The sequence below is a fragment of the Lissotriton vulgaris genome, chromosome 2_2, assembly GCF_964263255.1.
Source record: "Lissotriton vulgaris chromosome 2_2, aLisVul1.2, whole genome shotgun sequence".
NCBI classification, from domain to species: Eukaryota; Metazoa; Chordata; class Amphibia; order Caudata; family Salamandridae; genus Lissotriton; species Lissotriton vulgaris.
The window spans coordinates 165950410-166022498 of record NC_141688.1 but is presented as its reverse complement, the minus strand read 5'-3'; positions in this window follow the sequence as shown (position 1 = coordinate 166022498).

Below are 72089 nucleotides of genomic sequence, written 5' to 3'. Positions count from 1 at the left end.
ACAAAGCTGGGTCTGAGATGCATCTTCCTATGGTGGCGTTCACGTGGGACTCCAAGATGCCGCCAATACTTGATTGCGAGGCAACGCATCAAACGTGAAGTTTCTGGCAACCAATATATATTTAAATAGCGATGTTTACCTTCATTTGTGAGGGCCTTTTCCAAGTAAAGCAGAGCATTGCGGTTTTCCCTAGGATTCATTGTTGTAATTTTGGCTGGAATTGAGGACAACGTGCCAGCCAAGAGGCGCCATATCTGAGGTGTATGCTCGGTTGGAGGAAGTAAAGCCTGAGGCTTCCCTGATGTAATCGTGCTAAGTTCTATCCAGCAAATGATTAAAAGAGTGAAAGAGGCTGCCTTTGCTGCAAGGTAGGGGCCTTCTCTCTTGAAAGCCCCAAGCATTATGGTTACTCATAATGATCCCATAATGAACAAGAACAGTTTCATGAGCGTTTTCTTAAGGGACCGGATCTGGCTGAAGTCCTTCAACATTTTAGGGACTATCTATTCTTTCCTTCCACATCAAATACTCCGGAAGTGAATAGTTTTTTCGCCAGTGTAAAAAAAAACGTTTGTATTCCACAGCAAGAAAGGTCTTGAGTCATGAACGAAAGGGCGTTGAAAAGTTATCTTTCCCTAGATTTTTGTATACAAATTTGCAGAGGAGTTCCCACCTATTGTTAGGATGGACTAAATAATGGCTGACTTGCCATTGCAATAGGTAATCATTTCTGAGAAAGCAACCACCTGTGATGCAGTCTGTAAGGTGGCCTATAAAAGAGTCAGTGCAGCCTCAAATACTTATAGTAAGGTCAACACTTATTCTAAATCATACTATCCGGCCATTGTTGGAAGACTTCCAAACCTTGGCGGGTCAAATTCAGCACAGATTTTGCAGATGCTTTTTCTACGATAGAGAAGCAGGTATGGTTCCTTTTGGACATTTTATTTGGTGCACTAGAGCAGCAGTTGCTGCATTAGGATCTTTGATTGCTGTCTTATGGTAGGTTGGGGTGTGATCATGGCTATATGAGGCATCCCAAAATATTGTGCTTATGCATTTGTCATTATAGAGTTCCAAGCTGTTCTGCCACCAACAGGAAGAGATAGTTAAATGGTCAGCAGAGGAGAGAAAGCACTCCGCCTCCTTTAAGTCATCGATTAAGGGAATATGATTTGGATTCAAGAAGGCATTGGTCCTTCGTAGTGTCTAAAAATATTCAGCCATTTCTGGGCAGGGGTCTTGGCCGGGAGGCCATGGTTTCAATAAGTCTTGGCTTAAGCCAGCATCTACCATAACCTATTGTCAACCACCAGAGGCATGACTATGACAGCAAATCACCAGTCCAAGTGAGAGGTCAGTTGAGTTATTTTACAGAAATGTGTGGATAGATGCTGGAGGTAGTCAAATAGGGCTATTGAGTGGATTTATCCAGCCATTCACAGGACTTGATCTGTGAAACTCCTCGTCCCCGTGAAGGGGCTCTGATTGACATCAGTACTTAAACAAAAGGCCACAATCTGCCCCGCACTTTACTAACAAAAAGTGTAGAGACAGTTTTAAAACACAGCGTGTACTTTAGCACACGGTGTGTTTTGAAACTAACTCTACGCTTTTGTTAGCAAAGCGCGGGGACGATTGCATAGCTGCCAAGGTTTCAGCTTGCTATGTGTGACATTTTTATAAATTCGGTATAATTATGATGACATCTGCATGGCATGTGATAACTTCTTCATTGCATGTGATAAGTTCCTCATACTCTGGGATAGCTATTGTTGTAGGCAAAACTTAGAAAAGTCAGATACACAGTGAGCTGTTAATACAATAGTATTAAAGGTATGCGTAGCATTATGTCATCAGTAGTTCTATTAATGTCATTGGTGATACCATCTGCAGTGATGCAATATGTAGTGTCAACAATGAACCAAACATGTGATGTCATCAATTGAATTTGTGGCAGCTTTTGCAATGTCATCATTGGTCGCACATGGTGTCTTTGGTGATGCCATCCATGACTTAATGTGTGAGGTCACACACATTCTATGTGGGGGTCTAAACTGAATATACCGCTCTGCTCCCCTCCCTATATACCAGGTTAGGCCCTTCTCTTTTATTACTTACACTTTAATAGTTTTTCCTGAGTTCTTCAGTTATCTGTCTCCATGGCTACACCTCCTTCTTTACTTTCTTCCTTTATAACGCTTGTGCTTTTTAAAAAATGATTTCTACAATGGAGCTCTGATCCTCTCTTGGCTGCCTTCTTTGAATATTTCTATGTATTACAGTTTGCCGCTTTACAGGTGCTTAACGTGCTATATTGTTCTTGATTGCCTTCTTCTTGCTTATTCTAAAGCCCTAAACTTATGATAAATCATCATAATTGTGTGATTCCACTTTGTAAAACCCTTCTTTATCAGAAAATTGGCATTAGCTGTAGTCTCTCTTGTTGTCACACTAACATTCACTTATTTCCACTTCTATTGCTCTTTTTTCAGCTGCCCATTTTTAAAGAGGTGCTGTAGTCTAGTTCACAGTTTCTAAAGATGTTTTGGCCAGGTACCATAAGCTTCTTCTGAACGAGGGAAATTACTTTGAAATGTATCTGTGATTGAAATGGTAGTCTGCACAGAGCTGGAGAAATGTGAGTTCCATTATGGATTTTAGTGACAGTCTCTTGTTGTCGACTCTGAGGAAATTTTAAGCAAGGAGTAATTTCTAAGTTCCTGCCAATAATGAACTGTAGTTGACTGTCTTGGGCCTAGTACTGACCCAAGCTATGGTTGCTCTCTTTCGGTAGGGAAGAGATCATTTTTCTGCAACAGTTGACAGAATGATAAAGGGGAAATTTCTGATAAGCTCATTAATAATACACATTTTACCTATTTCCATAAATTTGGGTTTCTGTGGAACTACTCCATCGGTGATACATTACAACACCGTTTATGTATTTTCTAATCCTCCCATACTGAAGGAACTGGCTGAGTTGGAGGTCAAACTGATCATGTAGCATCTGGAGGTCCACAAGCACTCCCTCTTGATATAAGTCTCCCAATGTGTGGAGTCCCACCTCTTCCAACGACATCAATTCTCGATTACAAAACGGTCCTGGCCCAATAGAAATTCTGCGCAGTAGCAGAGCAGAGGCGAAAGGGAGTACTGTACCTGTCTACGCAAAACCCTTTGTGCATAAGGTGGTGGCGTGAAGCTACCAGGAGAGGGGTCGAGTTCCTCCTTCTCTTCCCTGGGATAAATAGCAAGTTCAGAATCCCGTCTTGTACTTGTATGGTCGAATACCCTGTTTCTTGTAGGTAGATACACGCTAGCCATTTGGTCAACCACTCAAGCTGGGCCACCAAATATTATCCATAAAAGTCCAGATACCTCTATCCTCGCTAATCTGGGGTAATTCTATCTTTATATCAAAAAAGAGAGTACACAGTTCCCCTGTTCTAAAATTTGACATATGAAACCCAGTGAGTGAAGGCACAAAAGGAGCGGGATCCTCCTTGTTGGAACTAGAGTCCTCACAGACCCAGCAAGCTAGGTGTCATGCTTCATCATATGGGCTCGCTCCTCGTCGGGTCGGCAGTGCAATACCCGACGGGCACCCATAAAGGGGCTCTTTAGCGGAGATCTTTTGTTCCTGCCGTATAGTGTTGTAAGTTGAGGGCCCTAGGGAAGGAAGTGAGTGGTGTAGATGTGTAGGTGGTTAAAAAAGGTTGGGTTGGGTTGCAGCTGTTTGGTAATTAATAGCTCACTGTTCTATATTAGGATTTAAACTTATAAACTGCAAGTAACAAAATGAGTTTTCTGAGAGAATCAGTAATGCACTGACCTATTTACATTGCATGTAATTTGTGATCTGCATGGTTCACCAGCTTTTCATCAGGCATTTTAACCTCCTCTGCTACTTAATGAGTCAACTTCCAGTAGAGAAAACTTAGATCTCTCTGCAGCAGGTCCATCATTCTTCAGTTATCTTGACATATTTATGGTTGCCTGAAAGTTGCTTGAATGAAGTTATCATATATTTTGCACGCCACTGCATCATCTTCAGGTGGGATCTTTTGATGGATTGTGTGCTTCTCAGCCTTCCTGTGGATTATCTTGTTCACCCACCTCAACCATTTGCACAGTTTGTATTTTACACCTTCTGTGATACAGCTTTTCCCTGGGATTCAGATTTATAGACCAGTTTAAGATAATGGATGCTGATAATGGAACACATGGGCACACCCCTATTTGTCCTAGGCTGGAATCCCAGGTAATTATTTGGTCATTTTTCCTATTGGGGCCTCTAGACCGGTCCCATGCATAGTTTGCAATTCTTTGAGCGTTTGCTGACTTACTTGTCTTCAATTGTAGGTTTCCAGTCTATAAGGTATTTGGATTTGAGTGGTCAGGTGCGAGTATCCACAAAGACAAGGTAATTTTGTTTACGTTCCTAGTTGGGTTGGGGTTTGCTGGGTAAATAGATTCACAATCGGCACCCCTTTTTCTTCTGCAGGTTTGTGAGATCATGCTACGAATACAATTGCACAGACAGAACAAAGGCAGAACAAACAGGTAATTGTTTGGAAGAGTTAAACTAGTGCATCTAATGTTGCTGGTTTCACAGACAGTACCCCACACATTTAAGAAGGCGTACGTGCGTACAGACAGAAGAGGTATTTGTTTGGTTGCGTTAAACTCTGGTGCATCTTGAACATTGTAGTATGATATGCTTACCCATATTTTCTTCTTTTGCAGGTTTCACAGCCAGAACCCCATACATCTAAACAGGCGTACATGAGTTCAAGCAGAAGAGGTATTTGTTTGATTGAGTTAAACTGTGGTAGCCACTGCTAAAGGAATCAAATCAGGCTCCCCTCACGATCCTGCTCCTGCCAAATTCCTGGCCAGTGCCATGAGTCTTCTGGCACCGTATGTAGGCCATATATTGACTACCTCTTTTAACACTGGCAAGGTCCCACACGGGTGGAAACAGGCAGTCGTACTGCCTCTTAAGAAAAAACCCCATATCAGTGCGTCCCAGCTTAGCAACCTGCGCCCCATTTCGCTCCTACCCTTCTTCTCAAAACTGGCGGAAAAGCTGGTCAACCAACAACTCTCAGCACACATAGAGTCCAGAGGCCTCCTGCATACCAACCAATCGGGCTTCCGGGCCCGCCACTCCACAGAATCAGCCCTCCTTTTTTCGACTGAGGCACTGAGGAAGCACGTGGACGCCGGGCATGTGGCGGCACTAGTGCTCCTGGACCTCAGCGCAGCCTTCGACACTGTAGCACATCATACGCTGCTACAGTGTCTGAAGAAAGGAGGGGTGACAGGCACGGCCTGGTTATGGCTGGAATCTTTTCTTACTAACCGTAGCTTCTCGGTGGAGCAAGGAGGAGCACGCTCCGACACCTTTGACCTCGGTCAAGGAGTGCCTCAGGGATCAAGCCTCAGTCCAACCTTTTTCAATTTATATGTCACCCCCGTGGCTACTACTGCGGAACGCTATGGGGTGGAAGTAGTGACATACGCAGACGACACTCAGCTGGTGGTCGCTCTGACCCAACCTGCTGAACAAGCCGCCGCAAACTTCTCATCATGCCTCCAAGAGCTGGCTGGATGGATGGCGAAGAACTGCCTCCGTCTGAACGGAGACAAGACTGAGGTGCTGATTGTAGGAAAACCCCCCTCAGTCTGGTCATCTGCCTGGTGGCCGCAGACCCTGGGGCCCCTCCCTACCCCCAGTGATCAGGTCAAGAACCTTGGAGTATGGGTGGACTCAAAGCTTAATTACGACTACCACACCAGACGGGTAGCTGGTACGTGCTTTTCGATTCTACGGAAACTCCGTAAGACCCTGGACCTGCTCCCAGAATCCTCAAGGAAGACCCTGGTCCACGCTCTTGTCACGTCGAGACTGGACTACGGCAATGCCTTGTATCTAGGCGCCAACGCCACTAGTCGGCGGCGACTGCAGACAATCCAGAATGCTGCCGCTCGCCTGGTCCTCCGGCTGCCCAGAAGAGCCGCCTCTAAAAAATCTCTACAAATACTACATTGGCTTCCGATCAATGAAAGGATCGACTTCAAGGTCCTATGTATTGGTCACAGGATCGTACATGGCAAGGGCCCGGCCTTCCTTCGGAACCTTCTCTGCCCCTATACGCCTACCCGACAACTCCACTCATTAGGAGCAGGCCTCCTCGCTGTCCCCAGACACAAGAGAGCCAGAATGGGGGGTAGATCCTTTCGTACTTTGGCGGCACATAAATGGAACTCTCTCCCCCTGAGCTTAAGAGTGGAAACATCGGAGCTCATCTTCCGCAGGAAACTTAAAACATTCCTCTTTCCTAAAGAATAGCCCCGTCTTGTCTGACTGACGGAGCAACTAGCTCTTCTGACAGCACGGGGACACACTGACAGTGTAACCAGGCGCTATACAAACTCAGAAATAAATAAATAAATCTTGAACATTGTAGTATAATATACTTACCCATGTTTTCTTCTGTTGTAGGTTTCGCAACCAGAACCCCATACATTTAAACAGGCATACGTGAGTTCAAGCAGGAGAGGTAATTGTTTGGTTGAGGTAAACTGTGGTGCATCTTGAACATTGTAGTATAATATACTTTCCCACGTTTTCTTCTGTTGTAGGTTTCGCAGCCAGAACCCCATACATTTAAACAGGCATATGTGAGTTCAAGCAGAAGAGGTATTTGTTTGGTTGAGTTAAACTGTGGTGCATCTTGAACATTGTAGTATAATACACTTACCCATGTTTTCTTCTGTTGCAGGTTTCGAACCCAGACCCCATACATTTAAACAGGCATACATGAGTTTGAGCAGAAGAGGTATTTGTTTGGTTGAGTTAAAATGTGGTGCATCTTGAACATTGTAGTATAATATACTTACCCATGTTTTCTTCTGTTGCAGGTTTCGAACCCAGAACCCCATACATTTAAACAGGCGTACATGAGTTCAAGCAGAAGAGGTATTTATTTGGTTGAGTTAAACTGTGGTGCATCTTGAACATTGTAGTATAATATACTTACCCATGTTTTCTTCTGTTGCAGGTTTCGCACCCAGAACCCTATACATTTAAACAGGCGTACGTGAGTTCAAGCAGAAGAGGTAATTGTTTGGTAGAGTTAAACTGTGCTGCATCTTGTACATTGTAGCATAACAGATTGCATTCATGAGCTAGGCATCAACGTAAGCCATGTTCCCTTATTTTGCAGGCTTTGTGGCACAGCAGGTTCAAACCGGCATGCACGGAAATGTTCAAGCGCAAAGCTGTAACTTTGGGAGAGTGCAGTGCTTCACCACAAAGGAAGAAATGTTGCCTTTTATTCAAGGAAGAGTGGATGAAGGAAATTGTGGAGGCTGAGACACAGAAGTCACGAAGCAAGGATCTCATGGAACTCGGGGAACTATTTCAATACAGTGCAGACGTGTGCTTGATTAGCAAAGCATGTGCCAAAGCCCAGATTGTTGGGGACTTATTCACAGGGAAGAAATGGAGTGATCGCTGGAAACGGGACTACATGAAATGCCATCTACTTAGCAAAGTACACGAGTCTGCCATGGTGATATTGAGAAACAGAAGTGCTGCTGCCAGGTTTGGTTTTGGAATGCGGGCAATGCTGACAGAAACTGCCGCTGACAAAGCAAATAGAATGGAAGTAGATGAACGCCAAATATCTATGCCTGAGGAGATAAAGATTCTCATCAAGAATGTGTTGCTGGCAATCAAGATGAATACTTCAATGTTATCTGTACAAGACATCCATGACAACCTAGCTTTGAATGTGAAGATACCAGACAGCTGGAGGAGCAAGAACTATGCCTTTCTGTTCCTTGAGGCCATCAATAGCGTGATACACTGTGAAGCTATGGCAGAACTTCGGCAAGCTTTGTGTCACACCTTGATAATTGATGAGAGCACAGATATTTCTGTTACAAAAATGCTCATCCTGTACTTCAAGTTCCGACCTGTAATATCAACAGAGCACAAAACGCAGTTTGGGGGCATAGTGTAGCTGACTAGTTGTAATGCTGAGGCTATCACTACTGCAGTGAAAGAATTCTACACTGCCAATGAACTGGACCTCATGAAAATGGTCATGTTCACATCCGATGGTGCGTCTGTGATGCTGGGTAAGAATAATGGTATTGCTACTCGCCTTAAACAATCCATTCCTCATCTAGTTGAGCAGCATTGTGTCGCCCATCGAGAAGATTTGGGAGTTGATGATGCCTGGAAGAGGCAAAATGTCTTAAAGAGATGGTGACATTATTGAGGACTGTCTACACTGTGTTCTCCAGATCTCCTGAAAGGAAGTCCAAGCTGGATGAAATTGCAACGGTCACTGAATGTGAAGTTGTCTCTTTTCAACCACTGAATGAAATTCGGTGGCTTTCAAGGCATTTTGCTGTTGGTGCACTAATTCGTAATTACGAGACTGTTCTTAAGTACTTTGAGCATGAGAAAGTTGAGGAGAATGATCCAATTGCTAAATATTGTTAAAAAAAGCTATCGGACTTCAACTACCATATTTCCCTTGCAGTACTTAATGAAATTCTGGGTGAATTTGCATCTTTGTGCAAACTATTCCAAAAAAGTTCTTTGACTACTGTTGAAGCTGTACAGTATGCAAGAGCAAAGATTGGTCAAATTAAGCAACAGTATTTGGGGGACACTGCCTTTTGGAGAAGCAATGTAAGAGATCTGATGGTGTTGTACAAGGAAAGGCAAGTGTTTGACAGTGGGCCTATTTTGTCTTTTGTTTCCCTTCTTTGTGAGCACATGCAAAAAATGTTCCCTGAAGATGAGCTGAAAGAATTGGCAAATTTTGAAATCCAGGCAATAGCAACACAATCACATTCTGATTTTGGGACTGAGAATATTCAAAGACTTGTTGAAAAGTATAAAAATGGCTTGGCACTGGGTGATTGTGAAACACCAGAAGATGTTTGACAATATAGAGACTATAAATATGTGGTGGCAGAAAATGTAAAGGGTGGGTTATTTACCACCTTTCAAGACATGGTGAGATTCACTGAACGCAATGCTGCTCAGTATAGTGTGGTGTCTTAGCTTGTTGATGTCTGCGCAATGTTTCAAGCATCTAGTGCAGATTGTGAATGAGGATTCAGCCTCATGAATACTATCAAGAGTAAATTGAGGAATAGACTAGAGCACAAGCATTTGGATATGCTGATAAGGACAAAGGCCTACCTCCTGAATGGAAAAGCTGACCCAGACCGAGTTTATCAGCACTGGAAAATTGGCAAGGATTGCTGTGAGAAGCAACCCTCTCACCCATCTAGTGATGCCACTTGACGTGTCTGAACAGCCCTCTCCTTATTGTGTATATGTGATATTGTATAGACTCTGAACATTTCCCCACCCAATGAACTGTGCTCCAGTAAAGAATATTTATTAAAATCTTATGATGGTACCACCATTGAAGTCTTGTGATTTTCTAAACTTGAAGTGTACTTGCCAGTGTAACCAATTCATGTCATGGCATGCTTATCCAATTTTCAAACTACCCTGAAGACCCTTACTGTGGCACTGTATGTGTGAAAATGCACCATCTTTTCACTTTTTAAAGTAAACGTTTTGAGTACCATTTGGCGCCGCAGACACGTGTAGTTTGGTTCCTGGCGCACATAGCCATGGTTGCAGCGCACAGAGACCCTCCACTGCCGCACTCAGAGGGAAATAATTAGAGGGAACATTGGCTGTGACAGTAATTTTCTGACTCCCTGTCTTTAATGAAAACGCAGGTATGTTGTAAGATCCATATTCAGAAATTAGAACATAGGTTTGCTATTTATTGCTGTAGCTAGAATTAGCATTGCAATTAGAAAGAGCCTGAGGGGATTAGAGTGCTAAAAATAAATAACCATGTTAGGAATATTGCTGCTGATCATAGCATGCTTGGTTGCATTCATTTTGCATTCTGAGTGGGTATCATTCACATGTTAAGCATTACATTAGGATTTTCAAATGGATTACTAATTCACATTAGTGCATTGACTAAATCCCTGCTCAAGGTGGTTAGAAATCCAACTCTTGCAACTCTGGAGAGGTGCCCAGATCATATGACAAAAGCATCCTTCAGCACCCCCTTTTCTACAACAATGACTGCCCTTTCACTTTTATTGAAGGTAAATTGCAAGACTTTTCACCTGCACTTCTTAAAAGCACCGGTGGTCTTGTTTCCTGGGATAACTTCCCAGTTATAATACTTACTGGTAATTTTCATTACTCCAAGTCCGAGCCTTCCTCTTCACAGTCCTCATGATGTGAGTTTATGTCCATTTCCCCAGATGTTCTTTTCCCTTGCCATCCACAATTATACACCAAAGAGGTGGAGTTGCAATCCCATAATGTCATAAAAGCAAAATCACCTGGACCTGGACTTGGAGTAATGAAGATTTCTGTAAAATAATCAGGATTTTTCAAGCATAACCCACCGAGAGTGGGTTTATGAAAATGGACAAAAACCTCACTAAAGGTGGCACCCTGCATCACACTGGTTAGGGGTGCCCACCTGCTGGGCGCCCAGGAACACTAGATAAATATGGAAGAGCTGCATAACTCCTCAGATCTGCTGCCTGAAAGTACAAGGAGAAGAAGAACTACCCTGCTGGAATCTGCATCTGTACCCAAGTACTGCACATGGAAGGACTGTACCTGTTGAACAATCTGGATCTACAGTCTTATGAACTTTGCCTTGCTTCAAGTAGGATTAAGGAGTACACACCCTGCAAGCTTCAGGTTAACAGAGCCCACTTATATCATCTCCACCAGGAGGCCCTATCCTGGATTGCGTCCAGTGGACTTTTATAGATTTGGCCAGGTGAATTGTGGGAATTTGGCCAAGTGCATTGTGGAAATTGTAGTCCAGACATCACAAGGACGGATCACTGACAGAATATTGAGGAGCAGAATATCGACCTGCCAAAATATCAATGAAAACATATAGAATGACAGAATATTGACTTCCTATCTACAAACAGGTATGTTCAAAAATATCTAATCCTAAATATTGTTGTAAATAATTTAGGGGTCTATTTGAATAGTGGGTGGATCACCACCACCCGTATGGCAGTGGCGATCCACCCACCATTCCTCCCCTCCCGCCTACCATTTCCCCCGACATATTACGATGGCGGGGGTTCCCCGGCAGACGGAAAGAACGTCCTCCAGTTTTCTGCCCGCCGACGAGTCAACCAGGCGGAAAAGAGGTATAATATGGTGTCGGTGTCTGAAAGGCGTGTGGTGTCTGCATGTGGGGGCCCATTGCGGGCCCCCAGGGTGTTGGGGGTGGGGGTGCACATGGGGAGTACCTATGGTACCACCCTGCATTTGCATGCACAACATGGCAGGCACCGTGCGGTTCCTGCCACGTTGTGCATGCAAATGCACAACATGCCTTTTGCTGAAAGCAACGCCAACCGAAATGTAAAAAATGCTGGATGTGCCTGCCTGTGTGGCAGGCGCATCCTTATCTGCATCACAGGACCGCTGCACATATGGTGGGCGGTCCCTTTTGCCGTTATGGTGGCGGTGGACTTTGTCCACCCTTCATCGTAGTAGACCCCATAGTTTGCTAAAATATCCAATTTTCAAAATTTCTCAATAGTAATATAAAATTAATTCCAGTCTCAATATAATTAAGTAAAAAATACTTAAAAATAATAAAAAAAACTTTATAATTAACAAATAATAAATAAAATGTAAAAAAGAACATGCTTTTTTATTTTTTATTATATATATTAAGTTAATATTAAAAATCATTAATATTTTTCATTATAAAATATTAAATCATTATTTATAATATAATTACATATATATATATATATATATATATATATATATATATATATATATATATATATATATTCACTGAAAAAACCATAGGTTTGACACCAGTTATAGTTAGCTGGAAATTTTACTGACATAAAACCATTGAAATTCCCACGTTATAGTTAGTTGGACTCACTATAACTTGCACGCCTGCAATGCACTGCTGAAGACGTCACATATTACATCACTCATGACATGGTCAGTGACATCACTGATGACACCATCCAGTGAATGTGTGTCTTTCTGAAAAATAAATATGTTTTATATATGTATATGTGAAGGTCGATGGAACAATAAATGTTTAAATAAGTGTCTATATGGTTTTTTTTTTATTGATTGGTTAACTGGCTTATTAAGTGTATCTTAGTGAATATATATATTAGCGAATAATGTTTAAATATTTAAATATATGTATCAGTGTTTCACTTTGTGTATAAGTGGCTGCATGGGTTGGTGAGTAGCTACATGTGTGTGTATATGGGTTATTAGATTTTTTTTGTATCAGTATGAGTGTCTGTATGGTTTGGTGGGGGTGTTACTTAGCACATAGATGCATCAATGACTGACTCACTGTTTGTATGTGTTTTGAAGACAGCATATGTGCAGGACTGTATGGGTGGATGAGTGTGTATATGTGTGTGTTAGTGAGTGAATGACTGTCTCACTAGTGTCTTTATCAGTAACTACATATGTTTTAATCTACTATATGTGAGTATTGATGTATATAATTGAGTATATGTGAGAGTGAGAGATTGTAAGAGTTCCTGTTTAAATAAGCATGTGTTTCTATAAGTGATTGTTTAAGAGAGTAAGTATGTGTAAGTTTCCTTAGAAGTAAGGTGGTAGTGTGTGTATAGCTGTATATGCAAATAAATGGATGTTCAATAGTTTATTTGCATGTGTGAGTATGTGTGTGAGTAACCTTTGGATGACTGTCGGTGTGTAACAGGATGTATAGCTGTATCACTACATATGATGAGTGAGTATATGTATGAGTGACTATATAGAACTGTTGGTGAATGAGTGGATGTGTATATAGATGGTGGTATTACTGAATTGCTTGTTGTAACTGGTATGGGTATCTCCATCTTTTTGAAAATGTTAGTTTCTATTTTTGAATATGTGTTTCAAGGGTTACATTACACTGAAAGGAGGTCTGTCACTCTGTCACAAGGATGGTGTCAACAGTGATGTCATGAGTGATGTCACTGACCATGTCATGAGTGATGTAATATATGACGTCATCAGCAGTGCATTGCACGCGCAAATTATAGTGAGTCCAACTAACTATAACGTGGAATTTCAATGGTTTTATGTCAGTAAAATTTCCAGTTAACTATAACTGGTGTGAAACCTATGGTTTTTTCAGTGAATTTAATAGGTTTTTTAAATGCTAATTCCTAACTATAACTGGTGTGAAACCTATGGTTTTTTCAGTGAATTTCATAGTTTTTTTAAATGTTAATTCCTAACTATAACTGGTGTGAAACCTATGGTTTTTTCAGTGAATTTCATAGGTTTTTTAACTGATAATTCCTAACTTTATATAGGGCCTCATACCTATGTGTTTTTTAGTGAATTTCTAAGGTTATTTATTAACAAATGTCTATAGCTTTGAAAGGTATTTTTTACTAAAAATAAATCCTATATTGTATATTAATATAATATTTTTTTAAAAAGTTATATTCATTTTTTTTAATGTTTCACCCTGGAGCGCTCCCAGTGCGCGTACCGGTGAGCGCACCGGTAGGCGCAATTTCTCAGCGCGCCCCGTGCGCGTACTGGGGCGCGTCCCGTTAGCGCACCCAAAAAAAAAATAAAAAAAAATAATGAAGGAGTGTGCATGAGCAAAGGGGACAGAAACAGTGGTGTAAAGAGAAAGAGAGCTAGAGGGAGGAACACAGAGGGACGGTGTAATAGATAGTAAAACAGAGAAAAGGTATAAGAGGAAGTAACTGAGAAAAGGAAAATGAATAAGGGGGCAAAAGAAGAGAAGAAAGAGGAAGAAGACTAAAGCAGAGGTTCTGGGAGAATGTGAATGGGTGATGAAAGTAAAAGGAAGGAGAGTAAAGGATGGGGAATAATGGGTAGTGACAGAACTAGAGAAAAGGAACAGCGGTGACGGAGGGAAAGAAAATAGCAGTGAGTTTAAGTAAAGAAGAGTGAAAGAGGGTGGATAAAAGTGAATAAGGGTAAGGCATGGGGAGTGATAGAGAAAAAGAACAGAGAGAGTAAAGGAAGGAGTGTCAGAAAGGGACTAAGTGAACCAGAAAAAAAAGGTAAGTGAGGGAGTGTGGATGAGCAGGGGCACTTAAAGAAGTTGAATGTGGTAGGAAAGTAAGGAAAAGAGAAGTAAACATGGAGGATAAGAATAAGTGAGGGAAGCAGAGTAAAGAAACAGGGGTGAGGTAGGGTGAGAGAAAAGTAGTGAGGTTAAAGCAAAGGGTGATGACAAACTACTTTTTTTAGTCACACTTACCATATAATTATTGAAAACGTTATTGCATGTTAAAACTACACTTTGTATCTGTGAAAGACAAAAGAAAAAAAGTTATAATTAGTAAAATATATATTTTAAAATAGAAGAAACAGGTCAAGAGGTAAAGAAACAAAAAAAGTGTACTAAGAAATAAAGCAAGAGTGAAGGATACAGAAACAGAAATAAAGTAATGTAGAAAGACAAAAAAGAGGGAAAAAGAAATAGAAGTTAAACAAATTACTGAAGATAAGTAAGATACTAAAAGAATGTGAGATACCAAAACGAAACCAGGAAAGAGAAATAAGTAAAAGGAAAATGAGTGAAAGGGAAAGGAGTCTAAATGAGGATCCATTAATAAGAAAGAGGAATGGAAGATGACTGAGAGTGAGTGAAGGGGAGTCACAGAGTGAAGGGATGAAAGGAATGAGGTTAATATAGAACGATAGAGGAAAAAGGAGTGAGGAAGTAAGTACACAGAAAGACAAAGGGAAGGACTGAGTGAAGTGCAGTACAATGAGTGAAAAAAGGAAAAAGAGTAAAGGAGCAAAAGAAGGAAAGAGAGGGGAAGAGAACTAAAGCAGTGGTACTGAGAGAATGTGAGAAAGCTGAAAAGTGGTGCAAGGGAGAGAGGAAATGCAGACAGTTGAAATTGGATTGAGGAGTTATGAAAGAAGTGGAGTAAAGGAACAGCGATGAAACAAAGTGAAAGAAAGGCAGTGTAAGTGAGTAAAGAGAGCTGAATAAGGGTGGAAAAAGAAAAATGAGTGTGAGACAATGGGAATACAATATAAATTTCACAAAGCAAACTATAGAATGACTTATACAATATGTTACATTGTTTATTTTTGCTGTTCTCAGAATATATTGAATTTCACTTAAAACAGTAAGTTCAAACTCTTCATCATATAACAGCAGGAAAAAAAAAACACAATCTAAAAGATTGTGTTTAAAAAAAAACAAATACATTTACAAATCATATATGTACACTAATCTTTGATTCACTTACTTTTCCTTGAGGCCAAATAGTAGATAGTGAAGGTCCTTTTGGTGGAAAAAAAAGTCTGCTATTCTCTAAAACCTCCATTTATTTATTTATTTTAGAGTTTTATATAGCGCGAACAAGACCCGTGGGTATCAGAGCGCTTAACATGAGAGAGGGAAAAAGTGTTAACATATATATAAACAGTTAGCGAGCAACCGCTGTGAGGTAGATGATATATATTAAATCGTAACACCTGTGAACGTTAGCGTGCATAAATAAGCTATGACAAAATTACTAACAAAAGCATGTAAATATAACAGATATGACAAACTACTAACAAACGCATGTATATATAACAGATATGAGGTAGCTCGGTATATGTTCATTAAAGATGCTGTTCTCCTGTTCAATCAAAGTAGCCATTACTAATGGCCTTTCGCTTGTTCTCATATCCTCGGATCATAGGATATGTATTCCAATAAAGAATTGCCTATGTCTCCCTTCCTAATGGCGTACATGATCAGTACAAGCAGTAGTAAATCCGAACCCAGAACAATGTTCTAGGTAATGTATCTATTCATCAGCAGGCTCTTCACTTCCCGCTTGAATGTTACCAGATTCTGGATCTTCCTGATGTTTGGAGGGAGTGAGTTCCAAATTCTGGGGGCGGCTCCTGAGAACGCTCTGTCGTAGGTTTTTTTCTTTCGGAAGAAGGCTGGCCGTAGCAGCAACTCCTTAGCACTCCTAGCTGGTCTGTTGCCACCGGACAGCTGAATTTTCTTGGCTAGATAACTTGGGGTGTTCTCATGTAGTGCTTTGTATGTGATGCATGCTATCTTCATTTGGATTCTTGCTTCATACGGTAGCCAGTTTAATACTTTCAGGTGCGGGGATATGTGATCATATTTCCTGGTTCCGGTGATAAGTCTTGCTGCAGCGTTAAGGCAGGCTTTCAGTGGTGCTATGGACGTTTTTGGTAATCCAGCCAAGGTAGTGCAACCATATTCAATCCTTGAGATAACTAAAGATTGGATTGCCACTTTGAGGTCAGATTCTGTGATGTATGGTTTCAATTTTCTTAAGTAGTTCAAGTGAAAGCGGGCACTTTTCGCCATTGAATTAATGTGGGCTTTCATGTCTAGATTCTCGTCTAGGGTGATTCCTAGAGATTTAGCTGAGTTGACAAGGGTTGGGGTGCAGTTAAGCGCAGTCACGACTTCCGCCCAATCCTTTATTTCTGTATGGCTCCTTGGTGGAGAAATTAGTAAGAACTCTGTTTTATGTGCATTCAGCTTCAGGTGGTTTGTGGTTAACCATTGGAGTGCCATTTTTAGTGTCTCATTCATTAATTCCAAATCTTTTAGGGATGCGATCTTTAAGTATATTTGCGTGTCGTCAGCATACATGTGATAGGATATTTGAGATTTTTGGAGAATTTCTGTGAGTGGTTCGACGTATAGGTTAAACAGATCAGGGGATAATGTCGAACCTTGAGGGACTCCAATTGAGATAGGGCACGGAAGTGAAGTAGATTGGTTGACCAGGAAGCGCTGCGTTCTGTTCTGTAAAAAGGACTCGAACCAATTCAGCACCATTCCCGATAGTCCCATCCTGTCCCGTAGCCTGGCCAGTAATGCCTCATGATTTACCGTATCAAATGCCGATGATAGGTCTAGGAGAATCAGTAAGCATGCTTGATTTTGGTCAAGGGCCTGCAGCGCGTCATCAATAATATGGAGAATCGCTGTTTCCGTGCTGTTTCGACTTCCTATGAAAAAAGATCTAAGAACATCTGAAATAATTCTCAACGTTTTCATTTTCCTCCTTGTGTTAAGTGAAGACTTATTACTCATACCTTGACCTTTCCTTACGGCCAAATAGTGTCAGATATATGAGTATATTTTGAATTTTATCCAATTAAACTCTGAAATTACCGTTTACCCGAAGTTTTCAAAGAAAAGCTCATATGACATTTTCACAATGTAATAAAATTCATATTCTCTTTTTGGATTACTCATGTTCATTATTTCCTTTAAAACTGATATCACTTACTATGAGATCTGCTTACAGCACCTATATGAAATAAATAATTTTGTACATTAGACTAACTAACTAACTAACTTTTATTAACTACTCCCGTCTTCAAAGGCCAATTACCTTTACTAAAACTTTGGTTTTAAAAACACTAGGTAAGAATTATTAAAGTCATAAGGCAAACGTTGTTTATAAGTCAAATGAGAATCATTGCAGTAACTCCAACCTTTTTGACATTTTAAGTAGCATGTATAATGTCCTGATGTTGTCGAAGGACCGTCATGATAAATAATAGCTACAGTTGTAAAGGTTCTTCCTGAAATTGATAACTGAGAAGCCACAACATTTTTGATACAAGTTGTCAATTTAGTTCCATCAGGTCTACATCGTTGGAAAACTAAAATGAAATACTGACCATAACTTTGTATAAATAATGTGGACAGCATTGGACACTTACATTGGGTACACACCATATTAGGATCTGCTGCTTTAACTAGATTATTAAATGACACTGATTTACAGTCTGGTAAAGTCAGATATATAAATCTTTCAGTGTCTATTCTAGTAGTACTTGATAAACTACAATTGTCGCAGTCATGCTGCCATTGATAAGAAAGGCTAAAAAGATTTTCTACATCTACACCTTCATCTTCCAAAACACCAAACATATACATTAAAAATTCCTGACAATCCTGCTGAATGTTCTGTGAAAATTTATCTTGACCAGAACACATGTCTAAAATATTTCGAATTTCTGTTACACTTTCTATTTTTGCTCTATCACTGCTACATTTCTCAAACACAGAATTCAATAAACGACACAATCGTTGATCCCGATTTTCAACAATCTGTTCTTGTAAAGTTTGAAGAAAAAAAACAACATTAACCACTACATTAGCATAGCAGTTGACACCAGAACTGTTTTCAAACTGAAATCCAACAACATTTTCAGCAGAATCCCTTTTCTTTCTGTTTTGAATTACATTTTCATCTACTTTTTGTCTTTTTGCTACTACCTCACTACAAGTACTCTCATTTCTTCTTTTTCGGCCTACCACATGTTTTTCAAACAGAGGATATTGAGGCAAATGTGGAGCATACTCTCTTCTTAACCTATTGTATTCTTTAACACAATCTAGATCTGCACAAATCTTTGTCTCATCACACTCAATCAAGTACAATCCTGATAAAGTTCTGACTCGTGATAATGCCACATATGCCATACCCTCTTTAAACACAGATCTTCCAATGTTCACCAAAGCACTAGCCACACTTAAACCTTGAGATTTATGAATTGTCACCGCATATGCCAAACAAACAGGAAACTGTTTTCGGCGAACATATAAGTCTTTTACAAGCACAAATCTAGCAGAACAAAAACTGATTTGTTGTACTTGCTCAATGCCATCAAATTTTATTTTTAAAAATTCAATTCCATCTCTATTTCTATAATTCACAAAATCAACAAATTAACCCATTGCTCCATTTACCAGAACTCTTTCAACATTTAAATTCCTTCTCAAAATGATACGACAATTTAAACACACATTCAGAGTCTTTTCAAAACCAGCTGTTTTAGAAATACTTTTCTCTAATGAATCCAATTTTGTTTTCAAATTTTCTGACAAAACAATTGTTGCACCCATATGCTCTATTTTATCTATTGCTTCCAGTTTCACAATTTCTTCATTTTCTAACTTTAACATTTTGTTGTTGAAGATGGAACATTCTTGCAGAGTTGGCATCAAACATATCCCAGATTTCTTCTCAGTCATTTTTAAAAAAATATTCTCTGGAAGAATGTTTTCATTTGGATACAAATTTGAAATTAATCGAGCATGTAAAGCTTCTTTCCCAAGCTCACTTACTTTTCCGATTCTTACATCTTGTAGAATATTTTTATAATCTTCATCCTTTGCCTGTCGCATATTTTTAAGCAGTTCAGCATATTTAAAATTTAACCATATATTAACATTTCCAATGCTTCCAAGTGACTTCCTGGTATCTTCATGCGTAAGCATTTTAAACACTGGTTGTCCTTTTACTGGAGTCAACTGCAGTAGATCTCCAAAAACAATAATGTGTTTTCCTCCAAATAACACATCATACTCTGTTCTAAGAATTTCTTGCATTCTCAAATGCACAAAAGCAAGCATTAGATTTGAGACCATGCTTACTTCATCAATGATAAGAAGTTTCATTTTCTTCAAGACTCTGGAAACTTCAGAACACGCATCTCCAGATAGCTTGTTATGATACAATTTATTATCATGCTCAACTGGCAGCATCAGTAAACGATGTAGAGTAATCCCTTTAATGTTATGTGCTGCCAGTCCAGTTGGAGCGGTTACAACACAAGACAGCGGCGATTCAGTCCTTTTCTGCAAATAAGTTGCAATGGCTTTAATCAGAAAACTTTTTCCTGTTCCCGCTTCTCCACTTACATACAGTCAAACAGGCTTAAATGATGTACATGAGCACACTTTTTTCTCATGTCTGAATCCATGTTCAATCTGTTCTGTGACTTCGTCATATATCTTTTTCTGCTCAACGTTTAGTTGCTTTACAAAATCTTTTAAGTTAACTACATCCTCTTGAGCTTGTTCCATAGTTCTTTGCACCTCATCCATGGCAGTTGCAGCTTCATTTTGGATAATTAGTCCTCCTAGTGGATCCTGACTCAATGAAGTAGACCTCTGACTGTCTTGAGAACTGTCTCTAGCAATCTCTTCAGCAATTGGGGCATCTTGCTCTATTTCTTCGTTCAACATTTGCAGATAATTTGGAAAAACAGGACATTCTATGGTATCCTTTGTTGCATTAAAAGAGTCTTCATAACAGAGAAAATCTCCAAGTAGTTCCTCTTCTGTACGCCATGGCTTAAAGAGTTGCAAAAGAGCTAAATAGTAAAATTCTCTTTTGTCTGGAGCTTCGCAACTCAATTTTCGATGATTAATCAAATGGCCTTTTCTCTGCTTCACTAGACATCCTTCATACCCAATGACAGCATAATTTCCATTATTGATATCTTCTGAAATGTTCCTCTTATAACTGTAGTTTTGCAGAACTTCATACAAACAAGTGTTCTCAAGGTGAGTACTTCTATTTGGATAGTATGTATCCAACATGTTTGTCTTCAAAATATCTGTACTATTTGGTTCTTTCTCCGCCAAATATTCAATTTCTTGTACAGATTTCAGAACTCGGTTTCGTGTTGCAGCAAGACCTAGACTCACCCAAATGATTGTTCTTGATTTGGCATAGAGACTTGCTGATGATAACCGATCAGAACACTCATATGCTCCAATTTCTCGATGCGACAACATCTTCAGACTGAAACTGTATAATTTTTTACTTATACTCTTTTCATGCGAAATGTCTTCCCACATTTCCTTCAGTTCAGTCTTTTCTTTTTTTGTGATGTAAGATGTCACATATCGAGCCACAGCAATAGAGTTGTCAGCAACAAACTGAATATCCATGTTAGAATTCCACATGGACAAAATCACTGGGTTGTAGTCGTTGATGTACTTGGACTCTTCGTTGTATTTTTTGGTGATTTCCTCGTCACAGTATGTCGTAGAGATGACATCAAATTATTTACTCTTCCCTTAGAAATCACTGGTCGTGGAAACACAAAACGAAATTTAGTGTAGAATTTCTCCTTGTTTTTAAATTTTCGACGACAGTACTTTCCACAACGATGAGATTGAAAACGTAAAACTTGTTGCCTTAAACTATTTTCTTCAGTAGTTTTCGGAACAGCACATGTTGAATATTCTTCAATGAAACTCATCACTGTGTCATCCGAATCAGTTCCAAATTTGGGTGCATCTTTAATCCATAACAACATATGTATATGAGGAGCACCTCGCTTGATATTCCTTCCTCCAAAAGAAATCCAAAACCTCTCCAAGGGGAGGATTTTTTTGTTGGTAATAAAAGACATCATAGCTTCAAATCTATGATTAAAATATCGGCAAACATTCATTGGATCCAAAGAGCACAGTTCTCCAGGTGTTTTCAATTCTATATTTTGTATGTTTCCATTTGCCTCTCGTAGAAATTGAAGTAAGTCGTCCCATGCATACTCAGCACAGCTAAGAGTGAGGAACCATGTAGGAACCATGTAGGAGTTCCTAAGTTTCTTAGCATACATTTCAATTCCCCATGATGACGGAACCAATACTCGTTTGTTCTACGCTGACATGCCATGAGATTGATCAGCTGAGATTCCAAAATACTGTCTTGCAGATTGACTTTCTCCATAAAGTCCCTCGCGAAACATTTTGCAGATGAGCTCCACTTTTCAGTATATGATTAACTGCATAAGAAAGCCCAGACAAATCACTTTCAAACAGTAGATGAAACAAATACGGAATGCATTGACGAAACCTTGGATCTTCAGCATATAATCTTAAAGTCCGGTATTCAGCTGCAGGAATTTGAACTGGTCGATCGTCATATCGTCCACCTCGACCTGTTGGAAATAACTGTGGAAAACAACGAGCTTCCAAACTTTCTTCCCATACACTAATGGGTCTTCCTTTTGCTGCTTTCATTTGAAACAAGTCAATTGCATTCCCCATTACTTCTTTGGAATGCAAAGGATAAACAGTATAATGTTCATATATTTCTTCACTTCTAGACACATCAACTTTTTCAATTTGGCCAACTGAACAATCACTGTCTTCTTCTGTAGCTGTTTCCTCTGCTCCAACACTTATATCTTAATAGTACTCATTGTTTTTGACCAAATACAACGTTGCCTTTTTGACTTTCCTAACATCCACTAAATCTTGCCAGATTTTCTTACTCTTTGTAGGAACCCCATTAACTAGAATAACCAGAGGATCCTCTTCTACTCTTTCTACACCAATTGTATCAATATTTTTCTTGACATCTAGAGGCAGATAAACAACTCTTCCCTTTAATCCTCTTTGTAAATCTGTAGGAGGTAATTTCCCTATCTTAGGCTCCATGCGAACAATAGCTTGAAAAGGATGTACACATTGAATCAAAATTGATTCATAAGTACTTAAATCCATCAATTCAGAAGGAATATCTATCAACTGAAGATTATTATGAACAGCTCTAGCAGGCATTCTATTTTCATTTAATTTTTTCTAACAATAATTACTTGATCAATACTCAAATCAAAAGAATTCTCCACCAACAAATAACTTACGAAATCCTTCCATTCACCATTATTTTCCAATTCACATTTTGCATATAAATCAACTAACCTAGTCTGAATCTTATAATGAGTCCGTCGACAACACACACAAGTTAAATTAAGCCTTTCACTTGATTTCACCTTAAACTTGGTAATTTCCTCGTCAAATTTTTCTGTACTTGAAATCTGTACATTGTCTTCCACATTACCATCCATTACTATATCCATTTCTACACTGTTCTCTTTGTTCCCAAAATAACAAAACTCAATTTCTTCACAAATAGTATTCACATCTACTTCAGATCCATGCAAAAGAGCACTGTTTAACTGTTTAAGCTTAAGTGCTGGACTTTTTGCATAATACAGCCTTCTCACTAATTTCCTCACCTTATTATGATGCACTGCTAACATCCTAAAATGATGAAAAACACTCTGACATATTTTTCTAGAAAGACAAGCCAGTGAATGCCCATGCAAACCTGTGTTGTCTCTCACTCTGCAAGGATCTAACTCTTGCAAGATCTTCACTTTCTGTTTGACACTTTTCGTCCTCGTGTGCCCGCCCCGCCTCCCAGCTGAGACGCCCTCCCACTGACCACAAATAGCGCTCCCCTACCTGAGAGCGCCGTGACTCGCTCCTCTCTTCGAGCTGAGTGGTCGCTCCCAGTGTCCCCTGCTGGTATTTGGTATCGTAGCGCTGCTTTGCTTCAGAAACTGTCAATTGATATTGCCTGCTGTCTGCCTGACTGCCGCTTTGCTTGATTTGCACTTTAATTAATAAATACTGCTGTTTTCACTATGGTCGCGCGTCTGCCTCTAGCGCTCCGCTGTGCTCCCCCCTCCGCCTCCATTTTGATTGTTGTTGTCGTCCTCGTGTGCCCGCCGGATATATGATGTTACAACGCATACTGTTACAACGCATACTGTTACAACGCGGATTTTACAACGCGAATACTACTACAACGCATGTTTTTACAACGAGTACTATTACAACGCAAAATAGTACTTTAATAGAAAAAATACCATTACAACGCAACATTTAACAACGTGTACCATTACAACGCATATATATATAAAAATAAATTCTTTGTAAAATAAAACCTGGCACGGGATGCAGGGAAAATAGGGGTTTTGGGTGGGTAAGTGTATTAAAAAAACGGCATGAAAAACTACCATATTATTACGATTACCATTTATTTATTTATTAAATAATTACTCGAGTATTAATTTTGATTAATATTTAATAAATTATTACTCGTGTATTTTTAATATTTACATATAAATATATATTTATTATTTCTTTTGTAAAATAAAACCTGGCAACGGGATGCAGGGAAAATAGGGGTTTTGGGTGGGTAAGTGTATTAAAAAAACAGCATGAAAAACTACCATATTATTACGATTACCAATTATTTATTTATTAAATAATTACTCGAGTATTAATTTTGATTATTATTTAATAAATTATTACTCGTGTATTTTTAATACTTACATATAAATATATATTTATTATTTCTTTAGTAAAATAAAATCTGGCAACGGGATACAGGGAAAATAGGGGTTTTGGGTGGGTAAGTGTATTAAAAAACGGCATGAAAAACTACCATATTATTACGATTACCATTTATTTATTTATTAAATTATTACTCGATTATTAAAATTAATACTCGAGTACTTTCATTAATATTTCGATAAGTAAAAATGATAACATTTAACTTACTTCCTTTCTTTTAAACTAAAATATACACATTCTTATTATTATACACGATATGTAACTTTTCGGATTAAACAAACATATATATAGGATTCATGGACGCCATTTTGCAAAGGTATCACAATATTGAGTCCTACTATCATTTCTATGAATTAATACCACAACATAATACCCAAAATGGATGCCAAAACGGCAAACATAACGGGATATAAACGTCTTATAATTGATTTTTAAATTATATGTTCTCAGAGAAATAAATGTAAAATTTAAAACAATTTCCAGCGCATATTTTTACAATTAATTTTGTGATACTACACCAAACTTATAAATAGTAGTGAGACACCATTTTGGAATTAGTTGATCCTCAACTACCCGAGAGAGCAGACGTGAGATTCCACTCTGTGACCTTTTCACCCTGTCATCCCATCGAAAGTTACTGATCTACATAATAGTACGAATACCAACTATTTACAAGTAAGTAACGTTTACTGAAAACGTTAACTCCATAAATATTAGTCATGTTAAATAAATAACTACTAAATTAATATTTTCTATATTTCTTTTTTGAAATATAAGAGAAATATTTCTGGGAATAAATAAAGATAAACGAACAATAATGACATGTTTTAAAAATACGTCCAATATAAAGTAACACATAAATTTAGAATAAATAATTTTCAGAATAAAACGTGTTTTTAATATAATACAATAGCATTAATATTTTGTTTATTTATTATATTTCTCTCAGAAATCTATTCAGAACGGTTACAAACGAGAGCCCTAAATATTTCATTCATTTTTGAAACCGACCCGTTTTCGAAAATAAAATAAGGTACATCATTATTATTCAAAAAATTAGTTTATTATTTATTATATGTAAAAGGCCGCATTACGAGTAAACTTTACAATTTTTTTTTCTGACAGAGATACTACATATAAATTATATATCGATTCATAACTGGACTCAAAAACATTTTCGACACCGATTTAAAAGGTAACCAAAATATTTTATATGAAACTAAACACTGCAATTGAAAGGCAAAAAATAAATCAGTTAACACGGATTAAAAAAATATTTGTTTTTTAAAATGTTTCAGAAAAACACACCAATCCAAGAAAGAAATAAATTCTACTGCAAGTGGAAGAACACATTTCCGTTATTCAAAAAACCAAACCGAAAAGTAAGTGAAAAACAGATTTCGAAATAGATGTATGAATTCAGCATAAACAGTAAATAATGCTAGATAATATAAAAGTCCTTATACATCTACCAACTCTAGCTAATTGCAGCGATGAAAAAAAATATAGGATAGTGCTACAGTATGAAAAGTGCAGGATACTCTAGAGTTGACATTGACTATCCCAGATGCATGTAAATACAGCAATACACAAAAGACTGGTTAATCCAGAGGACTAAATTGCGTTTCTGTCTATACATAACTGCTGCTGTAAATAAAGTGCAGAGAAAGTGCTAAAGTATACCTTAATACAATATCTCATGCATGTGAAGAAAACATGAAAATCACTCTCCTCAGAAATTATGTGTCACACATTTTCACACATACTTTTCTTTTTTAAGAACTCAATCTACCCAGAAGTAAAACAACCTCGAAGAAAACCAACTGCAATTACCAGGACACATTTCTACAAAGCAAAGATCAAAAACTAATAGTAAGTGAAAAACAGTTTTCATGATACATATATAAATCAAGCATAAACACTAATGAATACCACATAGTATAAATGAACAGCTACATATTTCATCTCTAGGTAAACACAGCACTGAATAAAGTTTTGAAAAATGTACAAGTGTAAATTACTATTCCAACTCCGAGTAAGTGCTACAGTAGGGAAAGTGCAGGATACTCTAGAGGTGTAAATTACTATTTCAACTCCTGGTAAGTGCAACAGTAGGGAAAGTGCAGGATACTCAAGAGGCCTAAATTACTGATCCAACTCCGAGTAATTGCTACAGTAGGGAAAGTGCAGGATAGTCAAGAGGTCTAATTTACTATTACAACTCCGAGTAAGTGCTACAGTAGGGAAAGTGCAGGATACTCTAGAGGCCTAAATTACTATTTCAAATCCTGGTAAGTGCAACAGTAGGGAAAGTGCAGGAAACTCAAGAGGCCTAAATTACTATTCGAACTCCGAGTAAGTGCTACAGTAAGGAAAGTGCAGGATAGTCAAGAGGCCTAAATTACTATTCCAACTCCTGGTAAGTGCTACAGTAGGGAAAGTGCTGGATACTCTAGAGGTGTAAATTACTATTCCAACTCCGAGTAAGTGCTACAAAAGGGAAAGTGCATGATAGTCAAAAGTCCTAAATTACTATTCCAACTCCTAGTAAGTGCTACAGTAGGGAAAGTGCTGGATAGTCAAGAAGCCTAAATTACTATTTCAACTCCTGATAAGTGCAACAGTAGGGAAAGTGCAGGATACTCTAGACGCTTAAATTACTATTCCAACTCCTGGTAAGTGCTACAGTAGGAAAAGTGCAGGAAACTGTAGAGTTGACATTTACTATCCCAGATGCATGTAAATGCAGCAATACACAAAAGACTGGAGAATCCAGAGGACTAAATTGCATTTCTGTCTGTACATAAGTGTTGCTGTAAATAAAGTGCAGAGAAAGTGCTAAAGTATGCTACAATATAATATCTCATGCATGTGAAAAAAACATTTAAATCACTCTCCTCAGAAATTATGTGTCACACATTTTCACACATACTTTTCTTTTTTAAGGACTCAATCTACCCAGAAGTAAAACAACCTCGAAGAAAACCAACTGCAATTACCAGGACACATTTCTACAAAGCAAAGATCAAAAACTAATAGTAAGTGAAAAACAGTTTTCATGATACATATATAAATCAAGCATAAACACTAATGAATACCACATAGTATAAATGAACAGCTACATATTTCATCTCTAGGTAAACACAGCACTGAATAACGTTTTAAAAAATGTACAAGTGTAAATTACTATTCCAACTCCTGGTAAGTGCTACAGTAGGAAAAGTGCAGGATATTGAAGAGGCGTAAATTACTATTTCAACTCTTGGTAAGTGCAACAGTAGGGAAAGTGCAGGAAACTCAAGAGGCCTAAATTACTATTCCAACTCCTGGTAAGTGCTACAGTAGGGAAAGTGCTGGATACTCTAGAGGTGTAAATTACTATTCCAACTCCGAGTAAGTGCTACAAAAGGGAAAGTGCATGATAGTCAAAAGTCCTAAATTACTATTCCAACTCCTAGTAAGTGCTACAGTAGGGAAAGTGCTGGATAGTCAAGAAGCCTAAATTACTATTTCAACTCCTGATAAGTGCAACAGTAGGGAAAGTGCAGGATACTCTAGACGCTTAAATTACTATTCCAACTCCTGGTAAGTGCTACAGTAGGAAAAGTGCAGGAAACTGTAGAGTTGACATTTACTATCCCAGATGCATGTAAATGCAGCAATACACAAAAGACTGGAGAATCCAGAGGACTAAATTGCATTTCTGTCTGTACATAAGTGTTGCTGTAAATAAAGTGCAGAGAAAGTGCTAAAGTATGCTTCAATATAATATCTCATGCATGTGAAAAAAACATTTAAATCACTCTCCTCTGAAATTATGTGTCACACATTTTCACACATACTTTTCTTTTTTAAGGACTCAATCTACCCAGAAGTAAAACAACCTCGAAGAAAACCAACTGCAATTACCAGGACACATTTCTACAAAGCAAAGATCAAAAACTAATAGTAAGTGAAAAACAGTTTTCATGATACATATATAAATCAAGCATAAACACTAATGAATACCACATAGTATAAATGAACAGCTACATATTTCATCTCTAGGTAAACACAGCACTGAATAAAGTTTTAAAAAATGTACAAGTGTAAATTACTATTCCAACTCCTGGTAAGTGCTACAGTAGGAAAAGTGCAGGATATTGAAGAGGCGTAAATTACTATTTCAACTCTTGGTAAGTGCAACAGTAGGGAAAGTGCAGGAAACTCAAGAGGCCTAAATTACTATTCCAACTCCGAGTAAGTGCTACAGTAAGGAAAGTGCAGGATAGTCAAGAGGCCTAAATTACTAATCCAACTCCTGGTAAGTGCTACAGTAGGGAAAGTGCTGGATACTCTAGAGGTGTAAATTACTATTCCAACTTCGAGTAAGTGCTACAGAACGGAAAGTGCAGGATAGTCAAAAGGCCTAAATTACTATTCCAACTCCTAGTAAGTGCTACAGTAGGGAAAGTGCTGGATAGTCAAGAAGCCTAAATTACTATTTCAACTCCTGGTAAGTGCAACAGTAGGGAAAGTGCAGGATACTCTAGAGGCTTAAATTACTATTCCAACTCCTGGTAAGTGCTACAGTAGGGAAAGTGCAGGAAACTGTAGAGTTGACATTTACTATCCCAGATGCATGTAAATGCAGCAATACACAAAAGACTGGAGAATCCAGAGGACTAAATTGCATTTCTGTCTGTACATAAGTGCTGCTGTAAATAAAGTGCAGAGAAAGTGCTAAAGTATGCTTCAATATAATATCTCATGCATGTGAAGAAAACATTTAAATCACTCTCCTCAGAAATTATGTGTCACACATTTTCACACATACTTTTCTTTTTTAAGGACTCAATCTACCCAGAAGTAAAACAACCTCGAAGAAAACCAACTGCAATTACCAGGACACATTTCTACAAAGCAAACATCAAAAACTAATAGTAAGTGAAAAACAGTTTTCATGATACATATATAAATCAAGCATAAACACTAATGAATACCACATAGTATAAATGAACAGCTACATATTTCATCTCTAGGTAAACACAGCACTGAATAAAGTTTTGAAAAATGTACAAGTGTAAATTACTATTCCAACTCCTGGTAAGTGCTACAGTAGGGAAAGTGCAGGGTATTGAAGAGGCGTAAATTACTATTTCAACTCCTGGTAAGTGCAACAGCAGGGAAAGTGCAGGATACTCAAGAGTCCTAAATTACTATTCCAACTCCGAGTAATTGCTACAGTAGGAAAAGTGCAGGATAGTCAAGAGGCCTAAATTACTAATCCAACTCCTGGTAAGTGCTACAGTAGGGAAAGTGCTGATACTCTAGAGGTGTAAATTACTATTCCAACTCCGAGTAAGTGCTACAAAAGGGAAAGTGCAGGATAGTCAAAAGTCCTAAATTACTATTCCAACTCCTAGTAAGTGCTACAGTAGGGAAAGTGCTGGATAGTCAAGAAGCCTAAATTACTATTTCAACTCCTGGTAAGTGCAACAGTAGGGAAAGTGCAGGATACTCTAGAGGCTTAAATTACTATTCCAACTCCTGGTAAGTGCTACAGTAGGAAAGTGCAGGAAACTGTAGAGTTGACATTTACTATCCCAGATGCATGTAAATGCAGCAATACACAAAAGACTGGAGAATCCAGAGGACTAAATTGCATTTCTGTCTGTACATAAGTGCTGCTGTAAATAAAGTGCAGATTAAGTGCTAAAGTATACCTTAATACAATATCTCATGCATGTGAAAAAAACATTTAAATCACTCTCCTCAGAAATTATGTGTCACACATTTTCACACATACTTTTCTTTTTTAAGGACTCAATCTACCCAGAAGTAAAACAACCTCGAAGAAAACCAACTGCAATTACCAGGACACATTTCTACAAAGCAAAGATCAAAAACTAATAGTAAGTGAAAAACAGTTTTCATGATACATATATAAATCAAGCATAAACACTAATGAATACCACATAGTATAAATGAACAGCTACATATTTCATCTCTAGGTAAACACAGCACTGAATAAAGTTTTGAAAAATGTACAAGTGTAAATTACTATTCCAACTCCGAGAAAGTGCTACAGTAGGGAAAGTGCAGGATACTCTAGAGGTGTAAATTACTATTTCAACTCCTGATAAGTGCAACAGTAGGGAAAGTGCAGGATACTCAAGAGGCCTAAATTACTAATCCAACTCCGAGTAATTGCTACAGTAGGGAAAGTGCAGGATAGTCAAGAGGCCTAAATTACTAATCCAACTCCTGGTAAATACTACAGTAGGGAAAGTGCTGGATACTCTAGAGGTGTAAATTACTATTCCAACTCCGAGTAAGTGCTACAGTAGGGAAAGTGCAGGATACTCTAGAGGCTTAAATTACTATTCCAACTCCTGGTAAGTGCTACAGTAGGGAAAGTGCTGGATAGTCAAGAAGCCTAAATTACTATTTCAACTCCTGGTAAGTGCAACAGTAGGGAAAGTGCAGGATACTCTAGAGGCTTAAATTACTATTCCAACTCCTGGTAAGTGCTACAGTAGGAAAAGTGCATGAAACTGTAGAGTTGACATTTACTATCCCAGATGCATTTAAATGTAGCAATACACAAAAGACTGGAGAATCCATAGGACTAAATTGCGTTTCTGTCTGTACATAAGTGCTGCTGTAAATAAAGTGCAGAGAAAGTGCTAAAGTATGCTTCAATACAATATCTCATGCATGTAAAGAAAACATGAAAATCACTCTCCTCAGAAATTGTGTCACACATTTTCACACATACTTTTCTTTTTTAAGGACTCAATCTACCCAGAAGTAAAACAACCTCGAAGAAAACCAAATGCAATTACCAGAACACATTTCTACAAAGCAAAGATCAAAAACTAATAGTAAGTGAAAAACTGTTTTCATGATACATATATAAATCAAGCATAAACACTAATGAATACCACATAGTATAAATGAACAGCTACATATTTCATCACTAGGTAAACACAGCACTGAATAAAGTTTTGAAAAATGTACAAGTGTAAATTACTATTCCAACTCCGAGTAAGTGCTACAGTAGGGAAAGTGCAGGATACTCTAGAGGTGTAAATTACTATTTCAACTCCTGGTAAGTGCAACAGTAGGGAAAGTGCAGGATACTCAAGAGGCCTAAATTACTAATCCAACTCCGAGTAATTGCTACAGTAGGGAAAGTGCAGGATAGTCAAGAGGCCTAAATTACTAATCCAACTCCTGGTAAATACTACAGTAGGGAAAGTGCTGGATACTCTAGAGGTGTAAATTACTATTCCAACTCCGAGTAAGTGCTACAGTAGGGAAAGTGCAGGATACTCTAGAGGCTTAAATTACTATTCCAACTCCTGGTAAGTGCTACAGTAGGGAAAGTGCTGGATAGTCAAGAAGCCTAAATTACTATTTCAACTCCTGGTAAGTGCAACAGTAGGGAAAGTGCAGGATACTCTAGAGGCTTAAATTACTATTCCAACTCCTGGTAAGTGCTACAGTAGGAAAAGTGCATGAAACTGTAGAGTTGACATTTACTATCCCAGATGCATTTAAATGTAGCAATACACAAAAGACTGGAGAATCCATAGGACTAAATTGCGTTTCTGTCTGTACATAAGTGCTGCTGTAAATAAAGTGCAGAGAAAGTGCTAAAGTATGCTTCAATACAATATCTCATGCATGTAAAGAAAACATGAAAATCACTCTCCTCAGAAATTATGTGTCACACATTTTCACACATACTTTTCTTTTTTAAGGACTCAATCTACCCAGAAGTAAAACAACCTCGAAGAAAACCAACTGCAATTACCAGAACACATTTCTACAAAGCAAAGATCAAAAACTAATAGTAAGTGAAAAACTGTTTTCATGATACATATATAAATCAAGCATAAACACTAATGAATACCACATAGTATAAATGAACAGCTACATATTTCATCACTAGGTAAACACAGCACTGAATAAAGTTTTGAAAAATGTACAAGTGTAAATTACTATTCCAACTCCTGGTAAGTGCTACAGTAGGAAAAGTGCAGGGTATTGAAGAGGCGTAAATTACTATTTCAACTCCTGGTAAGTGCAACAGTAGGGAAAGTGCAGGATACTCAAGAGGCCTAAATTACTAATCCAACTCCGAGTAAGTGCTACAGTAGGGAAAGTGCAGGATAGTCAAGAGGCCTAAATTACTATTCCAACTCCTGGTAAGTGCTACAGTAGGAAAAGTGCAGGATATTGAAGAGGTGTAAATTACTATTTCAACTCTTGGTAAGTGCAACAGTAGGGAAAGTGCAGGAAACTCAAGAGGCCTAAATTACTATTCCAACTCCGAGTAAGTGCTACAGTAAGGAAAGTGCAGGATACTCTAGAGGTGTAAATTACTATTTCAACTCCTGGTAAGTGCAACAGTAGGGAAAGTGCAGGATACTCAAGAGGCCTAAATTACTAATCCAACTCCGAGTAATTGCTACAGTAGGGAAAGTGCAGGATAGTCAAGAGGCCTAAATTACTAATCCAACTCCTGGTAAATACTACAGTAGGGAAAGTGCTGGATACTCTAGAGGTGTAAATTACTATTCCAACTCCGAGTAAGTGCTACAGTAGGGAAAGTGCAGGATACTCTAGAGGCTTAAATTACTATTCCAACTCCTGGTAAGTGCTACAGTAGGGAAAGTGCTGGATAGTCAAGAAGCCTAAATTACTATTTCAACTCCTGGTAAGTGCAACAGTAGGGAAAGTGCAGGATACTCTAGAGGCTTAAATTACTATTCCAACTCCTGGTAAGTGCTACAGTAGGAAAAGTGCATGAAACTGTAGAGTTGACATTTACTATCCCAGATGCATTTAAATGTAGCAATACACAAAAGACTGGAGAATCCATAGGACTAAATTGCGTTTCTGTCTGTACATAAGTGCTGCTGTAAATAAAGTGCAGAGAAAGTGCTAAAGTATGCTTCAATACAATATCTCATGCATGTAAAGAAAACATGAAAATCACTCTCCTCAGAAATTATGTGTCACACATTTTCACACATACTTTTCTTTTTTAAGGACTCAATCTACCCAGAAGTAAAACAACCTCGAAGAAAACCAACTGCAATTACCAGAACACATTTCTACAAAGCAAAGATCAAAAACTAATAGTAAGTGAAAAACTGTTTTCATGATACATATATAAATCAAGCATAAACACTAATGAATACCACATAGTATAAATGAACAGCTACATATTTCATCACTAGGTAAACACAGCACTGAATAAAGTTTTGAAAAATGTACAAGTGTAAATTACTATTCCAACTCCTGGTAAGTGCTACAGAAGGAAAAGTGCAGGGTATTGAAGAGGCGTAAATTACTATTTCAACTCCTGGTAAGTGCAACAGTAGGGAAAGTGCAGGATACTCAAGAGGCCTAAATTACTAATCCAACTCCGAGTAAGTGCTACAGTAGGGAAAGTGCAGGATAGTCAAGAGGCCTAAATTACTATTCCAACTCCTGGTAAGTGCTACAGTAGGAAAAGTGCAGGATATTGAAGAGGTGTAAATTACTATTTCAACTCTTGGTAAGTGCAACAGTAGGGAAAGTGCAGGAAACTCAAGAGGCCTAAATTACTATTCCAACTCCGAGTAAGTGCTACAGTAAGGAAAGTGCAGGATAGTCAAGAGGCCTAAATTACTAATCCAACTCCTGGTAAGTGCTACAGTAGGGAAAGTGCTGGATACTCTAGAGGTGTAAATTACTATTCCAACTCCGAGTAAGTGCAACAGAAGGGAAAGTGCAGGATAGTCAAAAGGCCTAAATTACTATTCCAACTCCTAGTAAGTGCTACAGTAGGGAAAGTGCTGGATAGTCAAGAAGCCTAAATTACTATTTCAACTCCTGGTAAGTGCAACAGTAGGGAAAGTGCAGGATACTCTAGAGGCTTAAATTACTATTCCAACTCCTGGTAAGTGCTACAGTAGGGAAAGTGCAGGATAGTCAAGAGGCCTAAATTACTAATCCAACTCCTGGTAAATACTACAGTAGGGAAAGTGCTGGATACTCTAGAGGTGTAAATTACTATTCCAACTCCGAGTAAGTGCTACAATAGGGAAAGTGCAGGATACTCAAAAGGCCTAAATTACTAATCAAACTCCGAGTAAGTGCTACAGTAGGGAAAGTGCAGGATAGTCAAGAGGCCTAAATTACTATTCAAACTCCTGGTAAGTGCTACAGTAGGGAAAGTGCAGGATATTGAAGAGGCGTAAATTACTATTTCAACTCCTGGTAAGTGCTACAGTAGGAAAGTGCAGGATAGTCAAGAGGCCTAAATTACTATTCTAACTCCTGGAAAGTGCAACAGTAGGGAAAGGGCAGGATACTCTAGAGGTGTAAATTACTATTCCAACTCCGGGTAACTGCTACAGTAGAGAAAGTGCAGGATAATCAAGAGGTCTAATTTACTATTCCAACTCCGAGTAAGTGCTACAGTAGGGAAAGTGCAGGATACTCTAGAGGCCTAAATTACTATTCCAACTCCTGGTAAGTGCTACAAAAGGGAAAGTGCAGGATAGTCAAGAGGCCTAAATTACTATTCCAACTCCTGGTAAGTGCTACAGTAGGAAAAGTGCTGGAAAGTTAAGAAACATGTAAAATGTGCTAGATAAAATAGAAATAATCAATAATCAAAGTTAAGCAAAAAGAAAACTACATACAAATGTTTATTTTAAATTTTTATATTCCAAATATTAAAACATTTATTCTTTCTTTTCAGAAAATGTCTTCACAACAAACTGCAAAATATATCCCATCCAGAAAAGGAAAACAATTACTAACTCATCAAGGTTGCATTTATTGTAAGGATAGGTTAAGTAATCCACGGATTCATTGGAGATGCGTGCAATACCATACAACTCGTTGCAGCGGCAGAGCGGTTACGGTCAATGATATTATTGTAAGAACAACTGACCATAACCACTCTGCCTCTGCAATGGAAGTTGATGTTAGAGAAACTGTAAATGAAATGAAAGCCTATTGCAAGCACCTCCAATGAATCCACAGGATCTATTTTGAGACAGGTTGCACAACATGTCCCTACTCATATTGCTAGCAATATTCCAAACATTCATAATTTGCGAAGAATTATACAAAGACAAAAGCAGGCAAGTAATACTCAAATAAACACACCTCATACCTTTTCTGATATCAATATTCCTCCTGAACTTACTATTTCTTTTTCTAATGAACCTTTCCTCCTGCATGATAACGAAAACCCTCTTAAGCGCATCATAATTTTTAGTACTCCACGCAACCTTGTTAAGCTTGAATCAAGTGAAATTTGGATGATGGATGGGACGTTTAAAAGCACGCCCCATCCATTCACCCAAATTTATACTATTCATGCAAAAATTAATAATAGTGTAATACCCCTAGTATATAGTTTGCTGCCTGATAAGACTTCAGCAACTTACACAGAATTTTAAACTGTGATTAAGTCCAAAACAAACCAAAGTCCTATGAAAATAATTATCGATTTTGAATTGAGTATGATCAATGTGATCACCAAACTGTACACGGATACCCAAATTCAAGGGTGTTTTTTCCACTTTTCCCAGGCATTCTGGCGTAAATTACAGAAAACACCCTTAGTTACTGAATACTCAACGGACAGCAAACTACAAGTCGAATTAAAAAAGTTAACTGCTCTTTGTTTTGTCCCTCCCGAAAGTGTAGACGAGTACTACACTGCCATTACAGAATCAGATTATTATTTAACAAACGAAGATAAATTGGCACCCATTTTAAATTATATGGAAGACACATGGATTGGACACCTAGGCAGATCGGGTCGCAGGAGGAAGCCACGTTTCCATGTGGAGTGGTGGAACTGTTATTCGAGTTGCCTAGAGGGAGAGGCAAAAACAAATAATGCCATTGAAGGATGGCATAACTCCTTCAATCATGTAATTGGTAAACCCCACCCTAATTTCTATTCATTTCTGGAAACTTTGAAGAAGGAGCAAAGTTTCCAAGAAATGAGACTTTCACAAACTCTCACAGGTAGTCTAAACTCACGGATTACCCAAAGAACTAAGGATATGTCTGAACGACTATTGGCACTATTACAACAATTTTCGTTGTGTGTGGCTTTAGATTACCTTGAGAATCTTGCTAACATCCTTTCTTTCTAAACTATTATTGACATTACTTTCCTGCTTCTACCAAAATTAAATATTTTTCTAATTTGAATTCGTTAAAACATTTTTGCTAAAACATTTTTTAATATTTAATGTTGGGTCATTTTTTCCACGATTTTAATTTTTTAACATTTTTTCTAAAATAAATCCCTTACATGAGTTTTTTTTTTAATTTTGAATAACATAAGACTTTCGAAAAAATAGCAGAACCAATATTTCCAAAAAATAAATTTTTGGACTGCATTTTTAAATAATAGAAAATTACAGTGCAAATAAAAAAAATGCATTTTCAATTTTTTCCAAAACTCTTCTATCAAAACCACACCATAAAATGAATGATTAAAATATTTATGTAATCAAAATATTGATATTTCCATGTTTCCACATTAAGTGCTAATTCCTACAACATTTGACCAAACATAGAAAAATTCATATAAGAATTTTCTTTCTTCTCTTCAGAAAGTGACAAACAATCTAACCTTGTCATTTTTATAATTCAATATAACATAATTTTCTAAATTCAAATTTCTCTACTCCTCCTCAAACAAAAAATACAGACTTCAACTTAATTTAAGACAAAACAATGAACATCAATTCTGCCTTTAAATCTAATTAAGCAGAATATACAAAGTCTCCAAAACTTTTCCTTTAATATTTTCAAAGGAAACACAAAGCAAAACATTTTTCCAAATTTATAAATTACAACTAAAATGTAACCAATATAATCAATCACACCATCATTTAGTCGCAAATAATCCCAAGATTAAAATCTTCTGCAAATACAAAGTTGTTTTCGAAAAGCACGAATAAAACATTGGAAATATCTTTATTAACATTCATATAATATTTTAGCAACAATTCTTAGCAACTAACTTTCTCAAACTCAATATTTCCAAACTGTAATATCACTCGAAAATGCATTTTAATACTTTGCATACATAAATACATTTTTTGATATATGTTATTCTTTTCAAAACACTTTTTCAACATTTCATGCTACTAATTCAACTAAATCTTACTTTAATTATAATTACCGATCTTCCCCACACCCACCGACCCAACATCGGCATATTCTAATAATACGAGTAGCGACATGTTGTTTATTTCACATTTTTTTTATATCGAGCAACCTCTACTTAACATATCCTTACAATAAATGTAAATCTTTTGTTATTTAACATTATGTTTAGTATTAAATTGTTTTCCTACCTGATCGTAGTTCAGCGTCCTGCTGCTTCCTGCTGCTTCCTGCTCCGGTAACCCACAAAATGGCCGATGACGCTCGCGTATACGTAATGACGTCAGGATATGCTGCAACAATAAACAAAGGACTACTGTACATTTTAATATAATACTATTTTTGAATAAAAATTATTTTTATATATGATTCCATGTATATGTAAAAATTTACAAAAATATACATAAAATTTCTAAAAAAAGTGATGTTTTTTTTAATATATTTTTTATTTAATAAAAACATATTTTTACTTAGAAAAACATATCTCTTCGTTTTTATTTATTTCATACAATGTATCTTATCTTTTATAATTTCATGTAAAATATATACTTCCTTACTATACCTGTTTTCTTCTTTCTTTTCCGCTTTTTTCCTCCTCTTTCCTTTCGTTTCCTTTGCTTTAATTCCGAACCGCTCTACATATCTGGATGTATCATGAAAATAAATGAAGGACAAATTTGTCCATAGAAAACAATGGTAAAGCGTGGGAACGGAAACATTACTATAAGTATATCACAAACAAAATCATTTAAAAATTAATTTGTTGTAAAAACTTAATACTTAATAAAGTCTAAATTTCGAAAACTTTTTATTTTAATTAAATTATATTAAATTAAAACGTACACTTTTTCCAATATATTCTTTATGTAATTAAATAGATTAAAATAATCAAATATTCATATATAATCATGTATAAAATTCAAAATAAATCAAAAGTAATATTTTAAAAATATTTTTCAAAAAACCTAACTAATACTTAACTAACTTAACAAATTCTTGACTAAATTTAATAATCATACATCAAATTTTTAAATAAAAGATGCATTAAACCAAATAAATAAATTCATACTATTTTTGTTAAATTTTTAAATACCCTACTTTACTCTCAAAGTTATCTTTTATATACTGTTTTTCAATTAAACACCACTAAATAAAATTAAGTAATTTTTATCAATAAATTATTCAATTATTAAACTATATTTAAATTAATTAATAACTTTTAATTAATACAGTATTTAATTAATACTCTAATACCCTAATTTTATGACAATACAATTTGAAATGTTTAAAAATTTATATTTATTATATCTTTTAATAATTAAATCTCTACTACCCAAATATTAACAATAATACTTCATATTTTTTTTAAAATCATAATTATTAATTTTATACATAAATTCATATTTTAGTCACCTAATTTATTTAAATCATTTATTATTATTATTATATATATATTATTAAATACTTAAATACCCAAATTAATACTCATATTCCTAAAATAAACAATAAAATAAAGAATATAATAAAAGACAATATAATTTGAAATGCTTTAAAATTAATATATATTATATCTTATATTATATTATATCTTATAATAATTAAATTTTTAGTACCCAAATTTTTACTATAATATATATATATTTACTATAATACTTTTCCTTTGTTTAATACATTATTTAATAAATACTTTACTATTCACATTAAAATAACATTTAAAATTTTTAAATATACATTACTATATTTATACTATACAATATTAATTTTCAATGAACATATAAATTAATAATACCAAAACAAATTTAATTTTTTTAAAGTCAATACAAATATTACTAAAATCTAACCTATTTTTAAATAAAAAATTAAATTTAAATACATATATATATATATATATATATGCGTTGTAAAAGTACCTGCGTTGTAACTGTACCTGCGTTGTAACAGTATAAGTTGTAAATGTATGCGTTGTAACAGTACCTGCGTTGTAAAAGATGCGTTGTAACAGTACTGCGTTGTAAAAAATGCGTTGTAACAGGTGTATACCGTGCCGGCCCCGCCTCCCAGCTGAGACGCCCTCCCACTGACCACAAATAGCGCTCCCCTACCTGAGAGCGCCGTGACTCGCTCCTCTCTTCGAGCTGAGTGGTCGCTCCCAGTGTCCCCTGCTGGTATTTGGTATTGTAGCGCTGCTTTGCTTCAGAAACTGTCAATTGATATTGCCTGCTGTCTGCCTGACTGCCGCTTTGCTTGATTTGCACTTTAATTAATAAATACTGCTGTTTTCACTTTGGTCGCGCGTCTGCCTCTAGCGCTCCGCTGTGCTCCCCCCTCTGCCTCCATTTTGATTGTTGTTGTCGTCCTCGTGTGCCCGCCCCGCCTCCCAGCTGAGACGCCCTCCCACTGACCACAAATAGCGCTCCCCTACCTGAGAGCGCCGTGACTCGCTCCTCTCTTCGAGCTGAGTGGTCGCTCCCAGTGTCCCCTGCTGGTATTTGGTATCGTAGCGCTGCTTTGCTTCAGAAACTGTCAATTGATATTGCCTGCTGTCTGCCTGACTGCCGCTTTGCTTGATTTGCACTTTAATTAATAAATACTGCTGTTTTCACTTTGGTCGCACGTCTGCCTCTAGCGCTCCGCTGTGCTCCCCCCTCTGCCTCCATTTTGATTGTTGTTGTCGTCCTCGTGTGCCCGCCCTGCCTCCCAGCTGAGACTCCCTCCCACTGACCACAAATTGCGCTCCCCTACCTGAGAGCGCCGTGACTCGCTCCTCTCTTCGAGCTGAGTGGTCGCTCCCAGTGTCCCCTGCTGGTATTTGGTATCGTAGCGCTGCTTTGCTTCAGAAACTGTCAATTGATATTGCCTGCTGTCTGCCTGACTGCCGCTTTGCTTGATTTGCACTTTAATTAATAAATACTGCTGTTTTCACTTTGGTCGCGCGTCTGCCTCTAGCGCTCCGCTGTGCTCCCCCCTCCGCCTCCATTTTGATTGTTGTTGTCGTCCTCGTGTGCCCGCCCCGCCTCCCAGCTGAGACGCCCTCCCACTGACCACAAATAGCGCTCCCCTACCTGAGAGCGCCGTGACTCGCTCCTCTCTTCGAGCTGAGTGGTCGCTCCCAGTGTCCCCTGCTGGTATTTGGTATCGTAGCGCTGCTTTGCTTCAGAAACTGTCAATTGATATTGCCTGCTGTCTGCCTGACTGCCGCTTTGCTTGATTTGCACTTTAATTAATAAATACTGCTGTTTTCACTTTGGTCGCGCGTCTGCCTCTAGCGCTCCGCTGTGCTCCCCCCTCTGCCTCCATTTTGATTGTTGTTGTCGTCCTCGTGTGCCCGCCCCGCCTCCCAGCTGAGACGCCCTCCCACTGACCACAAATAGCGCTCCCCTACCTGAGAGCGCCGTGACTCGCTCCTCTCTTCGAGCTGAGTGGTCGCTCCCAGTGTCCCCTGCTGGTATTTGGTATCGTAGCGCTGCTTTGCTTCAGAAACTGTCAATTGATATTGCCTGCTGTCTGCCTGACTGCCGCTTTGCTTGATTTGCACTTTAATGAATAAATACTGCTGTTTTCACTTTGGTCGCACGTCTGCCTCTAGCGCTCCGCTGTGCTCCCCCCTCTGCCTCCATTTTGATTGTTGTTGTCGTCCTCGTGTGCCCGCCCTGCCTCCCAGCTGAGACTCCCTCCCACTGACCACAAATTGCGCTCCCCTACCTGAGAGCGCCGTGACTCGCTCCTCTCTTCGAGCTGAGTGGTCGCTCCCAGTGTCCCCTGCTGGTATTTGGTATCGTAGCGCTGCTTTGCTTCAGAAACTGTCAATTGATATTGCCTGCTGTCTGCCTGACTGCCGCTTTGCTTGATTTGCACTTTAATTAATAAATACTGCTGTTTTCACTTTGGTCGCGCGTCTGCCTCTAGCGCTCCGCTGTGCTCCCCCCTCCGCCTCCATTTTGATTGTTGTTGTCGTCCTCGTGTGCCCGCCCCGCCTCCCAGCTGAGACGCCCTCCCACTGACCACAAATAGCGCTCCCCTACCTGAGAGCGCCGTGACTCGCTCCTCTCTTCGAGCTGAGTGGTCGCTCCCAGTGTCCCCTGCTGGTATTTGGTATCGTAGCGCTGCTTTGCTTCAGAAACTGTCAATTGATATTGCCTGCTGTCTGCCTGACTGCCGCTTTGCTTGATTTGCACTTTAATTAATAAATACTGCTGTTTTCACTTTGGTCGCGCGTCTGCCTCTAGCGCTCCGCTGTGCTCCCCCCTCCGCCTCCATTTTGATTGTTGTTGTCGTCCTCGTGTGCCCGCCCCGCCTCCCAGCTGAGACGCCCTCCTACTGACCACAAATAGCGCTCCCCTACCTGAGAGCGCCGTGACTCGCTCCTCTCTTCGAGCTGAGTGGTCGCTCCCAGTGTCCCCTGCTGGTATTTGGTATCGTAGCGCTGCTTTGCTTCAGAAACTGTCAATTGATATTGCCTGCTGTCTGCCTGACTGCCGCTTTGCTTGATTTGCACTTTAATTAATAAATACTGCTGTTTTCACTTTGGTCGCGCGTCTGCCTCTAGCGCTCCGCTGTGCTCCCCCCTCCGCCTCCATTTTGATTGTTGTTGTCATCCTCGTGTGCCCGCCCCGCCTCCCAGCTGAGACGCCCTCGCCCCTCCCCCCCCACTATCCATATATGACAGTTGTTCCCGCGTGCAGCGTTCACGCGCAGCGACCGCGCCCAATCCGCGCCGAAGGTGCGCCAAAGGTAAGCCCGTCTACGCCCGTCCGCGCCTGGACCGCGCCCAGCCCCAGACCCCCTGCCTCTCGTGCTGCCCAGCCCTCCCGCATTACCTACGATGCCGCCACCCTCCTAGCCCTTAACCCCGGTCGCGGCCCCAACTGCGTCCAAGCCGCTCCTGGACACACCCATGGACCTTTCTCTTGCTACTCCTGCAAATTCATCGGCACCGACAAAATCTCCGCTACGACCACACCACAGATTCCCAACCCCAACCACCTACAATGCATCCTTCTCAACACCCGATCGGTCCACAGACACGCCATTGACCTATGGAATCTACTAGACACCATCTCTCCATACGTCGCCTTCCTAACAGAAACATGGATGAACGCTTCCTCCGCCCCAGACATCACCATTGCCATCCCTGAAGATTATAAGATCACACGCAAGGACCGTACCGGCCACACAGGAGGAGGAATCGCTATCGTCCATAAAAAATCAATCCACATCTCAACCAGCTCTGACGTCAACCTCACCAACTCTGAACACCTTCACTTCCAGATCCACATCGACCCCAAGACCACACTCAGAGGCACCCTCCTCTACAGACCACCAGGACCCCGCGCAAAATTCAGTGAAGACATCACGGACTTCATCACTCCTCACGCGCTCCCCACCAAAGATTACATCCTTCTGGGAGACCTCAACTTTCACCTTGAAAAGAACAACGACCGCAACACCACCACCCTCTTGGACAACCTCGCCAACCTCGGACTTAAACAACTGGTCACTTCCCCCACCCACATCGCAGGTCACACACTCGACCCTATCTTCACCTCCAGCAATCATGTCTCCTTCAGCCACACTACGGATCTCCTCTGGACTGACCACAGCTGCGTTCACTTCACCTACAACAAGCCGAAACCCATCAACAACCCCCAACCAACTCTACAAAGAAACTGGAACAAAATCACCATCGACCAGATCTCCTCATCGCTCCTTCTAAACACCCCAGCCCACTCTTCTAACCCAGACCAAGCCGCCACCAACTTCACCCTATGGTTATCCAACACCGCCGACATCCTAGCACCACTGAAAAAACATCAACGCAAACCTGGCAGCAAGAAGGCCTCATGGTTCAACGATGATCTTAAGAAGTCCAAGAAACTCTGCCGCTCCCTTGAAAAGGCCTGGAAAAAAGACCCAACCACTAGCACCAAGGACGCCTTCAAAAACGCCACCCGCACACACCACCAACTAATCCGAAAGGCCAAGAAAACAGCATTCAAGGATCGACTAGACAACAACGCCCAAAACAGCAAGGAACTCTTCAACATCGTCAAGGAATTCACCAATCCCTCGGCCAACTCCAATGACATCACCCCCTCTCAAGCCCTCTGCGACTCCCTGGCTTTATTCTTCCACAACAAAATTGCAGACATCCACAACAGCTTCGACAACCAACCCGGAGACCAACCCACCCAACCATATGCTGAACATTCTCCCCCCTTGAACACCCTTAACGACTGGAACCCAATCTCCACCGAGGACACCATCCGCCTGATGAACTCCATCCACTCAGGATCCCCCACAGACCCATGTCCTCACCACATCTTCAACAAAGCAGACTCCGCCATAGCACCGCACCTCCGAGACGTCATCAACTGCTCCTTCAACTCCGCCACCTTCCCGGAAAGCTGGAAACACGCTGAACTCACCGCCCTTCTGAAAAAACCCACAGCAGACCCCACCGAACTCAAAAATTACCGCCCCATCTCGCTCCTTCCTTTCCCGGCCAAAGTCATCGAGAAAGCTGTCAACAACCAGCTCGCCGCCTTCCTCGAAGCCAACAAATCCCTTGACTCCTCACAGTCTGGCTTCCGAACAAAACACAGCACTGAGACCACCCTCATCGCAGCAACAGACGACATTCGAACTCTACTGGACAATGGAGACACAGTCGCACTCATCCTCCTCGACCTCTCTGCAGCCTTCGACACAGTCTGCCACAGCACCCTTTTACAACGCCTCAGAAACATCGGAATACAAGGAAAAGCACTTGAATGGATCACCTCGTTCCTCACCGGTAGAACCAGGAGAGTCCGCCTTCCACCATTCAAGTCCGAGGCCACTGAAGTCATCTGTGGCGTTCCACAAGGATCCTCACTCAGTCCCACCCTCTTCAACGTATACATGAGCCCCCTCGCGGCCATCGCCCGCCAACACAACCTCAACATCATCTCTTACGCAGATGACACTAAACTGATCCTTTCTCTCACCAATGACCCCAGCACCGCCAAAACTAACCTACACGAAGGAATGAAAGAAGTTGCCGAATGGATGAAACACAGCCGTCTGAAACTGAACTCAGATAAAACAGAAGTCCTCATCTTAGGTACATCCCCCTCTGCATGGGACGACTCTTGGTGGCCGGAAGCCCTTGGAAAAGCACCCATCCCGACAGACCACGGACGGAACTTAGGCGTTATCCTGGATTCTTCACTTTCAATGAACAGACAAGTCAGCGCCGTATCCTCATCCTGCTTCAACATTCTTCGCATGCTCAAAAAAACATTTCGCTGGATCCCCACCGAAACCAGAAAAACAGTCACCCATGCTCTGGTCACGAGCCGACTGGACTACGGAAACACCCTCTACGCAGGTACTACCGCTAAACTCCAGAAGAAACTCCAACGAATCCAAAACGCCTCAGCCAGGATCATATTAGACATCCCGCGTAACGAACACATCTCTGGTCACCTGAAAGACCTCCACTGGCTACCCGTCAATAAGAGGATCACTTTCCGACTGCTAACCCACGCACACAAATCACTCTACGACATCGGACCAGAATGCCTCAACTCACGACTGTCCTTCTACACCCCCTCCCGCCAACTACGTTCTTCCAGCCAAGCCCTCGCCACTGTACCTCGCATCAACAAGACCACCATGGGAGGCAGATCCTTCTCATACCTGGCAGCTAAAACATGGAACTCACTCCCCACTTACCTTCGCCTTACCCAGAACCACCTAGCATTCAGAAAGCAACTTAAAACGTGGATATTTGACAAGTAATCCTCCTCCCCTCCCTAAGCGCCTTGAGACCCTCTGGGTATGGAGTGCGCTATATAAATTCTTTGACTTGACTTGACTTGACTACTATATGTACGTAAGAAATTCCGAAGCAAATTGATTGAATCCTGTCGCACACTACAAATACTACTGCACTTCCATGTGTACACTGGACCCTTAGTACGTCTCTCTAAAACTTCATCAGCTAACACCTCTTCTGCATCTCTAGACACAAGTTTGTCTTTTTCCATCACACAACCATCTTTCACCTCATATGCTCGACCACTGGTGTCAACTGCATGCACCAAATCATTTTCCTGAAAGTAACTCTCCTCATTAAAAAATGGCTCAGAACTTGAACTATGCATCCATTCTCCAGAAAATACTTCACAAAAATTAGTCCGATTAACTATTCTTTCCCATCTACTGTTCGATTTGAAAACATCAATTGCCTTGTTAAGTATCCTAATTCTATTGATTACTAAAATAAATAATTTTTTCTTAACTTCAAAAGCCTGATCAACAATCTTCTCTACACTTTTCTTTTTCTTATAAAAAGCAGGTCTCTGTTTACCTTTCTTTTCATTTTTTAGCAAATTTAAAACTACCCTATTGTGAAACATTCGTCTACGAATGTCCCTAAACTGATTTTTCCTTCTATTGCTATCCATACTCTTCTCTCCTGCTCCAATAGAGACATTTTTTGAGGGCCTCTCCTTCCTTTTTAAATTTGCTCTCTCCTTCTGGATCTTCACATTACCATTAACATTTGTTTTTGTTCTACATATGTTGCGAATAAAAGACTTAGTTGTCTTACTAGGAGCTTTTTTGGTGGTTTTTGTAGTACTTGTTGTAGAGGATTCCTTTAATTCAGTTGCTGATTTTGTTCTTTACCGAATGGTATTTTTCCTACTCCTTTGCCTTGACGGCATTTTTGCTTGCTTTTGAAATATTGATTTCAATCTGTGGTTCTGAAAAAAATAACACATTAAAGACCACTATTAGCAAACAACAAAGCAATGACAAAAAGCAAACGATATAAACACTAATTTGCAACATATTAAAGTTTATACCACAGCAACTTTATTTATGAAGGCCTTGCGCCACCAGTGCGTCCCATGTTAAAAGAGACGCACCGGCGCCACAAGGCAATCATAAATAAGGGCCAAATGTAAATACCATTGATTTGCCCTAAAACTCATTTTTTCAATAACATTTTAGAAACACAGCACTCAATTTCACGACTGAACCCTCACTGTTTCAGAAAATACGAATCCTCTATCTTGCAAATGTTGATATCAAGCATTATCAAAAAGCAAGACACAAACCAACAGCAAAGAACCTCAAGGCTTTATTTATGAAGGCCTTGCGCCACCAGTGCGTCACTTTCTTCCCATGTTAAAAGTGACGTGCCGGCGCCACAAGGCAATCATAAATAAGGGCCAAATGTAAATATCATTGATTTGCCCCCAAAATTGTTTTTTTAATAACATTTAAGAAACACAGCGCAGAACCTATGTACAAGCACTCAATTTCACTACTGAAACCTCACTGTTTCCCAAAATACAAATCCTCTATCTTGCAAATGTTGATAGCAAACATTATCAAAAAGCAAGACACAAACCAACTGCAAAGAAACTCAGGGCCTTATTTATGAAAGCCTTGTGCCACCAGAGCGTCACTTTTTTCCCATGTTTAAAGTGATGCACCGGCAGCAGAAGGCAATCATAAATGAAGCCCAAATGTAAATACCATTGATTTGCCCCAAACTCGTTTTTTGAATAACATGTTAGAAACACAGCGAAGATCCTATGTACAAGCATTCCATTTCACTACTGAAACCTCACTGTTTCACAAAATACGAATCCTCTATCTTGCAAATGTTGATAGCGAGCATTATCAAAAAGAAAGACAGAAACCAACAGCAAAGAAACTCAGGGCCTTATTTATGAAGGCCTTGCGCCACCAGAGCGTCACTTTCATCCCATGTTTAAAGTAATGCACCGGCAGCACAAGGCAATCATAAATGAAGCCCAAATGTAAATACCATTGATTTGCCCCCAAAATCTTTTTTTGAATAACATTTTAGAAACACAGCGAAGATCCTATGTACAAGCACTCAATTTCACTACTGAACCCTCAGTGTTTCACAAAATACGAATCCTCTATCTTGCAAATGTTGATATCAAGCATTATCAAAAAGCAAGACACAAACCAACAGCAAAGAAACTCAAGGCCTTATTTATGAAGGCCTTGCGCCACCAGTGCATCACTTTCTTCCCATGTTAAAAGTGACAAACCGGCGCCACAAGGCAATCACAAAAAAGGGCCAAATGTAAATACCATTGATTTGCCCCCAAAATCGTTTTTTTAATAACATTTTAGAAATACAGCGAAGATCCTATGTACAAGCACTCAATTTCACTACTGAAACCTCACTGTTTCCCAAAATACAAATCCTCTATCCTGCAAATGTTCATAGCAAGCATTATCAAAAAGCAAGACAGAAACCAACAACAAAGAAACTCAAGGCCTTATTTATGAAGGCCTTGCGCCACCAGTGCGTCACTTTCTTCCCATGTTAAAAGTGACGAACCGGCGCCACAAGGCAATCATAAATAAGGGCCAAATGTAAATACCATTGATTTGCCCCAAAATCGTTTTTTGAATAACATTTTAGAAATACAGCGAAGATCCTATGTACAAGCACTCAATTTCACTACTGAAACCTCACTGTTTCCCAAAATACAAGTCCTCTATCTTGCAAATGTTCATAGCAAGCATTATCAAAAAGCAAGACAGAAACCAACAGCAAAGAAACTCAGGGCCTTATTTATGAAGGCCTTGCGCCACCAGAGCGTCACTTTTATCCCATGTTTAAAGTAATGCACCGGCAGCACAAGGCAATCATAAATGAAGCCCAAATGTAAATACCATTGATTTGCCCCCAAAATTGTTTCTTGAATAACATTTTAGAAACACAGCGAAGATCCTATGTACAAGCACTCAATTTCACTACTGAACCCTCACTGTTTCACAAAATACAAATCCTCTATCTTGCAAATGTTGATATCAAGCATTATCAAAAAGCAAGACACAAATCAACAGCAAAGAAACTCAAGACCTTATTTATGAAGGCCTGGCGCCACCAGTGTGTCACTTTCTTCCCATGTTAAAAGTGACGTACCGGCGCCACAAGGCAATCACAAATAAGGGCCAAATGTAAATACCATTGATTTGCCCCCAAAATCGTTTTTTGAATAACATTTTAGAAATACAGCGAAGATCCTATGTACAAGCACTCAATTTCACTACTGAAACCTCACTGTTTCCCAAAATACAAATCCTCTATCTTGCAAAGGTTCATAGCAAGCATTATCAAAAAGCAAGACAGAAACCAACAGCAAAGAAACTCAGGGCCTTATTTATGAAAGCCTTGCGCCACCAGTGCGTCACTTTCTTCCCATGTTTAAAGTGATGCACCGGCAGCACAAGGCAATCATAAATTAAGCCCAAATGTAAATACCATTGATTTGCCCCCAAAATCGTTTCTTGAATAACATTTTAGAAACACAGCGAAGATCCTATGTACAAGCACTCAATTTCACTACTGAACCCTCACTGTTTCACAAAATACGAATCTTCTGTCTTGCAAATGTTGATATCAAGCATTATCAAAAAGCAAAACACAAACCAACAGCAAAGAAACTCAAGGCCTTATTTATTAGGGCCTTGCGCCACCAGTGCATCACTTTCTTCCCATGTTAAAAGTGACGTACCGGCGCCACAAGGCAATCACAAATAAGGGCCAAATGTAAATACCATTGATTTGCCCCCAAAATCGTTTTTTGAATAACATTTTAGAAACACAGCGAAGATCCTATGTACAAGCACTCAATTTCACTACTGAACCCTCACTGTTTCACAAAATACGAATCCTCTATCTTGCAAATGTTGATATCAAGCATTATCAAAAAGCAAAACACAAACCAACAGCAAAGGAACTCAAGGCCTTATTTATGAAGGCCTTGCGCCACCAGTGTGCCACTTTCTTCCCATGTTAAAAGTGACGTACCGGCGCCACAAGGCAATCATAAATAAGGGCCAAATGTAAATACCATTGATTTGCCCCCAAAATCGTTTTTTGAATAACATTTAAGAAACACAGCGCAGAACCTATGTACAAGCACTCAATTTCACTACTGAAACCTCACGGTTTCCCAAAATACAAATCCTCTATCTTGCAAATGTTGATAGCAAACATTATCAAAAAGCAAGACACAAACCAACAGCAAAGAAACTCAGGGCCTTATTTATGAAGGCCTTGCGCCACCAGAGCATCACTTTTTTCGCATGTTTAAAGTGATGCACCGGCAGCACAAGGCAATCATAAATGAAGCCCAAATGTAAATACCATTGATTTGCCCCCAAAATCGTTTTTTGAATAACATTTTAGAAACACAACGAAGATCCTATGTACAAGCACTCAATTTCACTACTGAACCCTCACTGTTTCACAAAATACGAATCCTCTATCTTTTAAATGTTGATATGAAGCATTTCCAAAAAACATGCCACAAACCAATAAGAAAGAATCTCAATCTGCCTCCAAATCTGAGGTAATGCAAGTGACATCATTCTAAAAGGTTCAAATATATTTATTTAATGAGGCAAACACTATTAATTACTTCTCAAAAATATAAAAGCCATTATTTTACCCCAAAATCGTTTTTTAAATAACTTTTTACAAACACAGCACAAGTCCTATGTACAAGCATTCAATTTCACTACTGAAACTTCACTATCTGCTTCCAAATCTTCTCCATAGAGCAAACAAGTCTCTATCTAAATTAAATGAATCATTACTTACCTTTACAAATGCTTTGGGAGATTGAGAAAAGTGTCAGACACACACACCAATTTTTCTTTAGCAGAGCAAAAGGTGTGCACTCAATACACTGAAACCAAGACTGGCATAGAAAACATCTAATTCTACACACATATGCCTCATTTCAACCAATCAAAAGTCTTCCCTCACTATTTTCAAACCAACACCCTTCCCCCTCTCAGACCTTTCTATCTGTTACCATAGCAACTCCCTCCTAACTGAACTCTCAGGTTCAAAAGTTTATTCTACAATGTTGCAAATTACGTCAGCAAGGATGTTTGACCTCTCAATACACCAGCTTATCCAGGGCATTATTGCTTTTAGTGACTTTTTCTTAACCATTCAAATTGCTTCTTACACACAACACAACCATGCACCCTAACTTTCAGTTTTCAACTATCTGAAACCACCAATCATTGCTTGTGATTCAACAGCAGGGAAACTTCACAATTATTTTTTTGTAAACTCCTACTGTTCCAACTGCCATTTCATTCCCACACTTCATCTGACTGCACCAGAACCTTCTCTCATCATGTATTCTGTGTGGATTATTGGACATAGCTATATCCACTGGGCTCAAAGGTATGCAGCTAGCAGAATTTTTCACAACCTTGATTTATCAAATGTGGAAATCAAATGGATTGGCCAGAGAGGATTGAGATGTCACCAATTGATACCATTGGTGAAAACCTTTTTGCATCTGCCAAACCATGAACTCTTAATAGTGCACTGTGGAGGAAATGACTTGGGCACTATGACTGGGGTTGGTCTGGAAATGCTTTTAAAGGACACCTTTGATCAATTGATGACACTTTTTCCACAAACTGCCTTGGTATATTCCAATATATGCCAAAGACAGAAATGGAACTGGTCCAACCAATTTTGTCCACAATTTGAGAAAGCACGGAAACATGTGAATAAATCTGTTTCTGCTTACATGAGAGACTATGGAATGGGTTCAATATACAACAATAACTTGCGTTACGACATGCAAGACATCTACAGAGGAGATGGTGTGCACTTCTCAGATGAGGGGAATAGAATATTCCTCCTGAATTTAAGACTGTGCATTGGAACCTACTTGTAGGTACTTAAATCAGCCACAGAACCCAAAAGCTCTTTTCAGAGCTACCCTATTATTATTATTATTGTATTTCTTATATAGCGCCAGAATCGACCCCCGAAGGGGTATCTCCGCGCTTGCCTTGGGAACCCGTCCTGGTTTTTCCCTGTGAGATAGCCCCTACAGGACATCCCCAAGGTGAAAGCCAGGCATCCCGCAGCGGGGGGCCGTTGTGGAGATTAAGCAAGCTTAATGCCCAGAGTTGCAGAGTGTGAACCCATGATTAGGTCAGGCACCGAAGCGAGAATTATCGAGTCCGTGGACATTTGAGCTCAACACCCTGCCGCGTCGGGAATCGAACCCTGGTCCCGGGTCTGACCTCTGCTTCAGGGTCTGCCTGCTCTAACCAGTGAGCCACTCTTCTCCTACCTCTGATCACTCATTTTGATTTTCTTTTTCTAACTTTTTTCACTATTTTTCACCAAAGTACGCTCCCCGGTACGCTCCCCGGTGCGCGTACCGGGCGCTCTCCCCGCGAAAAATTTGAAAATGTTTTTTGGGGGGGGACATAAATGGGCCTTCTAAACCCCCCTCAGAAAACCTATAGGGTCAGGAAGTGTCTACCGTGCCCCCTTCTAGCCATTCCCAACGTTGTTTGTCCTCCATCGCGTACCGGGGCGCGCACCGGGAAGCGCTCCCCAAAAAAATGTGGGAAAGTAATTTACATAAAAACTACTGGAGACACTTACACCAAATATAGAATAGGCCCTACTACATAGCAGTCCCTACCATTAACCCAAATTTGGTGGTATTCCATTGAGCCATTTGGGCTGTAGCCCTGTCTAAATATCCTGAGGTAAATTACATGACAAAAACACATATGAAACTGTTTGAATTTACAACCAATTAAAATGTTACTTACATTTTGTACTTTTATGTGCTGACATTTGATTGGTTAAGTACATGAATATATATAAAAAATGAGAGGGAAACACAGCCATTTTGACTAATACTACCTGAGGTACATTTGGAAAGAATTTTGACAGAAAACTTCAACTACTTTGAAATCGGTAAGTTGTTAATTTGAAAGGAGAACTATGTTATGCACTTTAAGTTAATTTGGGAAAACGTTTTCAGATAGTTATATACTGTCCCTCTGTAAGAGTTAGACATTGAGATAGGCTTGTCTATTATAATTATGTATTGAGTTAGGCTTCTCTGGTATAATTATGAATTTACTTAGGCTTCATCACAGACACTTTTTAATAGTTCTACTTCCTGCCTGAAACCATACACTGCCCAAAGATAACTTCACTGTTAAAAAATCACAAGTACCTGTCTGAACTTAAACTCAACAGTGCCCTATCTCTACTGATATATTTTTTTTATGAAATATACAGCAAGAAAATGGAAGGACAACAAAATGAAATTAATATTTCATTTGAAATTCATATGGAAAAAAATCCTAAGGAAGACATTGATGAATTAGACTTTTTGGATCACTCTCTGGACCAAGACTTAGTTAATTGTGTAGAAGAAATAGAATCATGGAATCCAAATGAGGACATACCTGATGACTTAATGTTGGAAATTCTTTTAGATTTTGAAAAATCACAGCAATATTTTTTTTTTAATTAAAAATTGTTTGAGACATTATTCTTTTTTATATGTAAATTATGAAATAGTACCAATATAGATATAATATAAAGTGAGACTTAAAATATACTGTGCAACTTTTTTGTGTTACATAGTAAGTTTGCTCATAATTACTTCCTTTCTCCCACTATATTATCTCAAATGTGTATTTAACATCTCTTTATCATCTCCTGCCTCCATGTTGTTTCTGCTTTCCTGACAGACTATGGTATGAATTCCATATACCACAATAACTTCTGTAACAACATGCAAGATATCTACAAAGGAGACGGTGTATATTAAATTTTAGACTCTGCATTGGTACCTACATGTTGGTACTTAAATAAAAAAAAAACAACAAAAAGAACAATTAATAAACATACAATTTTTGAAAAGTCTGTCATTCTTTTTTCCCCATGGTACGCTCCCCGGTGCGCTCCCCGGTGCGCGTACCGGGCGCTCCCCCCGCGCAATTCCCCCCCCCCCCAATTTTTTTTTGCCCCGAGGGCCCTTTTATAGCCCCCACATCAAACCTAGGTGGTCAGGGGGGTCTACTCTGCCCCCTTTTGGTCATTTCCCCCTTTGTTTTTGCCACCTCTTGTGTCTCAATTTTACCAAGACACAAGATGGCGGCCGCTCCGGACTGTTTGGAATGTTTACAGACACCCGAGAGCCAATCAGCTTTCCGTGCGCAAGTCGCGTGGCGCGCCCGGTGCGCTCCCCGGTGCACGTACTGGGGCGCTGCCATAGATATATTTATTTTTTTGTACCTAAATTACTCAAAAACCACTGGAGCACATATCTTGAGACATAGCAAAGGCACATCGGGCTACCAGTCCCTACAATTTTGCCAAGTTTGGTGCAAATCCATTTAGCCGTTCGGGCTAAAAGTGAGGTCGACCGCCCTATGGAAATTAACATGGGGAAAACATGTTTTGGGACCCCCCTTTTATCTCAACCCTCGCTTGATGAATCCCCCCGAAACTTTCAAGGAAGGACCGGAGCTCCGCGAGGCAAATTTGAGGAAATTTGCAGGCAGATTCGTCAACCAGCGCCAAAGTTATTCCAAATAGAATTTTGAGATTTTTCATTGAAAAAAAATCCTAACTATAACTACCTACTGGCGACCGCCAGTAGGTAATTATATATATATATATATATATATATATATATATATATATATATATATATATATATATATATATATATATATATATATATATATATATATATATATATATATATATATATATATATATATATATGTATATATAATTAAACCTATAATATAAATATAAAAATTAAATATATATATAGTAAGTTAAAACATCAAATAAATATTTTTTTACGAAATAATATTTTACACTCCTTTAAATATAATATTGCTGGACACATTGCATAGCATAGGGGATATTTCTACTCCAACGAGTGGTACACTAGGGAAAGTGTTGGATAGCGGGTAAATAAAAATTACTATTCCCACTCGAGTGAGTGCAACAGTAGGAAAAGTGTTGGATAGCGGGAGGGTAAAAATTACTATTCCCACTCCAGTGAGTGTAACAGTAGGGAAAGTGTTGGATAGCGGGTAGATAACAATTACTATTCCCACTCCAGTGAGTGCAACTGTAGGGAAAGTATTGGATAGCAGAAGGGTAAAAATTACTATTTCCACTCCAGTCAGTGCAACAGTGGGAAAAGTGTTGAATAGCGGAAGGGTAAAAATTACTTTTCCCACTCCACTGAGTGCAACAGTTGGGAAATTGTTGGATAACGTGTAGATAAAATTACTATTCCCAATCCAGTGAGTGCAGCAGTAGGGAAAGTGTTGAATAGCGGTTAGATAAAAATTACTATTCCAACTCCAGTGAGTGCACCAATAGGGAAAGTATTGGATAGCGGAATGGTAAAAATTACTATTCCCACTTTAGTGAGTGCAACAATACGGAAAGTGTTGGATAGCTGGAGGGTAACAATTACTATTCTCACTCCACCGAGTGCAACAGTAGGGAAAGTGTTGGATAGCAGGTGGGAATAATTTAATATTCCCATTCCACTAAATATAACAGTAGGGAAAGTGTTGGATAGCGTAGGGGAATAATTTAGTATACCCGCTCCTGCAATATAATTAACATTAATTAACAAGTAAATATTTGTTCAAAATTCATTTACCTCCCACCATTTTCCCCTATAAATGTCACCTACAATATTGTACAATATTATTAAATTAACATAATTACCTTATTACAATTAACAAAAAAATGAATAACCATCAAATCTAAATTAATTCACAGAATTAACACTATAAAATAACTTTTAATATATAGAAAGTAAACAATTAAATTAAAATTAAAGTACTTCCTACCCTACTCCCCTATCAACCCCCATCCCACTCTTACAAAAAGTACACAATTGACATATTTACAAATTAATTATTAATTATTGATATCTAACTCCTTACTAATTAACAAAAAATAACACAATTAAAATAATTGCCAAATAATGAATCAATGTATAATTTATTAATAATACATTAATTAACTTAATCAACAATATAAATTATTAAATACTAAATTATTAATTAATAAAATAATTAATTAATTCCAATTAAAATACTTCCCACCCTATTCCCCCCATAAACCCACAATCTGCTACAGAATTAAATTGTGCAAAAAATAATGAACATATAATTAATTATTTCTAAATATTTCTAGAAAATATATTATAATTAAATGACTTCCTACCCTATTCCCCTATAAACCAACAACCCTCTACGGATTTAAATTACACAAAAATTAAATTAATTAAAATTCATTATTTTAACAAAATTCAAGCATACATTACAAACATAATGCATACTAATAACACATATACTAACAATTAAAACACTATTAAAAATCGATAATTTTAACAACTATATTATTACTGTCAATATTACTAACTTTGATATTATTAAAAACAATATTTCTTACCTGCATTTCGATTTTCGGCACCACTATATTCTTGTGAGTTGCTATAATGTCCATTCTATATTTTAGACTTGATATTTTGCCATGTTGATATTAAAAATGTGATATTCTGATACCCCCAAGGACCATCAAGAAGATTCCATACCCTTGAATTTGTGTTTTGGACACGTTGAACTCTCAAGAGGAACTTCAGGAGGAAGTTCCAGATGTTTGGAGAACACTTGTATTTTGAGATTAGCTCCAAAAAGTGATTGACTTAACATCGAGAGTCAAGCTGGTTACCTTCAACCGCAACCCTGCCTGGATTTTAGGTTAATGCTGCTGAAAGCTCTGGAGCTCCAGACTCCAGGATTTATGAGGACCTCGAGAAGAAGGAATCCAATGATATTGCACTGAAATCGACCTGCTGGAAGGCACCTCTTGACTTCGAGGGAAAATCGTCCAGAAATGTTTCGAAGTGCGGAGGTAAAACTGAGGTCTCCCACTTAGTGTATCGAACCGGGGCTCAATCACAGTTGATCTCAAACTTTGAATTTGTCCCGGTCAAGCATGATCAGATGTACCAAAAGTGGCCTATATGTTTTTAACCTCAAGAAAGTGTTTATTCTTTACAAATTCATATCTCCAGTTCCCTACATTGGATTGTTGTTGTTTTGGTATCATTTGTTCATAAACATATAGTCTATTTTTATAAATTGAAAGTGGATTTTTATTATGTGTTGTGTCTTACCTATTTATTGTATTAGGGTTTTTAAATGTTTTACACACTTGTCTCCTAAGTTACGCCTGTCTGCTCATTGCCTGCTACCAAGGATTGAGCAAGGGAATAATTTACTGAGACCTTCTCCGAACCTCTTATTGAATTTTTGGCCTTATTACTAGTTTTAGGTCACTACTTATCATTACTAATAATCCACTTTCCAACATTTTCTCTGGCTCTCCAAGCAGATTCCACAGCTTAACTAATCATATGCGCTTTAAAGTGTGCCTGTCATGCATAAGAATTTGGACCGGGAAAAGCCCAGGATAGCTCCTGGGAACAGCCAGCAGCATGGACATGAGTTAAAAAAAACAGAACAACAATAACTCCCAGTTTAATTCCTGTTACTAGGACAACCCTTTCTCGCAAGACGTGAGAAAACAGCACTGCGCCATGACAGGATCAGGCAAACTTCATAAATGCATTTTAGTAAATGCCAATATTTGACCTGTGGAAGAAGGAACAAGCTTCCACTTCCACTTGCTTCTATGACCACTCAGTAAGTCCTGAAATGGAGCTATACAGTCCCAACTTCCATGCAGGAAGCACAACCAAAACCTAGCAACTGAATAGGCTGGAAGAAAAGGTAACATTAAAACAAAGGAAAACATTATAAATACTTCTACCTTGGCGGGGCAGAGGCATTGCAATCTTTTGCGACAGAAGGAAAAAACACGACTTGTGTTTTGTCTCTTTCTTCTTTATGGAATTTTGGGATTGCAGATGCTATCTTGTTGGTAAAATTAGGCTAGCTAGGGCAAGAAATGTCTGTGGGAACGAGTAATTCTGTATTGTGAGGACTGTGAGTTGAAGATGAGCCAGGAAGTAATGAAGTTTATTACTCAGTGCTCACAGTTGCTCATACACAGACCACACTCAAATATAGAGCCACCAAGATACCCATACCCTTTTCTGTGAGGCTACCTATCAAACCAACATTCTCACTCTCCACTGTTTTTCCCTCCCAGGTTTGTTTCTGCTACCTTCCCCATCCTTGAACCCTCGCTTTGTTTATTATTTGATGTCACTAGTCCCCATCCTCACTCATTATTAGAATTAGATGATTTCCCCTTCCCTGTGCTGCTCCTGTTGTCCACAACCTGTTTCCATATGTCCATTCTTCAACTTAACCATTCCCTAACTTTAGGACTCCTAAACTGAGAAAAATCCTAACTTTAAGACTATCGGTATTCACAGAAGCCATTTAGGAGTCCTAAAGTTAGGCCTCCTAACTTTACTACTCTAAACTGAGAAAAGTCCTAACTTTAAGACTTTCTGTACTCACAGAAGGCATTTCTTTTTGCCTTCCTCCTAGCCTTTTTACTGACATGGTGCTGGTGGTTCTAGGACTCTTGGCACTTTATCACTGTTGTCCAGTGTAAAGTGTGTGTGCTCTCTGTGGTGAACATGGTAAGATTGGTCTACATCTGTTTGGAAAATTTTAATTTACGTGTCAGTCCCTTGTAAAGTGGTATTGGTGGGCTTGCAGCGCTGATTGCACTACCCACCAAAGTAACTTTCAAACCTGTCTCAGGCTCTGCCATTGCAGGGCCTGTTCGTGCAGTGTTACTGACACTGTGACGTGACACCTAAAGTGTGTGCCATGTCTGTGACCCCTCTTTTACTGCATGCCAGTCACCCCTAAGTTAGGCCCTAGCTAGCCCTATGGGCAGGGTGCATTATAAGTGAAATGTAGGGCATGTACCTTAAGTGTGTGACATGTCCTAGTATTGACAAATAGCCATTTTGGTTTCTCACTGCTGTGAGGCTGCCTTCTCATTGGAATGCATTGGGAATTTCCTGATAAGTGTGTCAATGGCAATTCCTGATATGAGAGGAGCAGCGCGGTCAAGTTTGGTATGATTTGAATAGTGGTAATAAACAGTGCACAATGGCGTTCGCAGATTTACTATCACTATTTTAGAAATGATACTTTTAGAAGTGGCATTTCTGTGTGCTACGTGTCTTTGTGCCAACCTGATGTGTATTGCATGTCTGGCTCTGGAGTGACAGGGGCTGGGTGACTCAGCACTAGGTTGAATATGCCAATCTGCATTGGGAGTGGTGGGTGGAGTAGCTCCAGGGACTGAATGGGACTGTGCCTGCCTTCCACAATGCTAGCTCCTCCTCCCTGTGGTGTGTCTGGGGCCAGGGTCTACACTGACAAAGGAAGTGGTGGTGCACCTTTAGAAAAAGGTGTGAATGCCCCCAGAACTGGTTTAGACCAGGCGCAGAGCCCTGTACCAGGGAGTGAACAAACATTGGGAGTATAAGTATTGGGGCTGTGACCCCATGATAGTTGCTGTGTCTGCTGGGTGCTTACTTGCAGCCGGTAGGCTGCTGGACTACAGAAGTAACCGCCACTAAGGATTCCCCTGCTGGGAGGGGGAACTTCAAGGACTTTCCCTCTGCTGAGGAACCAGGTGTGCTGGCCTGACATGAAAATAACTGAATAGACACACTTACGAGGCAACCTAGGTACAAGCACTTGCACTAGCCCCACCCTTTTTAATTTGTATGTTGCACCGCTGGCGCAGGTAGTTGCCAGTTTCGGTCTCACAATGGTGTCATACGCCGATGACACACAGTTGGCTGTGTCAATTAATGGTGATTCCAACATGAACGCCCCTACCTTTCAGGCAGCCCTCAAAGCTGTGGCCGGCTGGATGGCGAATAATCGTTTACAACTTAACGCCACCAAGACGGAGGTCATTATCTTCGGTAGGGACAGCGGGCTCTGGGGAGACCAATGGTGGCCTTCTGAACTGGGTCCTGCTCTCACTCCTGTAGCCGAAGTCAGAAATCTGGGCGTATGGCTTGATGATAAACTGTCCTTTATTCCTCACATCAAGCGTGTCGCTGGAACTTGTTTTGGCGCTCTACAGTGCCTACGGCCTATTTTTAAATTCTTTGACGCGGACACCAGGCAGATCATAGTCCAAGCCCTGGTGTTGACCAGATTGGACTATGCTAGCTCCCTGTTTCTGGGTGTGAATCAAGCTGAGCTAGCCCGCCTTCAGCGGGTACAAAACGCGGCAGCCAGGATGCTGGTCGGCCTTTCTAAATTTGTCTCTGCTCGCCGCACTATCCACGACCTCCACTGGCTGCCAGTAGGCCAAAGAATTAAGTTTAAGGCTTTGTGCCTTACTTTTAAAATTCTTAATTTGGCCTCCCCTCCTATTCTCACCCAGACTATTCTCCACTATGTCCCCTCAAGAGCCCTTCGGTCTGCAGGATCTAACTTAGCCATTATTCCTCGCTTTAAAAAGTCCAGAATGGGTGGACGTTCCTTTTCGGTGATGGCGGCTACACTATGGAACTCTTTGCCTGCATCACTTCGTTCCATCCCAGATCTGTTTCAGTTTAGGAAACTATTAAAAACTCATTTATTCTCCTCTGCTTAGCTTCAGTGCTACCTGGTCTTTTCTGTTGTGTTGTGTGTTTCATCTCCAAAAAGCGCCGGGACGCCTCTTGGCTGCGGCATCTGTGCGCTATATAAAATAAAATAACATAACATAACATAACTAGCCGACATCCGTTTTAGAAAAACTTGAGAGGGTCGGGTAAGAGAGCAGGAAAATAACTGCATTGACGCATTTACAAGACAATTTCAGTATAAGCATCTACCTGGACCGATACATGATTGGGAACGGCTGAGTTGGTCTTTGAGACGTACAGCTGCGCAGGGAGTACATATTAAAATGTCTGAATGTGACGCATAGGCTAAGAAGATGCGATATTATGTATAAGTTGTAGGATCACATTCAGTAGGTGTAGATCAGAGTCAGGAGTATTTATTTCTAATATATATGTATGAGGGAGATGAGTATCCTTGACTCTAGTATAGGAAGAAATATATAAAAAAATCCAACATAGATGTCTCCCTCTCTTCTGTTCTTGTTAGGTCATATCCAGACCCAAATTAAATATTTAATGAAAACGGATGCCAAGTTATCGTTTTTGAACCTTGAGTCTACTATAATCCTTGAGGTCAGTATGCCCCTTATTATGTAGAGTTGGATATTTGACATTTGTAGTGTTACAAATAATTGGTTAGATGGAGGTGATATAGATCAATTTATCTTTACAGCAACATTATATATTTATCAAGTCTTTGACTTTGACTTTCCGAACCAACATTTGAACTTATGTAAACAAAGGAGGTGATTGCAACAGATCTGGTAAGTAGCCTTGGAGCGTAGATACTAGTATCATACATGTGAGAGATAAGTCATTTATATTATTAATTCATAGCGTCACATTATGTATGTTCTACTCTATATTTAGGCAACTTAGATTCTTGGACTCACCTACACAAGCATTAGATGAAGCTCTTGATCACCCACTCCATGATAGAGGTATATACAATCTAGTCAACCTAGGGTGGTTGGGGGGTAAAGGGAAAATGGGTTTACATACAAGATCTGCAGAATATAGGTGAAGTCATATTAGGTAAAAGAGGTTGGATACCTCTACCTGTGTCTATATTCCTCTATGTATTGAAACATATGAATTGGGTAGAGGTAAATTGTTTTGGAATAAGCCAGCTGACACAGAAAGCGTGATCAATAAGGTATAACAAATAGATATATTGTAGACCATATCTGTGGTGTAAAAATGATAGATCCACCTACACATGACTTTCCACCCTAGAAAACAAGTGTGAACTATGCAAAACTATACAGTTTGTGCAAGCCTTTATTATTGCCAATAAAACCAATGATTAGGTCCATGTGAATATTATCCTACAGTTTGACTAATAAAATCCTGATAGCAAAATAGTGGAGTATGAATCTGCTACAGGTAATTTGTATACAGATGACATCACATTGTGGGTATAAGGAGAGAGAGTAAGTTGTGTGTTCACAAATATTGTATTAATTATTATTGATGTTGGTTCACAATGGGGTTCAGACTTTTGAACTACTAGACCATGTATTTAGGGGGGTTGACGCCGGTACATAGGCACTTTGATGTTGTTGTACTTTGCACGTAAGCTTTAAACCCCTACTGTATTTTAAATAAAGCAATACTCTTTTTCCTTTTAGTAAACCACTGGTATGAAAACCCTGAGGAAGGCTTTGCCGAAATGCCTTGGTAGCTAACAACTGTAACCAGTGTTTTTCAGAATCGGCATAAATGTTGTGTCTTGTTTGACAGAAGGCAGACAAATCTTTGTGGATTGGCCTTGATCGTTCTGTCTATACCAACTTTAGATACTTGTATTTTTTAGATTGTATAATACATTGCAACCTCCTGTGGTTTAAATATGTACAAGAGTATACAGAATGCATTTTTTAAGAAATGAATAATTTTTTATGTATTTATTTATATATGGTTTTCTAATCTGACATATTTTTGGGAAAAGAAAATAAGAAGTGAAATAAAAAAGCAAAAATATATTTCCTTATAACAGCAGTATTGTTTGTATGAATGTGTTTGTGGTTCTAAGGTTTAATTGCTTGCCTTAATATTACTGAGCACTGAGCCCGGTACAAAATTATTTTCCAAAATAGAAGGTCACGATGAAGCCAGAGGCAGCAGGTGGAAGACAGGCAGGAGTCTGTGCCCGGTTAAGGCGGGGCTTGCAAAAAAGAGAGATCCGCCTGCAGGAGCACTAGGGTAGTGGAAGAGTATGGTGGGCAGTTCCCAGCTGATCAGCAGGAGCACGAGAAGAGGGGCTCTAACCTGGTGCGGCAAGTGCCGTCACACCGTTTGGAGAGCCGCAGGAGAGACTAGTAGTCAGGCAAAGCCAGCCTGACGGTGGGTGAAGCTTACCTCCGGGAGAGGAAGCCAGGCAGCAGCTGTGCATGGTTGTGGGTGGAGTCTCAGGTGGAAGACTTGTGCCATAGAAGTTGGGCCGTCCTGTTTCCTAAGCAAAGGAGATATCACCACCAGGGCCAGCCGCCGAAGGTGTGGTGTGGGCGAAGGAGCTTTGTGGGGCCCATGAAACTGCCCCAGTGGAAATGGAGAGAGAGACTGTGGGACGGCGTTAGCTCACGATACGTGCCAGGAGACATGAGTGGGGGTCCTGCCACCAACGTGTGAGTACACCCCCCAATGAGGGGGCTCACACCGTTTTCTTTGGGTGGTGCGGGGGCCTTTCCCAGGGAGGACGGACCTTGTGGGGGCATTGTGGTACTTTGAGCGATTGGGGTCGTCCACGCAGAGGGGAGACAGAGTTAGTGCCTCCCCAACCTAAAAGACACATTTTCTTGCAACATCCCGGTCCGGGCAGGGAAAAAATCTCCACGGGGTCCCGGTCCGGTAGAAGCAGTTGGAGTAGCCTCCCAGTCACGCAGTTGTGTACCAGTGGTAATTTCTGGTGGTGGGGTTAGACTGGTGCAAGACCTCAACCGAGGCCCTCGGTGTTGGAATTGCCACAATCCCTTTTGTAAGCAGGCACCGGACCTGAAGCCTATGGAAGGGACACAAAGGACCATCATTAGAGCGCCGATGGCACTCTACCCACTATGCAATCCTGGGGTAATGAGTACTTGCATAGTACCTACACAGTATGTACAGTGATGATGGTGTGATGATGATGTCCACCCTGGCAGGTGCTGACTAGGATACCTTATGCTAAGGATGGAGGTACATTTAGCTGCAGTTATGGGAATGAGTTACTGTTAGTGGGGGCATTCTGATAAGTATTTTCTACTGTGGTGCCCAGCAAATTTAGGCTGTAGGACTAATGTGATGATGCATAAGGTGTTTATGCCCAGTGTTGATGCATACTGTGTTTATGTCTAATATGTAGGCCAATGTGACTCATGAACAATGTGTTTATGCCATAGGCTGGTGATGCATCATGTGTTTATGCTACCTGTAATGATTACCAGTAGTTACTGGTTGTGATTTGTATGACGTCTTTGTTCTGATGGTTCTGACAGTGGCCCAATCGGCCCTGTCCTGTATATAATCCCCTGTGAAGTACTGCCTAGTGCCAGTTGGCACAGTGTATATTGTGTGATTATGTTTCTAATGTATTTATGATAATACAAAGGCATTTTGTACATAACCTTGTGTGGAGTTTCTTTTGTGGAGTGCCTAGTATGTCGCTGCTGCTCGTGCCAAGCTACCAAGGGGGTGAGCAGGGGTTATCTTCAGCGTGGAACTCCCTTGCCCTGACTAGAGTGGTTGTTTCTGCCTGGCTTAGGGCCTAGCCCTAGCCAACCAGAAATCCTGACTGCTTAGTGGACCCTGAAGGGTGGCCTCCCCTTGTGCTATTACACTCTCCCATCTTGTTCTCCGCATGAGGAACACAGCATCATGGGGAGAGGAATAGTTGGAAGAGAAACCAACATTTGTTCATTGAGTACATTTTTCAAAAGACCCTAACTGATCAATTAAGGGCCCCCCCCACATGGAGGTAGAGGTACCAGTTTCCAAAACAATCTCTAGTGGAGGCTGGTATCCATTAAATAACAAGAAAGGAAATGATTTCAACTCTGGCTACATCAAAGAGCTGGATAAAGGCTGTAGACATGCCCCATAAGGCCTTGGGGGCAGCTTCCTAAAATTGGCATAAAGATTCACATGGTGTTCCAGAGTAGCAAACGCATCACTAAAGGTCTGGGCACAGTTCGTGTGGGATATCAGGAGAGCGAAAATAAATCCATATGTCTCCAGTAATAGGAAGAGAGTGACCCAAGTAAAGAGTTTTCTTTCTTTAACTTCGCCTGTGTCAGGGCTGTTAGCCTAGTTGTACTTATGTGCATGGACCTTTGTAACTAGGATTTGTGACTGTTTTGTAGCCTTGACATAAGTAGAAAAATCACTCTCATATTGCATTGTACTGAGTACAGAAATCTCTTAACACTAAATGACTACATGTACTTATTCAGGTCAATTAAAAAGTAACATAACAAAAGATTTTGAATGTTGATTTCCATTTTGTTTGAGTACATGTTTCGCTTGTAATCAGAATGCTAGTCAGAGTAACTATCATCAATGAACTCTTTATGTTGGTATGTATGTAATAGAGTCATTGTGCTTCTAGGGATTAGGGTTTTCCCAATGCACAAACTGAATTTTTGTGACCCTTCATTAGTTTGCGCCCGAGTTTGGTGAAGAGGTGTCACCATTTGCCTTTCTACTTGTCATTCTATAGATATTTGTTAATGCTTGAATAGTATTTAAGACTATGGGCCTTATTTCAATGTCGGTCAAAAAGCCTGTGACTGCTGGCCGGAGGCTTTCCGACCCACATGGAAGGTTTACATTCCAACTGGTGAATTATATTGTTGATGGTCGGAGTTTAAACCAGCCATGCAGACCAACTGGCTTCCAACAGGTACAAGGAGCCTGTGGGCCAGTCAGATACTGCTGATAATCCCTTAAGGACCTGGCTTGGCAGTTCGGGCTGGACTGCTCCCATGAGGCACAGGGTCAAGACTGATTTGTAAATGGCCAAGTCTAAACTGGGGTGGCATGGTGAGCAAAATAATTATGTATTTAACCCAGATCTCTTGACTGGCAAAATTGTTTTGATTTGTTCTGCATTCTGTCCATCAATTGTGTGTCTTTTGCCAGGACATCAGTGGCAAAAGTCACCAGCTGGTACCATAGGGACCCAGTGCGCCTTGGCTACACTGGGACCATCCAACACATTTCTGGAAATGTAGGTCTGGAGAAATAATAGGGTGAATGAAGCTGCTGGATTTTGCATTTAAATCTCTTATGTTTAACCTTTTCTGCATATGTGTTTGCATATGATATCTCCATAGCATAAACATAGCCAAAGGTTAGCAGAATGCTGTACATGGTCAAAGGCAAGCTTAATTTCAACAAGTAATAGAAGAGGAAACTGGGTAGTGGTCTGTTAAAGCACTGGGATTTTGTATTGGAAAACTTTCACGAGATCTTCATAGAGTTGCTGGAATGCATTGGTTTTGTTTAGCAATACCTCACAAGTTTGACTTGGAGCGTCTATACATTTTTGCCCATTTAGCTCCCTAATTGTATCCCTTCTTCTGACTCATATAGTTAGCCATGTTAACAAAAGGCACTGAGGTTCGCCATGGACATTCAAAAAGTTAACACATTCACTTAGTCCCAACTAGTAAATTACAGTATGACTTGCTTGATTTGATTCTGGGTTTAGATCTTCACAGCTGGTAAGGTAACAACTTGCTAAATGCTCTTAATATTTTGGGTTGCTGATAGCATGAGCATGCTGTTTTGTAGGTAGTACGGAATCACCTTACCGTAACAAGTTCAATTTCATGTTTACTAGCTACTTTCTTTCAGTCAACAAAATAATGTGTATGTAGCAGAGTTTATAGGACAATTGTTATCTGAATTATCATGGGACAAAGATAAGGGTGCACCATTTCCTACTCATTACATTTTTGATATTATACATACACTCCTGGTCCACTGTATTGTTGCTCTGAGACTGCTATGAGAATGCAGCAGGTTACCAACTGAGCGTAACATGGAGCATTCATATTTTCAGTTATCTCTGAGGCATTCTTTGTCTCTGGTTTGTCAATACAGAGGTTGAAGTCACCTTGAATAGAAATTTACAATGCAAATAATTGAACGCAAAACATCACATTAAATAATATATCATGGTTGAGAGAACTGCCAAGGGAATGGCTGTTGCTCCTTGCTTTGGCTGCTAGGGAGGACCTCTGTAAGAAACTGCAGTTTTCTATGCGGTGATCCCCATTTTGTGCTGAATTTCAATGCTAGTTGTTAGGTTCTAATTATTTGGGCACTGCTTCCCAGTGGTAGTGTATGTGATATAACTCCTAAAACATGTAATCCATGATTGACTTATTTAACTTCATAAGGCAATAGCATATAGTGCAGAAAATACACACATGACATTTAAAGCTAAATGTCAACTGTAGACTGCAGCACCTATTGAGTCACCCACTTGTATGACAAGAAACCATGGCATCTGGTCTACCAGTATAGCCTGACTGCTGCAAATTAAACCTGTAGCCCAACCTGTCAAAATAACCCTTTTGAGGGGAAAACTTTTCAAGTTTTATATGAAAAAGCTACCTCAATATAGGCCTTGTAGTCCACAAGGTAGGGTGCATAGTGTTTAAAAATGGTACTTGTTGAAATGTAATACCACCATGCTCCTACAGTGACAAGACCACAAAAGGTATTTTCACCATGGAAGGGCGATTGTCCTATAAGAAAGTTATAGTACAGAAACAAAAATTGGTATCTCGGGTTTGGGACCAGCTAGAAAAATAACTCTGCCACTCTTCTTAATTTTTTTAAAATAAAGCCCAATTCAATGATGACGTTAGATTTATACTAAATATATAGGAAAAAACCCTTTTAGATAGTTACTTAATGCATGACTGAGTACAGAAAAAGAAAATCGGTGTCCCAGGTCTTCTTATAAAATGAAAAAAAAACAATTCAATGATGAAATTGATTTATATTAAATATTTAGGAAAAATAACTTTCAGAAAGTTACTTATTGCATAACTGAATGTTCCTGAAGGCTAATTTACATTAGCACTCCAGCAGCTGTCAATCAGGTGTCAATCAGGCGCTTGACCATAATGGGGCATGGAAACAGCTCCCATAGGGGGATTTAATAGCCTTGCAATAGAGAGTTGTCTTCTTCCCCTTGCAGGAAGACCAGTTGAGGTAGGCCCAGAAACTTAATAACCTTCACTGGGGCCTTTTCTGTCATGCCAAGTAAATGTAGGGTAACACATGGAGAGGCCACAGCTTTATCCTCTTAACTCGGGCCGGCATCAAACCCAGTGAGAAGAAAACAACCCCAAGGACTGATTCTAAGTGACCAAGGAGGAGGAATCTGCTCATTACTCTAGCCACACTACTGCATGGGCGTACAAGGCGAGAAGGGTTCCCCCATCTAGGAATTTGTAAATTAGATACAACATGGGATTGCTTTCATTAAGGCAATCAGGAACTGCTGCAGAAAATTGTAGTATTTCCCCTTGGAATATTGACCCCATTAGTTAGGGAAGAACTAGGAGTCCCCACCCACCCACTTTCTGGTGACAGGCATAAAAGAAGCACCTACTGGACGTGTCAGAGTACAAAAGAATGACTGCACCTTCTGTTGAAGACCTGCAGGGAGACATGACATGCAAGGTATTCTCTGTGTCTCTAAACTTTGTAAGCAGGGAACTTCATAATTTGGTGGTTTGACTAAATTAAATAGTGCCACCAATATTTCTTTTACCGTAAGCTGGAAATATACGTTTCTAGGATGGAGGCATTTTGACAACTTTTGATTGAACAAATATTGATCCTTTGCAACTTTAAAGTCTGGCCTTTTTACCATTTGTTAGAAATTGGATTCCTGGTTGGCTGAGGGTTGCACCCAGGCTAGATAGGAACCACCACTCTAATCAGGGTAAGCTAGACAATCTAAAAGATAACCTGCGCTCACCCTCTGGTAGCATGGCACAGAGCACCAGGCTTATCTAAAGAGGCAATATGTAAAGTATGTGTGCAGAACATACACACACAAACATTAACACAATGAATACACCAGAAAAATAATCCACAAATGTTTAAAAAAATAGAAAATACTTATCTTAGAAACTGCAACCGAAACAACAAAAATACAATAAGTAAAAGTTGAGATATACATTTTTTAAGAATAAATGCAACATTAGGGCATAGAAGACGTTATCTGGCAAAAGATTACTTGAGGTCACAAGGGACCAGTGCAAATTCTAAATTCAGGTCAACTGCGATGAAGTGCTCGAATGCGTTGATCTTTTCAATGAATTTGAGTCTCTGTGTCATCACCGAGCTTCGCTGATGTGAGGGCAATGCATTGTCTTCGAGCCGTGCAGAGCATAGTTGGGCTGTAGAACCGCTGACTTTGAACAGCCTCCGCAATGAAGTCAAAGTGCGATGCGTTGGTCCCGAGCAAGTTGGAGGTGACAAAGCATCAGTTTATGAAGAAAGCAAATGGAGAACCCACGTCTGAGACCCAGAACTTGGAGAGGGCATCTTAGGCAAGGTTGGACTCACAGAAGGCAGAGTCTAGTGGCACCAGCAGAATTCCAAGAAGTCTTTTATATCCCTAAGTCTTCAAAAAACAGGAGGCAAGCCTGAAAGCCCTTGGAGATCACATGGAGGGAATCCAGATCTCCTTCAGTAGAGTCCGGGAGCAACACGAATCAGGGCAACAATCAGAAAAGCAGCCCTTCCAGAAAAGCAATTCAGCTGAAGTCCTTTAAGCAGCATAGCAGTCCTTTTGACAGAGGTTCAGTTCAGGATCCAGAAGTATCTGATTGTAGGGGGTCAGAGACCCAGTACTTATACCCTAAAGTACCTTTGATGTAAGGTGTGACTTCAAAGGCAGCTCTCTGATGTGCACAAGGATACCTTTCAGACCAGTCCTCTCTGCCAGACTATCTGTGGGGGTTAAAGCAGTGCTTTGAGTGTGTGAACAGGAAACTACCTATTGAAGTGTAAGTGTCAGCACCTCACATTCTCCCTGCTCAGGACAACGCATCAGAATGCATATGAGTGTTCAGCAAGAAGATGAGCCTCACCGTCTTGTGTTTGCAGCTGTCTAGAAGGAATGCACAATGTGTAGCTCGTACCCTACCTAGACTTGTGTTGGAGATAGGCTGCATGGCACAAAGAGTTATAAGCACAGAGAAATTTCCACTTTCTAAAAGTGGCATTTACAAAATAGTAATGTTAAATCCGACTACACCAGGAAGGAGGATTTGTCATTAACTTTCCAACATATAAAAACATTAAAAAGTTAGTAATCTCTGATCAGGAATTGCAGCTTACAAATGTATTAAGGAATTCTCAATGCTAGCCAATGAGAGGAGTAGGCTCACAGTAGTGAAAAAGGAAGTAGGCTGGTTGTTACTACCAGGACATCCAAAACATAAATATACATGCCCTAACTTTTACTTAAATAGTACCCTGCCATTAGTGGTACCTTCCTTAAGGGTGACATATGTGTAATAAAAGGGGAGTTTAACCCTTGGCAAATAGTTTTAAATGTAACATTGAAGTGGCACTACACTGCACACAACTGTACTACAGTTGCATGCCTCAGACAGGTTTGAAAGGCTACTTCTGTGGTGGCGCAATCAGTGCTGCAGGCCCATTAGTAGCATTTAATTTACAGGCCCTGGGTATATGGTATGCCACTTTACATGGGACTTACAAGTAAATCAAATATGCCAAACAGGTGTAAACCAGTAATACCTTGTTTAGAGGAGAGAACACATGTACTTTAGCACTAGTCAGCAGTGGGAAAGTGCCCAGAGACCTAGACCCAAAAAAGAGAAGGTCTGAAAAAGAGGAGGAGGAAGAATAAAGTTTGGGGTGACCCATCAGAGAGGACTATTTTACAACATGGCCCACTCCAGCCTAAAGCCAGGGTAGCCTAACCAATACCTTGATGGAGTTCCCTGATTAGGGCGATAGAAAAATGGACAATAGCCAACTACTGCTGGCGTTCTTGCCAGTTCAACATCTCTCTGAACCCAGTTGTATTCCTCGGTCTATGCTCGCTGGGGCAACTAAGATAACCCATGGGCAATTCTTCCCCTTATCTGTGGTCCCCATCTGTGCAGCACCTAACCTTAACTTACTAACAGAGGCCTCCCAGTAGGCAGACAATACCACTAAGTCCAACAAAGTGGTGTGTCTCATTCCCCTTCTTGGGTCTGACATCTGTCCTCAACCTAAGGTAAACTCGGGCCTCAAGGACAGCAACCAAACTGAGGCTACTGACAGCTGTCAGTGTCAAGAACCAGGCCCCAGGCCATCCACGGTCTCTGGCATCTGTGGTTTCACAAAGTGGGAGGCTGTAGCCCCAGGTGGCTTGCATCCTTTCTCCACTCCACCCCTACCATGTCAGGGGTGCTATCCTGAACCTTTCAATCCAGGGTTTGTACCCTTAGGCTGCACATGTGCCTGACAAGCCAGGACTTTCTGGGGAGCACAACCACCCCACAAGGAAAACATACTCTGCGGGCCATATTTATGAGGGCCTTACACCACTGTTGCATCATGTTTTCTGGCACTGCGGCTGTATGAAAAATGCACCACACTGCAATATTTGCATCGATGCAGATGTGACAATTTGTAAATCTCTGAGCTACATTATGCATGCATCAGGTATAATGTATGCAGGGTGGGCTTTCCGGCACAGAAAAGGCTTCATATCTTGACGCAGGCATACAGGATGATGCAGGACTTTTCACATGGGGTCTGTTTCCAGACTCAATCCAGCAAGGTGCCATTTTTGCGCCAACAGACACATCAGGATTCCTGACATATCTGTCAATCCTTGCGACATGAAGCGCCATAGAGTAAATGCTGAGCATCCATGGTGTCACAAGAAGGACACACTGAAAAGTGTTGCATCGCTGTTTTACTGCATTGATGCAACACTTTTTATAAATGAGGCCCTGCATGTTTTGTACAAGAGTCTGCCTGGAACAGCTCTCCCTACACCTGTCCTTTTGACATAGCATGGACCCCCCACCAGGACTGAAGTCACTTCACCAGGGTCAGTTTTGGGGTGCTCTGATCTCAGAGCTGGCAACCCCTGACCCACTCTTATCCCTCCTTCTGGGCTTCTGCACCCTCCACTCTGGTGTGGTACTGCCAGAAACTAGAACTGGAAGAACGTTTGTGGCAGCCGCCCCCCGTCCCCCCAAATTCTACTGACACTGTGGGGCTCCCCTAAGTGGATTGTCTCTTGGTACAGACTAGGCTCCCCTGCTTGTGCTCCCTCTGGGAACATCCCTCACTCTGAGGTGGAGGATTGGTCACTCATGTCCTCTGATCACTCCGACCTCTCCATCTACTCTGAGAAGGGACATGGGACCCTCTAGCCTGATCCCACTCTACTAGGACCTGTCTGGGTTACAGTAAAGCTCACCCACCCTTGGTTAGGGGAACCTTAGCCACTCCTTTTAGGATCTCTCCCAAATGCCTTAGTGGGCACTCCAGTATTCACCCAGTGGTCTGAATACTTTGCAAGTTCCCTGGGGTGAGAGAACTTACTTCAACCAGGTGGTGGTGTAGCCCTGGATAACAATGGTGATTCAAACAGTGAATTTTATAGCCAGTAGGAATGGCCATTTCCAATACAGGAGAAGAACTGCTAGAAAGCCAAATCCGGATCATAAAGAGAAAGGCAGGAGAATAATTACACAGTAGGTAAAAGAAAACGTCACGTGTTTCTAGAAGGAGGGCACATTAAGAAGGTACCCAGAGAAAGCTCTATCCATATTTCCAACCAAGAAAGGCAGTTGCGGGCAACAGGAGCTGTCATTTATACTGAAGCCACTAGAAGGACAAGAGGGAGCAAAGGTGTCATTGCTTAAATCAAAATGCAGAGAGCAGACATACCTAGAACTTAAAGCTCCCATCACCTCTGAGGTGTAGCAGAATTGTGGGCCAAAGTTTGACATATTTTTGATACAGTGGCTGGCTTTGGCCGATAACGGGTGCGCACTAAGGTAAATCATCAAAACATTTAAAACACTGACACGCTATGAAATCACCTTGCATAAATACGGCGCATCCGTGCCACGTCCTAGCTGTAACAAGCCAGTGTTCTGCGCCCCTTTTTATAATTGGAAGGCACGCTGAGGGGGATGGGGGGGTTGAGCTATTTCCATTATATTTAAACAAAATTTAAAATATTTTTGAGCTCAAGGATCTGGCTGGTGCGGAGGCTTTACGTTTTTGTCTTTCCTTAGCATATCAGCAATCCGTTGGTGGTGTCCTAATTTATAGAGCCCCG